General features: G+C 39.8%; 1 protein-coding gene across 2 annotated transcripts; it reads left to right on the plus strand.

The window, feature by feature from the left end:
* Positions 1–15,915: 15,915 nt before the first annotated feature.
* On the plus strand, positions 15,916–21,415 carry LOC127132912 (probable cyclic nucleotide-gated ion channel 20, chloroplastic). 2 transcript variants are annotated; one of them, XM_051061701.1, is made up of 13 exons: positions 15,916–16,202; positions 16,844–17,350; positions 17,477–17,668; positions 17,784–17,882; positions 18,113–18,250; positions 18,524–18,772; positions 19,093–19,335; positions 19,590–19,735; positions 19,879–19,956; positions 20,074–20,203; positions 20,446–20,698; positions 20,822–20,984; positions 21,128–21,415. In XM_051061701.1, exons 2-13 carry the CDS (start codon positions 16,859–16,861, stop codon positions 21,225–21,227), a joined length of 2,283 nt encoding a protein of 760 aa, XP_050917658.1. In that variant the 5' UTR covers positions 15,916–16,202; positions 16,844–16,858; the 3' UTR covers positions 21,228–21,415. The 2 variants fall into 2 exon arrangements, with proteins under 2 accessions (XP_050917658.1, XP_050917660.1); XM_051061703.1 differs by having other exon boundaries at positions 15,997–16,202; positions 16,854–17,350.
* Positions 21,416–72,089: the final 50,674 nt, after the last annotated feature.

Genomic DNA, 72,089 nt, shown 5'->3' on the forward strand with positions numbered 1-72,089 from the left:
TCCATTGGAATGAGTACCAAATGAACCCTCATGGACCTCAGTCATCAACAGGTTTGCTTCGTGTCTATCCACGCATCTGAGCAAAACTATGTCAACATTTCTCTTATACAGCACTTCACCGCTGAGGTAGAAACTGCCTGACAACCTTCTCAAAGTTTTCCTATCTTTCACAGATGCCCCAGGCGGGTAAACCTGGTTCTGGAGGAAATTCTTGATATCAAAATACCAAGGCTTGTCATCATTGACTTCTTCAACTGCAAACACGTAAGCTGGTATATCCAAGCGCATCACGGTGATATTGGGAACTTCATTCCAATATTTGACCACAATCATTGAAGCAAGCGTAGCAAGAGCATCCGCCATCCGATTATCCTCCCGAGGAATATGATGAAAGTCAACTTCTGTAAAGAACGTTGAAATCCTCCTCGCATAATCTCTGTACGGAATGAGACTGGGTTGATTCGTCTCCCACTCTCCCTTGATCTGATTGACAACGAGGGCCGAATCACCATACACATCGAGGTGCTTGATCCTCAGATCAATGCATTGTTCCAATCCCATAATACAGGCTTCGTACTCAGCCATATTATTCGTGCATTTGAAAGTTAGCCTTGTTGTAAACGGAATATGTGTGCCCTGAGGAGTAATGATTACTGCCCCAATTCCATTTCCATACTGATTTACAGCGCCATCAAACACCATCGTCCATCTGGAACCAGGTTCCGGACCTTCATCAAGTGTAGGCTCATCACAATCTTTCATTTTCAAATACAGAATCTCCTCGTCTGGGAAGTCATACTGAACAGACTGATGATCTTCAATCGGCTGATGTGCCAAGTGGTCAGCCAAGATACTACCTTTGATAGCTTTCTGAGCTCGATACTCGATATCATACTCAGACAACAACATCTGCCAACGGGCAATCCTCCCAGTTAAAGCAGGCTTCTCGAAGATATACTTGATTGGATCCATTCTGGATATCAACCAAGTTGTATGATTTATCATGTACTGGCGTAAACGCTTAGCGGCCCAAGCCAAAGCACAGCACGTCTTCTCAAGCATAGAGTATCGAGACTCACAATCAGTGAACTTCTTACTCAGGTAGTAGATATCAGATTCTTTCTTTCCAGATTCGTCTTGCTGACCGAGGACACAACCCATCGAGTCTTCAAGAACAGTCAGATACATGATCAGAGGTCTTCCTTCTACAGGCGGAGACAAGATCGGAGGTTCAGACAGATACTCTTTGATACTGTCGAAAGCTTTCTGGCAATCCTCAGTCCAATCATGAGATTGATCTTTCCGGAGGAGCTTGAATATCGGCGCACATGTGGCAGTCATGTGGGATATAAATCTAGAAATATAATTCAAGCGGCCAAGAAAACCTCGGACTTGCTTTTCAGTTTTGGGTGCAGGCATCTCTTGTATTGCTTTGACCTTTGCAGGATCAACCTCAATACCTCTCTCGCTGACAACAAAACCCAATAACTTGCCAGAACGGACTCCAAATGTACATTTGTTCGGATTCAGACGAAGCCTGAACTTCCTCAGACACTGAAAAAGCTTCAACAAATGCTCAATATGTTCAACTTCCGTTCGTTACTTAGCAATCATGTCATCGACATATACCTCTATCTCCTTGTGCATCATATCATGAAACAAGGTAGTCATAGCACGTTGATACGTGGCTCCGGCGTTCTTCAAACCGAAGGGCATCACTCGATAACAAAATGTTCCCCAAGGTGTGATGAATGTTGTCTTCTCCATATCCTCAGGTGCCATCTTGATCTGGTTATATCCGGAAAATCCGTCCATAAACGAGAAGACTTTGAATTTAGCTGTATTGTCTACCAACATATCAATGTGTGGTTGAGGGAAATCATCTTTTGGACTAGCTTTATTCAAATCTCTGTAATCAACACACATACGGACTTTTCCGTCTTTCTTGGGCACAAGCACGATATTGGCCACCCAGAGAGGATATGTGGAAGTCACCAGAAACCCCGCATCAATTTGCTTCTGAACTTCCTCTTTGATCTTCACTGCCATATCTGGATGAGTTCTTCTGAGCTTCTGCTTCACAGGCACGCACTCAGGTTTCAAAGGCAGGAAATGTTGCACAATATCTGTATCTAGACCCGGCATGTCTTCATACGACCAGGCAAAGATATCGGAATATTCTCGTAGCAAACTGATCAACCCCTTCTTGACAGACTCTTCAAGGAGTGCCCCAATCTTCACTATTCGAACACAATCTTCAGACCCCAAGTTGACTGTTTCCAGATTCTCAAGGTGCGGCTGAATGATCTTCTTCTCGTGCTCAAGGAGACGGGTAATCTCATCAGGAATCCCTTCAACATCATCTTCCTCTGCCTCGAATACAGGGAATTCAAAATTGGGAGATGGCGTTGGATCATTATGTTCAATGGGTTTTAGAATCAACCTGCATAATGATTTCGGATAATAAAAAACTTTAGAATTTAAACAAGCAAATCATTATGCAGATGAAAAGATTGCTTTTATTCTTGTTTTTAGGGTTTTTTTGTGATCACCGATTTCATGCAAAAAAGCAAAAAGTGAAAACAAAGGAAAACAAATGTTTAAACATGAATTAATTGAATGAAATATCATTGTATAAATGCTGCCAACAATGTCATCACTTCTCCTTTTGGCATGGGAGAAGGGTTTTTAAACAAAATGAGCATATTACTCTGACTTATGAATGACTGTAGGAACATCTACAGCGACCCAATTGTGGCAGATCCCGCCAGGGATGACAAAATTGTCAGTATCCTCTGCATCCTCTTCCAGAATAGCAGCAGCTTCTTCAGCTTGATCAGCGTGGATGAAACCTCCACTCTTGAACAGACCTTTCTCATTGAAGACCCCAGAAGAATAGCCAATGCCAGCCCAGGACTTATTATCTTCAAGCTCGATCATCTTCCCTAAACCAGCAACTGCACCACATTCAATGGCCAGTTTCGCATCACGGTAGGAAGCAAATGAAGGAGACTTCTTCTCAATTGGCTCAGCTATAGACAAAGCTTGGAAAGGCGTTCCAACTTCATCCTCAGCATCAATGTATGAGAAAGAAGATAAGTGGCTAACCAGGAATAAATCCATCAAAAGCACTTAGTCTGGCAAATTCCTCCTTGAGTTCACAACTATCTTGCCCAAGATGATCCATCAGTCTTGCAGAGTTGGCTCTGGTGTAATACCGGGGAGTCAGTGCGTCTTCAAAATAAATGAAGAGCAATAGGGATCAGACCACAAGACCAAAGGCTGAGAACAACACCCGCTTATGCATATGATGCATGTAATGCTTGTGCATATGTTTTGTTTTTTCAAAGGAACTCGAGGGTTTTATTTGCAAACTTTGAAATATTAAGCATTTTATCGCATATGGAAATTATTTCATTGGATAATTCTTTATCTTTCCATATCTGAAATTTTTTGCAAAGAAACCCCTTAAGTTCTTTGAAAAAAAAATCTCATTTTTTGATGATATGGGTGCAGATGAATGCATGAATGCATGAATGCAACAATCACACTCAAGGATCAAGTAAAGCACACCAGACAAAGGTCATGGGATGGTTCATATTATCCCTAATATCAATCATCCATTTTGGTGGATTATGGTTTTCACCTTATCGACACCCAAGTTCCATTGATATTAACGATATATGAACTGTTCAACCATCCTTAATATCAATCATCCATCCTGGTGGATTATGGTTTTCACCTTATCAACACCCAAGTTCCATTGATATTAACAATAGTCGAACGGATCAACCATGAATCACGGGTTTGTTGTGAGTCACAAGCATGGAGTCTCGGTTAAGAACCACCCAAAGGGAGTGTACTATGGTTTAAACCTGCCGAACATGTTCTACCAGAGGTTCCCATAGTCATCATCCCATCTTTCGAATATTATCGGAGGAACGAATACTCGTATTCCAAAAATATTCTCAAGAGAGACTCTTATGAGTGTAGTATCGCGTAACAATCGCATCAGATCTTACATCTGAACGACCTCCGCACTACGTCCTAAAAATAGGCCAAGATGGGCTTGGTAAACTAAGGTCCTTGGCTTCTAAGGCACATGCTAAAAGAATAATGCCTAACCACAAATAACTTGTGTGACATTATTAATCCAACATGACCTCCACCAAGTGAATGGACTCGCAAGTCAACTTGCTAAGGAATAACTCCACACAAGTCGACGAGACTATGCCATTCTCCTATCATAGGGTGCACTCGAGTTCGGGTATAGAACTCATCTCACAGATCACCAAGCAAGCAAGCAATTGATATATCAAGCAATTCAAGCATTACAAGCAATACAGTAATCCCAAATTGTACAAAAATATGTCATAACCAAATAGACAAATATGATACAATAAAGGGTGAAAAGTAGGCAAACCCACTAGGAAGATGATTTCCCCAGCAGAGTCGCCACTTTTCTGTAGCGGTGTATTCGTCACTTTATGATTTATTGATTAAATCAAAAGCAAAGCATACAATGAATCGAGTCGCCACCGCACTTTTATTTATCCAAAGGAATGGCTAAAAAGCGAATAAAAGCCTAAGAAGTTTTACACATAGAAAACTAATGAAAAGGTCAGAGATCTGGGTAAGGGGGTAATTATGTCGTGGGAAGGTGTTAGGCACCCACAACATCCTTAGTACTCTAAGGGAACCTCTTTTCACAACTTGTTGTATCAGTTATTTGTTTATGAAATATTTTTGTGCAAACATTGATGGAAGGGATGAGAAAAGAATATACAATTTTTATTATTTTTGTGTTTGGATGGATGAAACCCATTGCCTACGTACCTTTCATGAAAGATAAGGATCAAAACGCCGTAGTTCGGATAAAAGATTTCCAAAAATATGGGTGAATTCATTTTAAACAAAAGCACTAAGGTCTTTCGTTATCCACGGGAGAAAACTCAACCTATACAACCACAAGTCCACCATGTGAGAAAAGCTTCAACTTGCTAGTGAGGGGTTAACCCTATAATAAGCAAGGAAGTCTTACAATTCAATCACTAAGGACAAAAGGTGAGATTAACATCAACCAACTAGGATAAATCAAACCTATGGCTAATGTATGAAAACTTATCAATAAAGTGGACTTGAGCCACAAAACAATTGAATGAGTGGAATTAATCAATTAGAATTTATTCATAAAAGATGGTCAAAGTATGATTAGAATTCAATTCAAAAGAAGTATTATGAAAATGAAACTTGAAAATCAAAGGCTTAAGGCCTAGGTTTCTAGTTTTGAAAAGCAAGTGAAAATGTTTGCACAAAGTTTTCTGGTTTGGGTTAACATGCAAATGGATGTTTAAAACAAAAGGGTGAGAGGTTAAGGGATGCAAAACTTCTTAGATGTTCACCTCTTGAGATCATATGGAGATGATCCAAGTGATTCCTTTGGAAAAGGCAACAAGCAAATAACAGATGAACAAAGTAAATGGATACCGGAAGCCAATCAATGGACTTATTCCAATCTCACAAAACAAAATGGATACCGGATGCCAATCAATGGACTTATTCCAATCTCCTAAAACAAAATGGATACCGGACGCCAATCAATGGACTTATACCAATCTCCCAGAACAAAGAGAAACATGGATACCAGATGCCAATCAATGGACTTACACTAGTCTCACAAAACAAAGAAAACAAAGGCAAGAAGCAAGAGGAAACAAGTTGCCAATAAATGGTCTTACACTCGACTCCAAGGAAATGGGATGCCAATCAATGGTCTTAGTCCCAACTCCCACCAAATCATAGGAAACAACTGCCAATAAATGGACTTACAATTGACTCCTCAATGGACAAAATAAAATGTCACAAAGATATGAACAATGATCATGAAATGATATACAATTAATACTCAAAGATGAAAACAATGCACAAAGGCACACTCAAACAATTATGCACATATGTGCAAACCAGCAAACAAGAAATCAATTAGCACACACTATACACAATCAATAGGCTCAAGCAAGGTTAGGCTTTACAGCCAACTGGAATGGGGGCATTTTGAGATCTTAACCCTAACATTGAGAGTTAGGGTGAAGCAGATGAAATGGAGATGAGGGGTGTGCCTCATAGCTCTTATCCCTAGCCTGGGAGAGCTTTAAACAATAGAAAGTGTGGGAGTTCAGAATGTAGGAACTCTTCTCCACAAATGATTGACTCTATAAGATCTTGGGTTCTTATTCACAATGCATCAACACATTGTGTGAGCAAGATGAATGACACAACTGAATAGCAGGGGATGGATTACACATCCATTTTATCTTCCAATTTCCTCTTAAGAGGACTTTACCTGCTTGGCACAAAATTAAACAAACAAAAACATGGCTTCTTAAGGAGGGCTTCAGACAGGTGCCTGCCAAAGTAACATGACAGGTCTTCCAGACTACATGAAGATTAGGGATTATACCTAAGTGGTATGCCAACCACAAGCAAAAGCAAAGCAAAGTTCAAATGAACTTAAAGCAACTTAGGTACCTGTGGAAACAACTAAACAAATCAGTACAACTCAGACAAACAGACAATAGTCAATAACAAGCAGACAACCCCAATGTACAAAGTATAAGCCATAAGGCAAACTCAAGTGAGTTATCATCAACCTACAAAACACACAAATGTTAGCAATCAAAAGCAAATATCAACATTAAAGTGATGAAGCATCATTAACCATGGCATTTGGATGCTTAAACCTGAAATCAAAGCTCACATGTAAGTAACAAACCACTAGGTCAAAGCCTAGGGTCAAAGGTGAAGAAAAAATTAAAAACAGGAGCTGAAATTCAACACAATGCAACTTCAAACACATATTAACATGTCCTAAAAAGGCTCACATCAAAATCATCAAGCAAGGTCATGTATCAAGCAAGAGAAGTCAAAGACAATTTCAAAGCTCATATTTGATTATCATGAATGAAAATTCCAAAACAAAACAGAAATGATTCAAATAATTCTGGAAAAATTCATGAGCATTCAACACATCCAACATGATCATCATACAAAAAATTAGAAGCATCAAAGATCAATTGATATGGAAATTAAATTGCACAAGTTAGACAACCAAATGTGTGACACAAATTGTCACACCATGCAAACACATGCATAAAACAGAAATGGTAAATGAGAAAAATACCAAACCAAGCCTAAAACATCCATCAATGTGTCTAGAATCAGCATGTAAAAAATTTCAAGTCCATTGGATTAAAATCAAGCATTTCACAATAGAAAGAATAAGGCAAGGTCACAAATGCACATGTGTTCAATCAACCTAGAGCAAATAAAATTCCAGCCAGGCACAACTTGCAAACCCATCATCATTAAAAACTAGACAAAACAAGGATCATTTTGCAAAAAATTGGGAGTGATTTGATGCATTTTTCAATTTATTATGAATTTTACAAGTTGGATAAAAAATGAAATTCAAACATGTGAAGCATATATGGAAAATAGGAGGGAAAGCAAAAAATATGAAGCCATTTGAAAAAGTGCATGCGGCCAGAATCGAACTAGGTTGATATTCAAAATGAGCGCGCCACTGGAGTGAAACGCAGCGTTTTCTAAAACCCTAAGCCTGCGTAGATTTGGACGGTTCAAACCGACGCTATTTGCCAAAACCGACGCAATTTTTCCAGAAACCGTCACAATGCATGCATCTTCATCTTCTTCATGATGAAGATGATGAATGTTCATCCTCAAATTTCCAGAAATTCCAGAAACTTCCAGAAATCCACAAAAAGCATATCATTCAAATCCTTATTCCATGTACATCATAGATCAACTAACAATTCATTCTAAAACATCATAACAAGTGTGAATCGAGCATGAACATTTTTGGATGCAAAACTTCAAATGCACATAACTCAGTCAATAATGCTCCATTTCATACGATTTTTGGCTCAGAATTCTCAACAAACAAAGATCTACACGAATATACTCATGAATTGAAGAATTATGAAGGTCGAAAATCATACCTCTTGAAGAGCAGGTTCTTGTTTCGCACGTTCCACAGCTTGTAATGATCCAAATCCAGTCCAGAATGCTTGTGATGATGTTTGGTGAAGAAAAGGAAGCTTGAACACGTGTAGATCTAGCTTAATCTTGAATTTCCATTTTCAACTTCATGAGCTTCAACTGCACAATTCTTGCTCGAATTCACCACTTCAACACTTGATCTGCACTTAATTCATACCAGGGAACAAGAATATGACATAAAATTGCAATGCTATTTGGAAGAAATTTGAATTATGAATGGAAGAAAATTTTGGAGGGAGAGAGAATTTGGATCTTGAAATGGTGAATTGTGATTAACCTCCTTCAATTCTGTTATGATTAGAGTATATATATGCCTTACTAATCACCTTGCTAATCCATGTTTAGTTTGGTTAAGTGAAATAAGGTGTTTTGCAAATTTTTGAAAATGCATGGTGCATGTAGTAATTACACGTGAACAGTACCAATCCCTTGATCATTTTCACTTAAAATCCTCTTTTGAACTCAATGGTAATGGTAGAAAGTCCATACAATGCACCATTTTTAAATTTTGCAATTTCCCTCCAAAAAAGGCATGGATTAACAAATGATCATGTGATGAGATTTTATGAAATATGGTGAATGTTTTGAAATTAGAGGTCAAGAGAAGAATATTGCAAAAAGAACCACTCAATTTGGAGCTTTGGTTCAAAAGATATGCTCATTTGAAGTTCCATGCACACTTGGCAATGATTGGATCATATCTCCTCAACCATTCATCATAAATTCATGATCTTGGACTTTTTGTAAATGGGAGAGAGAGATCTTCAACTTTCATGTTGGACAAAATTTCATTTGAAGCTTCTTTGGTGTTGGAAAGTTGAGTTGAAGTTGGATCAAAAATTTGCCATTTTTGGAAAGTTGAAATTATAGGTCACTTTCCATTTTTGGAAACTTTTGACTTGACTTCAAATTCTTCAACCTTGATCTTTGAAATGATGAATAAGCATGATTTGAACATGAATGGGATGAAGAAACTCAATTTCCACACTCAAAACCTACAGTTGACTTTTCAGTTGACTGTATTGGCCTCAGATGACCTGAAATGTCCTGATGAACTTGGGGCCTCAACCACTTGGGAATTGGTTCCAAAATGAACCTATAGCTCAAATAAGCTCAATGAAATGATCACATGGTCCATAATTCAATGGAGACTTCATCTCTTGCACACAAGATTCACTTGAATTGCCTTGACTGTTGATTGCTTAAGCTGCAAAACAAATGTTAGATGACATATTTTTGTACATTTTGGTTAGTGATTAAAAGAAAAGCAATGACATACAAATGAAAGCAATGCTTGGTGATCAAGAACCACTCTCAAAGAATACCCCACCCATAAGGAAGGAAGCAAGGTGTCCAATGATCCTTAAGACAATGCAATGTTATGATATGATGCCATGAGGGATCTTAGGGCCAAAATTGGGGTCTTACATGTCCTTTTCTTCTTTCTCCAGCTAAAGTGGAGTCAAAGTTCAAGAATTTGAGAGCCCATAATGCTCTATGCTCCATTTCCACCGGAAGATGACAAGTCTTCCCATACACCATTTGAAATTGAGTTAGTCCAATAGGTGCTTTGTAGGTGGTACGATACACCCACAAAGCTTCATCCAGTTTTAATGACCAATCTTTTCTTGAACTCGAGACTGTTTTTTCAAGGATCCGCTTGACTTCCCGGTTAGAAACCTCCGTCTGACCATTCGCTTGTGGATGGTAGGGAGTGGTCACCTTGTGCTTTACACCATAATGTTGTAAAACTTTTTCTAAAGGTGTATTGCAAAAGTGTGATCCTCCATCACTTATCAACACCCTAGGCACACCAAAACGTGAGAATATGTTTTTCTTTAAAAATTTAATCACTGTTTTGGCATCGGCCTTAGGTGAAGCAATTGCTTCCACCCACTTCGGAACATAGTCAACGACCACTAGTATATACTTATTTGAGAAGGAAGAGGGAAATAGGCCAACGAAATCAATACCCCAACAATCAAAAACTTCTACTTCTAGCATGTTGGTTAGAGGCATTTCATCCCGTTTTCCTATTCCTCCACTCCGTTGGCATGTATCACAACTCTTCGCGTGTTCATATGCATCTTTAAATAAAGACGGCCAATAAAAGCCCGATTGGAGCACTTTAGTGGCTGTTCTCAAACCGCTATAGTGACCTCCATACGGAGAGTTATGACAATGCCAAAGGATGTCTTTTGACTCCTCAATTGTTACACACCTTCTCAAAATATTGTCTACACCCACTTTAAACAAATATGGATCATCCCACACATAATATTTTACATCCGCCAAGAATTTCCTTCTTTGATTACTAGTGAGGTCTTCCGGTGTTAAACCGGTTGCCTTGTAATTAGCAAAATCGGCAAACCAAGGCCTCACTTGAATCGCATATGATTTTTCATCCGGAAATTCTTCTCTTAGTTCCTCTTCTTTGTTTGTAATGTCCACATTAACCAAACGAGACAAATGATCCGCCACCAAGTTTTCGGGACCTTTTTTATCCCGGATTTCCAAATCAAACTCTTGCAATAAGAGAATCCAACGAATTAATCTTTGTTTGGAATCCGGCTTGGTTAACAAATATTTGATCGCCGAATGGTCGGTGTAGACTACAACTTTATACCCTATCAAGTAAGCTCTAAACTTTTCCAATGCGTACACTATAGCTAGTAATTCTTTTTCGGTTGTCGCATAATTGACTTGCGCCTCATTTAACACTTTACTAGCATAGTGGATAGAATGAAAAAATTTATCTCTTCTTTGACCCAACACCGCACCAACCGCATAATCGCTTGCATCACACATAAGTTCAAAATCAAGTGTCCAATTTGGTGCAACGATTATGGGTGCGGTGACTAACTTTTCTTTCAACTCAAGGAAAGCTTTTAGACACGACTCATCGAAAAGAAAATGCGTACCTTTATTGAGCAAATTACTCAATGGCTTTGCTATCTTTGAAAAATCTTTGATGAATCTCCGATAGAAACCGGTATGTCCGAGAAAGCTCCTTATTCCTTTTATATTTGTTGGAGGTGGTAGTTTCTCAATGACTTCCACATTTGCTTTGTCAACTTCTAACCCTTCGGAGGAGATCTCGTTGCTCTTCTGATTTGCCATGGAGGCTTGCATGAATTGTTGAAGAGTGTCCTCTAGCTTTGAATTTCCTCATTGCGATTGTTGTCCTTGAGAGTTTGGGTGTTGATAAGGACTTTGTTGCTGAAAAATAACGTCCTTAGAGATCTCGTGTCCTCTAGCTTAAAAAATAAGTTAACATATTTCAACAACATGCTTGAACAGACCTCGACTATAACATACACAACTCCTGTCAAAATATCAAGCTATCCCTTTAGAGTTTGATCCAAATTCTCACAAATCTCCATCTTGGAACAAACTCTACACACATCAAGGGAACAAATGAGCTTTCCGCATGCAGCTTCATCAATTGCATACAGTGAAAAAACTTGCAGCTTGGCAATGTCTTGGTGATCATATCGGCAACATTGTCTTCAGTCGGAACCTTCATTACTTGGACTTCTCCATGCTCGATTATCTCTCTGATGAAATGCAGCCTCACATAGATGTGCTTTGTCCTCTCATGATAGGATGAATTCTTCGACAATTGTATTGCACTTTGACTATCACATTTAACAATGATAATTCGACCTTGAAGTTTCAGCTCCTTAGCAAAACCTTCAAGTCACAATGTTTCTTTCACAGCTTCAGTGAGGGCGATATACTCCGCTTCAGTGGTTGATAAGGCAACAACCTTCTGAAGTGTCGCTTTCCAAATGAATGATGTGCCAAGCATAGTGAACACGTATCCATAAATAAATTTTCTGGAATCCATACAATCTATATAATCAGAGTCGACAAATCCTTTGATTTCGACTTTGCTATCATCATCAAAGGCTCCACCATAAATAACTACTTTGTCCAGAGACCCATTTATGTAACTTAGAATCCACTTTAATGCTTGCCAATGCACTTTCCCAAGATTGACCATATACCTGCTTACAAGGCTCACTCTGTATGCTATGTATGGCCTTGTATATACCATAACATACATCAAAGAACCTAATATACTAGTATATGTAATGTTATTCATATAAGCTCTTTCGACTTCAGTACTAGGACTTTGAGTCGAACTTAGCTTGAACTGAGGATTAGTCAGTGTTACCACAAACTTTGAATTTGACATACCAAACTTGTCGAGAATCTTCTTCAGGTATGTCTCTTAAGATAAGCATAATCGTGACTTATTTCTATTTCTTCAGATGTCAATCCCAAGAATCCTGGAGGCAGCTCCCAGATCCTTCATGTCGAACTCCTTATCGAGTCCATCCTTCACCTTCGTAACATATTTAACATTGTTGGTTTCTATGAGTATGTCATCCACATAAATAAATAAAAAATAACAAGTGAATTTCCAGGTCAAAATCTGAAGTAAACACAATGGTCGAACTAGCTCCTAGTGAAACCTATGTGTTCCATGAACTTGTCAAATATCCTATTCCATTGTTGAGGAGATTGTTTCAGGCCATATAACGACCTATTCAACTTGCGCACATAATCTTTCTTTCCCTTTCCTACATACCCTTCAGGTTGCCTCATCAGGATTATTTCATCTAGATCACCATACAGGAAGGCAGTCTTGACATCCATCTGTTCAAGTTCTAGGTCAAAATTTACCACCATAGGAAGCAACCTTCGAATGGATCTATGCTCTACAACAGGTGAGAACACATCATTAAAGTCGACACCTTCTTTCTGAGTGAATCCCATAGCAACCAACCTTGCCTTAAATATCTTCGACATCACTCTTTTGATTCCCTCATTAACCTTGAAGATCCACTTATAACTGACTAACATGGCCCCTGCAAGTTTCTTGATCAGCTCCCAAGTGTTGTTATCACGAAGAGATTTCATCCCATCATCCATGGCTTTCAACCATTTAACCTTGTTTCGACTCCTCACAACTTCCTTGTAATCTCTAGGTTCTTCATCAAGGACCTCACTTGTAGAGATTAAGGCAAATGCTATGAGATATGCATAACCAAGTTTATGAGGTGGCTTGATGACTCTTCTCAATATGTCTATTGCCAATTGGTAGTCATTATTAGTCTCTTCATCTTCAATAACAACTTATGCTTCTTTTTCGACATCATTTGGGTTATGCAATTCAATATCAACATGCTCCCCCTCAACATGAATCTCTTCCCGTTCCAGCTTTTTTTCAAAGATCTTGGTACTTCGACCAACATTATTAGTCTTCTTGAACGCCATTTCTACTTCATTGAAAACTACATCTCGACTTATGATACACCTCATGTGACCTGGCTCTAGGCACCACAACCTATAATCTTTGACTCCTTCAGGGTATCCAAGGAACATACATCTCAGAGCTCTAGGTTCGACCTTGTCTTACTTAATGTGAGCATAGGCTAAACAACCAAATACTTATAGTTTGTCGAGATTAGGTGAATATTTTGACCAGACTTCTTCAAGTGTCTTCATCCCCAAAGTTGTAGAAGGACACCTATTTATCAGGTAAGTTGTAATCATGACTGCCTCAGCCCAAAACACCTACTTTAATCCAACGCTAACTAGCATGCATATAACCCTTTCCAAAATGGTTATATTAAACCTTTCGGCTAAACCATTTTGTTGGGGACTTCTTGCAGTAGTTATGAGCCTTGCAATACCAGACGCAATATAATAGATGTCGAAAGTCTCATTACAAAATTCAAGACCATTGTCCGTCCTCAACCCCTCAACCTTCCCGCTAGTTTGGTTTTCGACCAGGGTCTTCCAACTCTTGAAATTTTCAAAAATTTCATCCTTATCTTTCTGAATGAATACCCATAACTTTCTGAAATAATCATCAACAATGGATAGTAAATACTTTGCACCTGATGTGAAGGATTCCTTGTAGGGATCCAAAGATCATCATGAATATAATCAAGGGATCCATGTGATCTTTGTTTAGCTTTGGTAAACTTCATTCTACAGGATTTACCGAATACACAAGGTTCACAGAACTCTAGTTTTTCGACCTTGAACCACACAACAGATTTTGTTTCGACAATTTGGCCAAGCCTCTTTCACTGGCATGGCCAAGTCTATTGTGCCATAGCTCAGTCTTCGACACAAGTTTTGGGATGCCACATTTGTTGAACCACTTACACCCTTAACCTTGAGGGTATACAAGCCTTGTTTCTTCACACCTCTCAAGACTTCCTTCGACCCATTCATTACCCTTAAGATACCTTACTCTCCTTTGAAAACACATCCTTTCTTGTCGAATTCACCAAGAGAAATCAAATTTCTCTTAAGATTAGGTACATACCTGACATCAGTCAATAACCTTATTGACTCATCATGGAGCTTGAATCTCACATATCCAATACCTGTAATTTTGCATGTTTTGTTGTTTCCCAGCAGCATTGATCCATCATCTTAATCACATAATTCCTCAAACACATCCTTGTTTGGAGTCATGTGCCAAGTACAACTTGAATCCGTAATCCACTCTTTGCTAGAGTCCCTTCTTAAAACCACCAGGACGTCAGATGATTCATAACCATCTTGCATAATGGCTACATTACCATTATCTCTTCCACCATGATTATTCAGTCGATCCGGGAATAATTTTCGTGTATGACCTTTCTTCTTACAATGATAACACTTAATAACAAGAGCATTACCATCACAAGAATTTTGTAGAACTTTTCCTTTCTTCTTCTAAAACCTACCATTTTTCTTCAAGAATTTCCCCTTAATAGACAAACCCTCACCAATTATGGAAGGATTTTGATCCTTTGGTTCGTTCAAGTCCTTAGAGCAAAAGGCAGATTGAACATCTTCAAAGGTCAACGAATCTCTTCCATACAAGAGAGTTTCTTTGAAGTGAGCATGTGACTTATGTAAAGAACACAATAACAACGACAACAACAACAAAACTTGATCTACATCATTAATATTGACTTCAATATTTTCAAGATCAAGAATCAACTTGTTGAACATATCGAGTTGCTCAGTCAAAACTTTGTCTTCACTCATCTTGAATGAATACAAGGCTTGCTTCAGGTAATTGACCAACAATTTGGTCATGTACAAACCTTCAAGTTTTGTCCATACACCAGCTGCAGTTTTCTCCTTTGAAACCTGTCGGATAACCTTATCACAAAGGCTTAATATAATGGTTATGTGGGCTTTTTCGACCATTGTTGTCTTCTCTTATCCGATAGGGCAACATCCTTCTTATCCACTCCTTTCAACGTTTCTAACAAACTTTGTTGAACAAGAAGGGCTTGCATCTTCATGCGCCACAAATCAAAATCATTCACACTAGTGAATTTCTCAATCTCATACTTTATTGACGACATCTTTCTTCTCTATGCTCACCACATCAGTTTGTTATGAAACAATATCGTCAATAACAAAACAAAGTTATGAGATAAAGATTGAGTTTCTTGAACAAATATAAAAAATTCTATTAGATTTATGAAAGAGAAAAGAAGAAAAAAGAAAAATTAGTTAAAACTATTTTACTTAATGAATGGACCACTCTTGAAAGAGAGAAGATTAAATTTCTAAAACAAAGAAAAAAAAAACCTAATAGAATACAGTGGACTACTCATTTGACTAGTATTATACATTATATATTTTATTGATATTTAACAAAGACATTTATAGTAAACCGTGTTTATCAAGTTTATATATTAAAAAACACAGATGTTCCTTAAAAAAAGAAGTACATTATTATAAAGAAAAGTAAAATATTACTAATATTCTATATTGTTACAAAAAAAAGAGTACATTTTTAACATGTGTGTGGCTGTCTGATAATAATAATAACAACAACAATGTCTGTGGCAACAACAAAGCGCACTTGTTCACTGTGACATTCACGCGCCAACGACTTAAGCTATTTCTTACAAAAATTGACTCTTTCAAAGTCTTCACATTCACAAACAGAGACTGACTCACTCATACTTCAATCCCTATTTTGATTCCATCTCATTCTACTCATAATCACCAATCTCCCAAAAATGCTTACTTTAAGCTGAATCACTGCAAAATAGCTTTTGGGGTTTTCACGTTCAGCTCTCATTAATCAGGTTTTGCTCTTTACACTTTCTGGGTTTGCTTTCTCTTGTTCATTTTTTATGGATAATTGTTCTTTACCTTTTTGTAACTTACAATGTTTTGTCTTGTTCTATGATTTTGATGTGTATTGCAAATTTGCAACAAAAGAAAAAAATCTAACTGATAACAATTAAAAATACTATTTTTTTTCTGATTTTATTTGCTTAATGTAATTGTTAAATGAAATTTAAATTACTAGTTAGTTTTGAAGTTTGAACAGAAGCACAAGTGCATGTAGAGGCAAAATCAATTTCAATGACATGAAAAAGTTTAAGATAAGTCAAATACATGATTCTAGATTTGATGCCGGCCATATAAGAACAAAGATATTTCTTATGATGCATTGAGTTCCATTTGGCTTTGTCATTAGCATACAGTCTTTGTTTTTCAATTTTCTCTTGTTCTTAACACTCCGATTCTCGGAGGATAACTCGGGTTCCGTCGGTCGGTAAGTTAAGTCTGGCCAATGATTGTTTGAAAGTGAAGTTTGTTAACCATTTTTATATTTTCCTTTTTGAAGTTTTGAGCTGAATTAGAATATTTCACTTTAGAATTGCTGAGATGGTTATTAGACAAAGATATTGATGTTTTTTTTGTTTGTTTTTGGTTTAAGAATCGTAAAGGAAACATGAATCGTTTTGAGAAAGACGAAGTTCCGATTCTGTCAGAAACACGTGCACAACGATCTGATGAACCTGTGGATTCTAACTTGCGAAGGAACATATCGAGGACACGAAGTGCTTCAATCTCTATTTCTATGGCTGCCTCGGATCCATATGAGAGACAACCATATCTTGTCGGACATACTGGTCCGCTTCGTTCCGCAAGGAAAACCCCGGTCAGTCAAATGAGTGGTCCACTATATCCTACTCCTGCAACGGGTAATCCTTTTCAGAATAGTATAGTAGTGGCGGGAAACAAAGTAGGAGAGAACAAGACAGAGAAGTTCGATGACACGGATGAACATCATTGGAATAATAAATATGACAGAAAAAATGAACATTTAGTGAGGTCTGGACAACTCGGAATGTGTAACGATCCTTATTGCACTACTTGCCCTACTTACTTCAAAGTTTCTCAAAAAAGAAAACCACGAGCTGCCACTATATTTGATCCTAAGGTATCTTTTTTCCTAAAATAATAGACTATTAGATTATTAGTTCTTTGTAAACTTAAACATTTGTCCATGTTTGCTGTTACTTTCACATGACAAATCAAACATTTGTCCGTGTTTTAATGTTTACAGTTCCACAATTCTCTTTATGGCGACGCCAAAGGTTTTGGAAGAAAACTTTTTTCTTTCTGCTCTTCATGCATTCCTGGAGTTATGAACCCTCACACTAAAGTTGTACAACAATGGAACAAATTTTTGGCCATCTTTTGCTTGCTTGCAATTTTTGTTGATCCGTTATTTTTCTTCTTAATCTATGTGGAAAAGGTATGGTGTTTTTCCTTTTGTTTGATTGTAGAATCTTCCAAATATCTTTTACTCTACTTTTTTCATTGCTTCAAAAAAATTAAAAACTTCATCTATTTTCATTCATTTTCTGCAGAAAAATATATGTATTCGCATCAACTGGACAATGGCAACAACACTTGTTGTACTTAGAAGCATAACTGATTTTGTGTATTTATTGAACATTCTTCTCCAGGTAATTTCTCAGTAATCACCTTTTCAGATTTAACTTGTGTTAATCCATGTATTCATAGAATAGTGCTATCTTATTTCAAAAATAATAACAACCAGAGCTTTTTCTATGGAGAGATCGACTTTGTCCTTTTAAGAATCAAGTATGATAGATCATTTAAACATGGTTGTAATTCTAGTTTAATGTGTTTTCTTGATAAGATTAAATAACCTTACTAAGTTGCTTCTTTGCAGTTTAGGTTGGCTTATGTTTCTCCTGAGTCTAGGGTGGTTGGTGCTGGAGATTTAATTGACCATCCCACGAAAATTGCTCTTAATTATTTTAAGGGTTATTTTTTCTTCGATTTATTTGTTGTATCACCTCTTCCTCAGGTATATATATATATATATATATACATTCCTTTGTCTCCACACTCTTGAACTCCATTGACACATGTGATTACATTCAATTACTTTTTGTGCAAGTTACCTCAGTTTTTTGTTGATATCTTAATAAATAGTATGTGGACTTCAAAATGTGCTTGAAAACATGTATATGATGTATATGATAGGGTAAAAAGAGATTTTAACCGGTGAAAAAGACATCGGTTTTGTGATTAACTCATCAAAATCTTTGTCATGATACATGATGTGAAATACTCGCAGGTAATGATATTGTTTGTCCTACCAACTTCCTTGGGGTCATCAGGAGCAAATTATGTTAAGAACCTTCTACGCCTAGCGATTCTTGTACAATATATTCCCCGATTATTCAGATTTTTGCCTCTGCTAATTGGCCAGTCTCCAACCGGATTCATATTTGAGTCAGCCTGGGCAAATTTCATAATAAATCTTCTCATTTTTATGCTATCCGGCCATGTTGTTGGGTCATGCTGGTATCTCTTTGGTCTACAGGTGAGTTAAATGACATTTGAAGCTTCATTTTTAGAAAATATAAATTTTCTTCCTCAATGAAAATTCATACTTTGCTTTAAATTCTCACCTTGCATGGAAAAAGGAATAAAACAACCTCGCATCTTTGAATAATGAAAGGAAAAAAATAGAACAAATATTTTTTGATTCACTCGAGTGTTTGGATAGACTTATTTGAGCTTCTATAGATATAATTACTTGTGAGACTATTTGGAAGAGTTTATAGAAACAACTTATACATGCATAAGTTGTTTTGAGCTTATATAGAGCAACAGCTTATCCTATTATCTCTATTCTTCCAGCGGGTTAACCAATGTTTGCGTGATGCCTGCCATCGTGCTAATCTACCTAGATGCATGGATTTGATTGACTGTGATTTTAAAGGGGGGATATCACCTAATTGGGTTAATGATAAGGGTGCCAATGCTTGTTTGAATTCCTCGTCTGATGCTTTTTCTTATGGAATCTATACCTATGCTGTACCACTTACAACAGAAACTAGGGTGATCAACAAATATGTGTATGCACTGTTTTGGGGATTCCAGGTATGCATTTTGTTCTTATATTTTCTCCCCTTTTTGTCCTATAACATTGATCTTTGAAGATTCAAATGGTTGTAGTGGATATCATGTTTGTTTGAACATCTATAAATCATGGTTAATGACGTTCAAATTAGTGGTTAACAATGTTTAGTAGACGAGACGACAATATGTGGCACCTTAAATTTGAACCAACACAAAAAGGCACGTAAATGGTTTAATACGACTTACCAATTATTATTATGTGATCTTTAATACAGCAAATCAGTACTTTGGCTGGTAATCAAGTCCCAAGCTATTTTGTATGGGAAGTCCTCTTTACAATGTCCATCATCGGATTGGGACTCTTGCTTTTTGCGCTTCTCATTGGAAACATTCAGAACTTTCTTCAAGCTCTTGGGCGGAGGTAGAACTTTTTTTCTTTCTTCATGTGCATGTTAATTGTTGGCAACAATGGTGTTTGCTTGTCATCTGTTTAGTTCTCGCACCTCTTATGTTTGATTTTACCTACTATGTGACTCAATATATTTTGTTCCATCTTGCTTACAGGAGGCTGGAAATGCAGCTTAGAGGCCGTGATGTTGAGCAATGGATGAGTCATCGTCGCTTACCAGAACATCTCAAAAGGTATGAAATGTTCTAATTCTTTTAACTAATCACAACAACATTGCCAAAAACGGATCTATCAAATAATGGATTAAGGATAATGCACAAATGAAGGATTCTATTATGTCTGTCATGCAGGAGAGTTCGGCAGGCTGAACGGTATAGTTGGGCTGCAACAAGAGGTGTTCCTGAAAAAATGGTTTTGGAGAATTTGCCAGAAGATCTCGTGACAGACATACGACGTCATCTCTTCAAATTTGTTAAAAAAGTATGCATTCAAACATTTGAAAGAAGTTCATGATTACTCTTTAAGTGGATTTTGTTTATCGGATTTAGATGAACTTCAAAACCTCGCCTATGATGTTTTAAATAAAATTGTCTTTTCCCTATTTGTCTACCACTACCTTGCTAGAATCCAATCTAAATTAAATGCGGAAATTTTTCTTGAAACTAAAACAATGACACATCAAAACCAATCATATTAAACAAGTCCGGATGCTCTTTTTACAGGTTCGTATTTTTTCCCTGATGGATGAGGATGAGCCTATCTTAGATGCCATTCGTGAGCGATTAGTACAAACGACATACATCAAAGGAAGTAGAATTTTGAGTCAGGGCGGTCTAGTGCAGAAAATGGTGTTTATTGTGCGTGGAAAATTGGAGAGCATTGGAGAAGATGGAATTCCGGTTCCGTTAACTGAAGGGGATGCTTGTGGCGAAGAGCTTTTAAGATGGTATCTTGAACAATCTTCTGAAAGCAAAGGTAAAACTATACTTATATAATGATAACTTGCCTCAAAAGACGTAACAGTATGAGAAACTGCATGTTGTTTTACTCTTGAGATGAATCTTCATCGTGTGATTTCTAACTCGGTTTAAATTGCAGAAGGTAAAAAAGTGAAACTTCAAGGACAAGGGTTGACTAGTGATAGAACAGTAAGATGTTTGACTAATGTTGAGGCATTTTCACTTCGCTCTAAAGACATTGAAGAAGTCACAACTCTTTTTGCAAGATTCTTGCGGAGCCCTCGCGTTCAAGGAGTCATAAGGTCATTCATTTACTCATTCATTCCACTTCATCATATCTTCACGCTTTTATGATTCAACTGCACGATCTTTCATGAATCACGAAGAATATCCATTATCAAAACCATCTCTGTGACATGTTGGTTTGATGATTGCGTTTTGTTAGGTATGAATCGCCTTATTGGAGATCACTTGCAGCAAACAGAATTCAGGTTGCATGGAGATACCGAAAGAAGCGTCTAAGTAGAGCTAATACCACACAATGAGTATCAAACATAGAACTCATGAGCTTGCTGTACTCTTTTGTTTGATTCACTGTATTGAATCCATGGAGTAGTATAGTGGTATATGCTGATAAAATGAGTTTGTTGTATATGTAAATGAATCCTTAAACTCATCATGATAAATATATGTTTAGGATGAAGGAAAATAAACCACCTATTTGATTTCAAAACTCTAAGAGCCTGTTTGCATAATACCCTATAGTTCTATGTTTAGAATAATAACTCGCAACATTAAAACTTTGATATTAAATATATTAGAAATTCAAGAAATAACAAAACTATTTAAATATCCCAATTACAGCATGATCTATTCGTCAGACATTTTGCACAACAGAAAACTTCATTCAACGGATCTTCAGTTAAGCCCATTCATACATCTGCTTATCTAAAAAAATAAAACAACGTATGATAAGATAATGATATTAGTGGTTTCCGAACTAAAGCATTGAATCTCTTAGTACCCTTTTACACGACTCAAGGCATAATAATCTCTCACCTGGATCACGACCCCCTAGGGTTCCTGCTCATGAACATAGCCTGTAGATCTAGTCTACCATACTACCACTCAGAGGGTTTGAACCATGAACTATCCTCTATAACAATGCATAGTAGAGAGAGTGAAACCATCCCCTATACTCATAGGAGACCATAAGCTATACATGTTAGTACTCAATTATTTAGGGTGACATTCATGTCATATGTTGTATCTTTTGATTGACTGCATTAGATAAAACAACATAGTTAGTACAAAATGCATTTTTGGTAAAGATGCAACATGTGGAATAAAATGTTCTAGCATGTGTGCAACATCTGTCCTCAGTCTCAAAGACATAATTAATGACTAGATCTGAGGGAAATTTTGTTTGATTCAAAGAAGATTTGTTGCTGTATCTTTAAGCAATATGTTATTTAATATGGTTTGCTAAAAAAATTTCATAAGATCAAAGGCAATTAAATGAATATTTATATTGAATGAAGAACAGATCAAATCAAATCTTTTTGTGGATATTTTTTAAAGAAAATCAAATCTAAATCAAATCTGGTGGTTCTCAAATCTAATGCCCATAGGAGAAAAGTCCAGAAGATGAATTTTTATTTAAGGAGACTCATTCCTACCTTTGAAAACACACAAGGATTGAAGATCTAGTGTGCTAGGGTTTTGTTCTTTGATTCTTTGTAAACCTCTAAAAGAAGCCTAATTAAATATTCAAGGCATAAAGGTTGATTGTTTAGTTAAGTTGTAATTCAACATTTGTAATCTTTTGAAAGCATTGATGATTAGGGTGGTGATTAAGAGAAAGTGAGAAGAGTTCTCATATTTAGGGGGGGGGGGGGGGTCCTAAATAGAAATGCATGGGTATTGTTAGGAAGTAGGCATTGACCAAGGTTTGTTCATTTAAGACTAATTGTACAAATACTACTGAGAGTGGATTTTCTTTATTGGGTGGAAGCCCCCCAGATGTAGGTGATGTTGCACTGAATTGGGTTAAAAATCCTCTTGTTTTCTTTATTGCTTTCTGCTTTTAATTCCTTAGTATTTGCCAACCTGATTTAAATTGTTGTACACGTTGTCCTAGACATGTGTCCAATATCTGTCCTCATGAGAATATAATTTAAATTAGAATCAGAGCAAACACCCTATTCTATTTGGGTGAGCTCTAAGGAAAGTATTTTATGTTCAAATGGACAATACTAAGGCATGAGGGTTAGTCAATTGAACACCAATCTTGGATGATACCAACTATGATTATTGGAAGGCCAGGATGATTGATTTTTTTAAGTCCATGGATAATAAAACATGGAAAGTTATAATAAAAGGTTGTAAACACCCTGTGACTACCTCTCAAGATAGAACATCAATCTTAAAGCTAGAAGCTGAGTGAACTAATACTGAAGATGATGAATCTCTTGGAAACTCCAAAGCTCTAAATGATATTTTTAATGGTGTGGACAAGAACATGTTTGTATTAATCAACACATATAGTGAAGACAAAGAGGCATGAGAGATTCTCAAAACCGCACATGAAGGCATACGTATGTCAAGGTTGCAGCTCCTCACAACTAATTTTGAAATTTTGAGAATGAAGGAAGATGAATCCATCTCTTAATTCAACATCAAGTTGTGTGATACTGTCAATACTTGTTTTGCTTTAGGAGAAAAGATATCTGAAGAAAAACTGGCTAGAAAGATATTAAGATCCCTACTTAAAAGTTTTGACATGAAGGTCACAACTATTGAAGAAGCCCAAGACATTAACATCATCAAAAGGGACGAACTCATTGGATCTTCACAAACCTTTGAGATGGTAATAAATGATAAAACTGGGAAGAAAAACATGAGTATTTTCTTTGTATCCAACACTGAAGAGGATGAAGATCAATGTGATACAGAAGAAAGACTATTAGATGATCCAACGTCAAACCATTTTCACAATAAAACTCAAAAATACTTAATTCCTATTTAAGAATTTTTAATAAAAATGGAAATGGAACGTGGTGGATACCACGCACTCCTGAGGCTAGGATTCGAGATGGATATCTCGCCCATCCAAGTTCTCGCCATCATCCAAAGTCATCAACACGACTTCGTAAAACCCTTTCTCAATCAAATTCAAAAACACTTAATTCTTATTAAATACTTTTGCAAATAAGATGGAAATGGAACGTGGTGGATACCACACACTTCTGAGACTAGGATTCGAGATGGATATCTCGCCCATCCAAGTTCTCCCCATTAATCAAAACACATCAAACCAATAAAATTCTTTTCTCGCCGCCGTGTGATTGACCCTTAAACCCTTTCTCAAACGAAAGGTATTTTGTTTCAAGACGATGCAAAGCAATGTTTCGTCCACTTGAACGTGTGAGTAAGCTTGCGACGTTACCCGCGAATATTGATTTGTAAATCCATTCGGACGTGATGCGAACGTCCCCTTCTCCACTTATTTTGGGTAGTCTAACAATGTTTTCGTCGAATGACACAAAGTAGCTTTCGCTAAAATCGACCAACAAAGAAAATTTTTTCTACCCAGAACTACGTAAGCCTTGAGTTCTCTATTGCACCTGGAGATACGTAGGAGTAGGATTCGTAAATCTTGTCAGGCCCATTAATAAAAAACATAGGTTTAGTCTTCTTCGTTGAAAATCCAAAAACTTTCTTCTCTTTTCTATTCTCTCTTTCCCACCTAATAACTCGAGAAGCCTAACATTTTAAACTAACACTAACGCGCACAACTAACCTAACGGTTCCAGTTGAGTACAACAGACATGGGGGGTGCTAATACCTTCCCCTTGCGTAATCGACTCCCAAACCCTGATTTGGTTGCGACGACCATAATCATTGTCATTCTTTCTTGGGTTTTATCGATATTTCCCCTTTCCTTTTAGGAATAAATAAAGTTCGGTGGCGACTCTGTTCAGTCCATCATTGCGAACGTGCGATTGTGCTTCGCTAGGTCGTGTTCTCATTTTTTTTCGTGGTACGGCAGATGGAGACTCTGCTGGGGAAATAGTTCCCTAAGTGAGTCAAGCCTAGTTAGGACGTTTGTGTGCCTTTGTTTGTTTAAATTGTGTGGCTTTTCTTTATTGCTTTTATTATCTTTATTGTTATATTGATATATCTGTTGTATATTGGTTCCATTGTGATGTTGGTATTTGGATGTTCTGATTGCAAAACCATGTGGGAAATACTCTACACCCGAGTCAAGAGTGAAAAAACATAAGATAGGATGATGGTTGAGTAGTACAGACTCCTGAGGTGAATACTTCGTAAGAGTCGGTATGAGAACCTCACTTAGAGTAGATCCTTTTGCAAATATTGTCGCCCGAGGTGAATACTTCGTAAGCTTCAATATTTTAAAGGGGTCCATGACTCTAAGAACCTTTTAAAACATTGAACCTTTGGCCAACTAGGAATGATGGTTGCGCAGTCTGGATTCCCGAAGTGAATACTTCATAAGAATTGGTATGAGAACCTCGCTCAGAATAAATTCTCTAGATGGAGTTGACGATCGGAAAGTATCTTCCGTAAGCGTCAAACGTTCTTTTGAATCCATGACTCTCAGTACCCTGTCTAGAACCAAGTCGATGGTTGCGTAGTACGAACTCCCGAGGTGAATACTTCGTAAGAGTCAGTACGAGAACCTCACCCAGAATAAATTCCCTTGATGGAGTTGATGACCGAAAAGCATTTTCCGTAAGCGTCAAACATTCTTGTGGGTCAGTGACTCTGGGGGTCCTTTATAATAAAACCCTAGATCATATCTGGTGAGAACCCCGTTTTGGAAAGCAATCAGATTTATCCATACCTCAGACCTTTGAACCTGTACCAAAAAAAAACATTGCATCCATCCATTCATTGCATACGCATAAAAAGCAAAACTCTTAGTTTGTTTCACATTGTTTCAGGAATCCAAGACTTGTTAGCAAAATGAATCCTGAGAGAAGAAGCATTTTTCAGTTCAAATACAAGAATGTGGACCTTTCCAGCCTGCAAAAGTTAAGTGCCAAAGTAACACCAATCAAACTCAACAGCTTTGTGCAAGACTATGGAAGAATTCTGGACATCTTAAATGAGAAGATGGACATGATGATTGCGGTGACTATTGCTCAGTTCTATGATCCACCTCTATGTTGTTTCACATTCTCTGATTTCCAGTTGGCTCCCACCTTGGAAGAGTTTGAGAGGATTGTAGGCCGGAATTTGAAGGATCATAATCTGTTTCCTAAGTTTGATGAAGGTATTCCTCCCAAGAGGATAACTTTAGCTTTGGGTCTAAAGGTTTTTGAAGTCGTGGACAATTAGGATGTGAAGGGAGCTTTCAATGGGTTTTCTAGGAAGTTCTTGGAATATCAAGCTAAGAAGATGGAAAAAAAGGGGAATTGGAAATCTTTCTATGCTGTGTTAGCTGTGTTGGTATATGGGATAGTTCTCTTCCCAAATATTGACCATTTTGTGGACCATCTGGCAGTGAGGATCTTTCTCTCTGGTAACCCTGTACCGTTCCTCCTAGCAGACCTTCATTATGCTCTCCATGAGCGTCATGAGAAGAAGGGAGGAACCATTCTATGTTATGCGTAACTATTGCATGCCTGGTTTAGATCTCATATGCCCGAAGAAGGCCTCTTTGTATCAAAGGAACTCAAACCTTCTCAAAAGTTAGCTTCTCTCACCTCCAATCATGTTAAGTGGTATATCAGGGATTGGGAAACCGAGAATGTTATTGTCAGCATTGGAGACTTCCCCAATGTACTTTTGATATAAACCAAGGGTTGCATCAACTACAACCCCGTGTTATCTTTGAGGCAACATGGTTTCCCTATGAATGGCCCTCCAAAAGCTGAAGCTTTAGAGCCCTTCATCTTACACATCGCTGAAGCAGACCACCCCATGGTGAAGAAGATCAAGAGGTCATGGCAAGCAATTATCAGAAAGGGTAAGGAATTGGGTAAGAGAAATGTCATTTCTCGAGAGCCTTATACTTGTTGGGTGAGAGAGAGGGTTCAGATAGTTAAACTCCCTTTTCCATTTGATCCTTCTATCTATCCGTTGGTTCCTGAGCCAGAACCCATATTACCTAAAGATGTGGAGAAGCTTAATGCATGTATTAAGGAGTTGGAGTTGGAGAATAATGATTTGAGGATTAAGCTCGGCCGAGTTTCGGTAGAGAATGGGAATTTGAAAGATGATCAGCAGAAGAAGGATGAAGAACTTGAAATTTCTAACAAAAGGGCCAGGGAGTCTGAGGCAAGGAGAGAAAATTTAGGACAAGCGTTCCACAGTACTAAGTATGTGTTCAAGACGAAGGAGGAGGAGTTGGACAAAGCTGTACTCCGGATCCAAAAACTCAACAAAACTCTGGAGTTAACTCTTGAAATGAAGAGGGAAGCACGACTGATTTCTGAGATTCGTACTCGTGAACTTGAGAACACCATTCAGAAATATAAGGATGCTTGGGAATGTGAGAAGCTGAGGACTGAAGATTCGAAAAGAGTGTGCACACATTTGAACTATCAATTGGAACAAGCCAATGCTAGGATCCAGGTGTAGCGGGGTATTCGTTACCATTGGAGATATTGACTAAATCCAAGGTAAATCATACAAGTCGAGTCGCCACCGCACTTCTATTTATCCGAAGGAATGGTTAGAAAGCGAACAAAAACCTATAAGTTTTAACAAAAACTAGCAAAAGAAACAGAGATCTGGGTAAGGGGGTTGGTTATGCAATGGGAAGGTGTTAGGCACCCAAAACATCCTAGGTACTCCTAGGGAGCCCTTTTCACACTTGTTGCAAAGGTTATTTGTTTTGTGAAAAATTTATTTGTGCAAACATGATTGAAGAGATGAAAGGAGAATATACAAGTTATTTACATTTTGTGTTTGGATGAATAAACCCATTGCCTACGTACCCTCTTATAAAAAGATTAGGATCAAAACCTCGTAGTTCGGGGTAAAAACCTAAAAACAAATGAGTGGATTGATTGGTCCAAAAGCCTTAAGGTCTTTTGTTATCAAAGGGAGAAAACTCAACCTAACCACAAATCCACCATGTGAGGATAGCTTCAACATGCTAGTGAGGGGTTAACCCTATAATAAGCATGGAAGACTCATTGTCCATCACTAAGGATATAGGTGAGTATTACATCTACCACAAAGATAACTCAAACCTAATAGCTAAAGGTTATGGAAAATTTGATTAAGAAATGGTCATTGGAACCAAAAAAGAAATTTGAGTGGGTTATATTTACCAATTAGAAGTATATACAAAAGTAGTCAAAGTTGACTTAAAGATTCAATTCAAAATGAGTGTTATGAAAAGAAAGTTTGAAAATCAAAAGCATAAGACTTAGGTTTCTAATGTTGAAAACAAAGGTTAGATGTTTGCACAAAAAGGGTTTTGGCTTGGGTTAGAGTGGAGAGAAGAAGAAGAAGGGCTAAGTCCTAAGGAAAACAAAAAGGTGAGGGATAAGAAATGAAACCACACTAGGAGTTCCTCTCTTGAGATCATATTGATGATCCAAGTAGCTCCCATCCTTTGGAATAAGCAAGCACAAAGTATAAGCAATCAAACAAGTCTCATAAGAGATCCTCGATGTATCTTGTATCTTCCACTTGGATGAACATGGTAATGATCCTCCAATTAAGCTCAAATGGAAACTCCTAGTTCAAGAGCACACACATCAAAAGTTCCAGAGACCAGGGAAACAACAAACTAATAGAGAGATTATGACTCGAGCCTAATAGTTGTCATGCAATCAACATCCCTAAGTTGAAGTCTCTAACAAGAACATAACTCACAAGCAAACAAACATCACACACTATATCCATACAAGAGGCTCAAAATAATGGGTGGGCTTTAGTCAAGAGGGGTCATGTCAACCTCGACAAACAAGCCAAACTGTAAAGGGTAATCTGTAGCTCTTAACCACTAACATTGAACGTTAGGGTGAAGCTGATCAAATCGGTAATGAGGATGAGACCTCATGCTCTTAACCCTGGCCAGGGTGAGCTCATGACAAAGAAAGCGTGGGGATCTAGAAAGTGGGATCCTTTTCCACTTGACAGACTCTGGACAAAGATCTGGGGCACATGTTCAGAAGCATCAGCACGTAGTGCGAGCATAAAGAACGACACACTGAATAACGGGGGATTGGCTACTAATCCCTTTTATCCGTCAATTGCCTCTTCTCTTGGAGGTCTTATCAAATATAACATGCCTCATCTCGGAGGTCTTTGGGCACAATTTTAAACAATCACAAACATAGCCTCTGAAGGAGGACTTGCCAGCAAAATGCCTGCCAAAAAGGTGACAGGACTTCAGACTACATGAAGTAAGAAGCTAACTACCTGAGTGGTGTGTCAACCATAATCCAATGCTCAAGCAAGAGCTAAAGCAAGCAAGCAACTAAGGTACCTGTACAAAGACTAAACAGTTAGTACTTCAGTCATAAAACCAGAAAACAAACAGTGAAACCCTCTAACAGTTACACAATTCAGTGCATAAGTGCCCTAGCACTCAAACTCTATGTGTCAAAAGTGATGATAACATATGAGAAAAATTCCAAACCAGTGACCAAAAATTCATGTCATGTATGAATGTCAAGCATACAAAAGATTGGATCAAATGGCTCAACATAGAGAATTTCACAATGCATTGAATGCAATATATCAATTTGGCACCACATGGATTCAAAAATTCACACATAAAAATCCAGACATCAACAATTCATGAAATCAGCACCATAAAAAAGTAGACATCAATACAAAGCCATGAAAAAAAATTGGGACTCATTTGGATCATTTTTACATTTTTTATGAATTTTACAAAACAAACAAAATAATTGAAATATGCATGGAAAATGGAGGGAAAGGCAACATTTGAATAAAGATCAGAAAAATCCGGAGCCACACGATCTGGTGCGCTACTCACATCCACGGTCCATATTCAAATGCATGAAACGCTGCGTTTCAGTAAAACAGTCAGCATACACAATCATCAGTCAAAGCGTGCGTGGCTCAGGTCAAAGCAATTGCATCCAATCAAACATCCACGCAAGGCACACATGGAACACACGTAAGCAAAAGCCCTAACACACGCAGACGCCGGAGCTACAGCTCCGGTCGTCTTCTCCGGCAAGCCCTACGGTGGCGCCGCCGTGAAAATTTCCAGAACTTCACGATGCATATACCATTCCACTCCTCTTCCAACGTAGGTTCCAAATATGACCTTAGATTTCCCTAATTCCTCATAGATTTTGCAGATCGAAGGGAAACATTTTCTAGATCCAAACTTTCAGTCAACACTACATCTTCAATTCTCAGCCAAACTCAATTCTAATCATATGTACATGCTATACTCAACGAGATCTACAAGTCTATGATCTAAAAACTGCAAAAGGAGAGATCGAAAATTGCATCACCTGGAAATGAAGCTTTCTGAAAACGTGTTCTCTCAAGCTCTACAACTCCAGATCTACTCCTATGCACCTCCTTTGAAGCTTTAAGCAAAAAACAACGGTTGAAACCTCTTGATCACACCTCAATTTTCAAATCCGATCCACATGATGAAACACTTGAACTGCTCGAATTCTTGATGAATTGCAACAAATGATGGATGATTCTTGCTCAGTGAAGCAAGAGGATCAAGAATATGCAAAGATCTTGGAGAATTGTGTGAAGAAAAAAGCAAATCGAAGAGAGAGAATTTTGAGAGAGTTCTTGAATTTGGATCTGAAAATGGTTGTTTTTTTTCAGTTATGATTAGGGTTTTAGTATTTATATCCCTTGCTAATGACAATGCTAATCACCTTTTCCATTTGTTAATCAAGATTAGTGAGATATGAAGCAACTTGCAAATATGCAAATGAAGCTCTCCTTGCCATAATACACGTGCACATCCTCATGTTATGATTTGAATTCACTCAAGAGCAGCCAATGGTCATGATTTGAAGATTTGTTTGCTTACATCTCAAGCCAAGAATGAATGTTGAATATTTTCTTCCATTTGCACATGTATGAAATAATGAACTCTTGGCCATGATTCCTTTGCATAATTGAGCCAAATAATATCATTTTGAGATGTCTTGATCATGAGAAGCATTTTGCAAAAAGAATGAACCAATTTGGAGTATTGTATCAAAAGTTATGCCATTTTGAATTTCCATCCACACCTTGTGATCAAATGACCATAACTCCTCAACCATTCATCATATGGACATGAATTAGGACTTTTTGGAAAGGGGAGACAAAGATCTTCAACTTTCATGTTCACCAAAAATCCATTTGAAACTTCTTTGACATTGATAAGTCAAGTTGAAAGTGGACCAAAAACTTGCCAAATTTGGAAACTTTGAATTATAGGTCATTTTCCATTTTTAGTAACTTTTGCCATGACCTTTGAATCTTCAAGATGGATGTTTAGAATGATGAATAGACCCCATTTGAACATGATTGAGGTGTCTCAACTCATTTCCCCACCTCATAGCCCTCAGTTGACTGCACAGTTGACTTTTGGTCCTTAGATGACCTTGAAATGTCTTGATTAACTTGAGCCTCTACCACTTGGTGAAATTGCTTCAAAATGAAACCCTAGCTCATGTAAGCTCCTTATAATAATCATGTGATCCTCATCCCAAGAAAATACCTCCTATCTTGCACAAAGGATCTTCTTGAAGCTCTTGACCTGGTGATTGCTTAAGCTACAACAAAAGATGTTAGTGACATATTTTTGTGCTTTTGGTTAGTAAACAAAATGAGAAAAGCAATGATATACAATTCAAGCATGCTTGGTGATCTCAAACCACTCACAGAAGATCCCCACCCAAAGGGAAAGGGAGCCAAGATGCTCAATGATCCTTGAGGCTATGCAATGCAATGTTATGATGCCATGAGGGATCTTAGGGACAAAATTGGGGTCTTACACCAGGAACTTGAGGGTGTGGATCAGGATGCTGCCTATCTGATGTTGTTGAGTGAGTGTAGATACTGGAGAAATCTCTATAGGGACATCGAGGTGACCAAGGCTGAAGACTTGCGCCTCATTCAAGACCTCTAAGGACTTTACACTGAGTGGAAGGGCAAATTTCTAAGGCTGTTCAGATTTGCAAATTCGGTCATGCAAGAGCTACCTGAGAAATTGCAAGAAGCTGATTGGTGCATGTGTCTAGAGAATACTCCGCATCAAGTTTTTAATTTCATTAATTTTTGTAAGGTGATGTTGGAGGGGATTACTACCGACCTTGCTACGGTTCGGAAAGCCCATAAGCCATAGGCATTTTGTTTGTATTTGAACTTTGTTCTAAATTAATGAAAAATCGCTTTTGGGATTCATTTTATTGTGTTTTATTGCTTTATTGCTTTAAATACTTGCGAACAAATGTTGTGGCATTTCTGAAATGAATGACTGAAACTAACCAAGAGTTTTGCAAACAAGATGCATCCATACATGCATTCATACATTTTCAAAATAGAGTCTCACTTCGTCCTTTCTTCCTCCAGTTTCACGCTGAATCTTCAATACCCATACAATACTCGCGCCCGAGCAAGACAAAGGATGGCTGAACAAGAGTAAGAGAGCGCCCGAGTTAGAGCTGAATTAGACGAGATCAAAGGAGGCATGTCCCATATGAGGGAAATGATACAAGCTTTAACTTTCAGATTCGAAGCTCCACAAGAGACCGTGATTTCAGAGATCACGGGCCCAGCAGTTGAAGTCCAGCTTCAGAGGTCGTTACCTTCAACCCTTCCTCCATATGGGCTACCTTACGACTTCATCCCTCGAGCGAAAGTAGTGCATGACATGGGGCAATCTGTCCAACAAGCTGTGCCATTGCCGGTTTACACCGATGCACACCCATTCGTCCACGTCGTTTCTCCCCCAGCCGCCTATGTTAGGCATGTTCCACATTTTGAAGATCAACATCACATGTATCAGACTGTCGACTCAATCGTTAGTGGTGATGAAGTAAGATTTGAAGATTTCAGAGAAGTGAAGGAGAACATGCAACTCCTTGAGAAGAAGTTCTGAGCATTAGAAGGAGACCACGTCTTTGGTTCTGCTGCCAAAGAAATGTGCCTTGTATCTGGGTTGGTAATTCCGACTAAGTTTAAAACTCCGGATTTTGACAAATACAAGGGGCATACTTGCCCAAAAAGCCATCTCATCATGTATTACCGTAAAATGGCTGCTCACGTGGAAGACGACAAGCTGATGATCCATTGTTTCCAAGATAGTTTAAGTGGGGCTCCTTCCAAATGGTATTTGAGTTTGGATCAAAGTAGGATCAGATGCTTCCAAGACCTATCAGACGCGTTCATCAAACATTACAAATACAACATGGACATGGCGCCTGATAGAAGACAGTTGCAAAGTATGTTCCAGCATGACAAAGAGTCCTTTAAGGAATATGCTCAGAGATAGAGGGAACTGGCTTCTCAAGTTGAACCGCATCTAGCTGAAAAGGAACTTGCCGAACTGTTCATCGACACTGTCCAACCCCAATTCTATGAGAAGATGGTTGGAAGCGCTCCCTTGGGATTCTCCGAGCTTGTTGCTATAGGAGCTCGTGTCGAACATGGCTTAAGAAATGGAAAACTTGCGGCTATGGATGGACCTTCAAGTGCTAATCCAAAGAAGTTCTCCGGAGGGTTTCCCAGAAAGAAGGAAGGTGAAACTCATGTTGTGTCTATTGGTCAAGGAAGAGCCCCTCCAAGAAGGAGACAACAACAATATTCACCACAACAGTATGTTCAACAACCCTTTCCATATCAGCAGCCTATGTATCCCGTTCAGTACGCCCCACAACCGTACATAGCCGTTGTGACGCCCATCTTCAATCAACAACCTGCTTAGGCCTATCAAGCGCCTCTAGTTTATCGACCAGCTCCAGTTCAACAACGTGCTCCTGTTCCTCCAGTTTATCAACAAGCACCAGCAGCTCCTGTCTATCAACAACCGAGAGCTCAAGCCCCGAGGCAAAATGCTCAGCATTAGAATAGGAGGCAAGGGGATAGGGCGACCTTCAATCCAATTCCAATTTCGTACACTGAGCTTTATCCCTCTCTGTTGCAAAAGGTTTTGGTGGTTCCTAGACCTATGAGACCTCCACTTGATCGTCTTTCTCCATGGTACAACCCTAATTCACATTGTCCTTTTCATGAGGGTGCCCCCGGACATGACCTAGAGGGTTGCTATGCTCTGAAGCATAGGGTTTGTGAGCTGATTGACAACAAGATCCTATCTTTTAGGGATATAGGACCGAATGTGAAGAACAATCCTCTTCCTCCCCATGGAGACCCTGCAGTAAATGCCATTGAAGATGCCTCTGTTGGTGTTATGGTCGAGAAGGTAGATGATGTTAAGACTCCTTTGGTAGCATTCCACGCCCGATTGGTAGAAGTTGGCCTAATTGATGTTCGTCATGACAGCTGTGAAGAGTGTACCACACACCCAAGGGGGTGTCAGACAGTGCAAGATAATATTCAAGACTTGATGAACAAAGGAGTGCTTCAAATCTCCAGCGTTACAAAGAATGAAGATGTGTTGGTAATTGAACCTTGTTTCAATTTACCTGAACCAGTTGAAATCCCATACTACAGTAGTAGAGTGGTTCCTGCAAATAGTCATCCGTCACCTGTTGAGATATGTATGCCTACGCCATTTCCCTATGAGAGCACCAAGGTTGTGCCTTGGAAATATGATATTACCGTTATGGACAAGGTCGTTGAAGGAAGTGAAGACGGTGAGGTGACAGAAGCTGCAAATGAGGACGTCACCAACATTGCAGGAGTGAGCAAAATGACCCGTAGTGGCCGAATCTATATGCCTGAATTCAATGTGGCTCCTCAAGGGTCGGCCAAGGAATCTACAGTTGTAGCTCCCATTAAAGAACCCGAAGTGGTCCAATCTGAAGATGTTGTTGAATTCTTGAAGTTGATCAAGAGAAGTGATTATAAAGTTGTGGATCAGCTGCATCAGACACCATCTAAGATTTATATTCTGTCTCTGCTATTAAACTCCCAAGCCCATAGGGAGGCTTTGTTGAAGGTGCTGGCCCAAGCTCATGTAACACAAAGCATAACAGTAGACCAATTTGATGGGGTAGTTGCAAACATCACAACTTTCAATACTTTAAGCTTCAGTGGAGAGGAATTACCTGAAGATGGACATAATCACAACCGTGCTCTCCATATCTCAATGAAGTGCAAAGATGATGCTTTGGCAAGAGTTTTGGTTGATACTGGATCTTATTTGAATGTTATGCCAAAGAGAACACTCGCCAAGTTATCTTATCAAGGACCAGCTATGAAGCCTAGTGCCTTGATAGTGAAAGCTTTTGATGGTTCCAGGAGAACCGTGATTGGAGAGGTTGAACTTCCCATATTGATTGGCCCTCATGTATTCCCGATTAATTTCCAAGTCATGGCTATTAATCCAGCATATAGCTGCTTATTGGGGCGTCCCTGGATTCATGCTGCAGGGGCAGTCACCTCCACTTTACATCAGAAAATGAAGTTCGTGGTGGACAATCAATTGATCATTATTTCTGGGGAGGAGGACTTTGTGTTTAGTCATCTTTCATCCTTCAAATATATCGAGGCTGATGAGGACGCTTTAGAAACTTCTTTCCAAGCTCTTGAAATAGCCAACGCCACTTTTGTGGAGATGAAGGACCCTGTTAGGAAAGTTTGTTCATCTTTTGCTTCTTTGAAAAGCGCAAAGTCTAGTATTGAAGGAGGGAACCCTGAAGGTTGGGGTCGGCTTATTGAGGTTCGTGAGAAGCATGATCACTTTGGTCTGGGATATGTGCCTTCCGTTGCGAAAGGAGCCTGAGTCCCTGCAAAAGACAACACCCGAAGCGTCCAGGAAGTTTTCCTCAGCACATGATTCATCCATGGAGATCGGGTCAATGCAATTGGAGATAGCACTGAAGATGGAGATGAGCCATGTTTGGTTTACTGGTGTGAGATAGCTTTGAACAATTGGAAGGCGGTTGAGGTCCCCGAAATTTTTCCTTTGTCAAAGTAATAATTGTTATTTTTTCCTTTCAAATCCTTAGCTCTGCCCAAGGCTAATGGATCATGTTGTAGGGCCCCTTTTCATTTTCAAATAATCATTATCAGTGAATAAAAGGCATCCGCATTCTTTTCGGGCATGCACATCACCTGATTCAACCTCCTTCTTGGGCTGACCATCGCCAGAGGGCTTCTTTACTACGGATGACGGAGCCTTTCCCTGAACTTTCTCCTTTATCATCCAGCTTTCAATCCTTTCCAACCTCTCAGCAATTGCTTTTTGCCCCAAGGCGAGCCCTTGCACGACTTTGAACAACTCCCCCATCATCTCTTTCAATTCGAGAATGTCGGCGTTAGACGGATCCATCAGTCTGAGTTTGTTGAGTTTGGCAGGACGTCTGAGCGGAAGAGCTATGCGCACCGGTTAGATACTGACACCTACAAAACAGCAAACAGGTTAATATGACTCACACATGCAATGTCTATCCGTATGAGGAATATTCTGTCCTTTGATTCTAGCTTCATTGAGACGGATAATATTTCAATAACAACATTCTGACATCCGTATGTCTCTCGACCAGAATCTCAATCAAAAAAAAAATGGACCCTGAGTACGGATAGACATGGGTTAAATGCAGATGAATGTGAAATGGGAATGATGCAAATGCATGCAGGCAGGTCACTGTGCCATCTTCCAAGTCATCTGAGGATCAACTGTATTGGACCGGTCTCTGAACTGATCACAATCATCTGAGGGCCCGATTAACCATAAATCCAACTTGGGAAGTTCCGAAATAAACGGAACCGGGGAATATATCACTATCATCGAGGAAATCCACTGAACGGATGACAACCAGATCCTCTGAACAAGTACCTTTGAATTCAACCCGGGGATCCGAAATAAACGGAACCCGCTGATAAATATCACAGACAGAATTCCGGCGTGTCAGAAATGATTGTCCATAAGTCCATCTGAACCAAAGTCATCATCAGTACCTGCAAATGATTCAAACCCTCCCCACTCACGGGTGTCATCTAGGTCAGGGTAAGGTCAAGAGAAATGCAGGATAAACAACCCTTTCAAGAATATCATCCTGTACACACCCGATGTATGCACCGATAATACCCCATCAGAGTCTGAACTGCTCGTGATATCATGTTCCGCTAAGTGGTGCAATACCACCCGCTTCCCATGAATCACTCTATTCTTAGGTGTCCTAGAGTTCACTCATAGCCTGGGTATTGGGCCTTTTACCTCTTGTGATTCCCACCCCACAGAGAAACAGAGACACAGCCAGCACAATGATAACTGATGCATGCAAACACATAATGCACATATATACAATCACATCATAATCATAAATGCAATAAATAAAACAACAAAAGCAACCAAACCCTATCCTAAAGAGCGCTAGGACTGACTCGCTTAGGGAAGATGGACCAGCAAGAGGTCAACTTCTCTATTGTGTCCCCAGCAGAGTCGCCAGCTGTCGCATTACGCGAAAAACCGGCGGGAAAACGAAACAATAGAGCCGCCACCGTGCGTTATTTATCCCAAAGGAGGGAACGGAAACGCTCGAAGTAAACCTGGAAAGAACATGGTCTCGCGACCAGAGAGAGATGGGATCGGGAGTCGGTTATGCGAAGGGAAGGTATTAGCACCCCTACGCATCCGTCGTACTCGACGGGATCCACGCTCAAAAGAAAGGATAAGGTTGCTAAAGACTGCTCACAAACTGCACAAGACTGGAATAAAAACACAGACGAAAGACGGAAGAAACGGAACTCGGCAGGATATCGCATCCTGGGCCTACGTAGCCTGTCAAGCACAGACATCAGAGTCGACGTAGTTCGGGACAGGGGAAACGTGCTCGCTAGGATGTCGCATCCTATGCATACGTATCTTCTCTGACCGGAGAAGAATCAGAGCACTCGTAGCTCGGCTAACGCACGCCAAACAAAACACAAACAGGAAACCGACTGCCAATCGTTGGACTTACGTCAGACTCCACACAAACAGGCAAACATGGAAACCGAACGCAAATCGCTGGACTTACATCAGACTCCGAACCAACAAACACGCACACAAGAAACCGACTGCCAATCGCTGGACTTACGTCAGACTCCAACAAGCAAACAAGACACAGGAAACCAACTGCCAATCGCTGGACTTACGTCAGACTCCAAACACACACAAAGGGGTTAAAAAAAAAGAAAAAGGGCGCCCGGAGAGATCAGCTCATCTCCTGCCTACGTACCTCATCTGGTATGAGGATCAGGGCGACGTAGTTCCCCTACGCAAGGAAAGAACTTCTAGCCTAACCAGATACAAAGGGAGGCACAAACTACTAGGGAGACTACGACTCGAGCCTAGAAGTTGTCATGCATACGATCCCTATGTTAAGGTTTCTATCTAACTTGCACAGGGAGCAAGCTATCCTAAACAGCACAGGCAAATACATACAAGCACACAAAGCAAGCACACACTATATGCACACAATTGGGCTCATACAAGGTTAGGCTGTGAAACACAAGCCAACTGGAAAAGGGTGTGGTTAGCTCTTAACCCTAACATTGAGAGTTAGGGTGAAGCAGAGGAAATAGGAAGTGAGGGTAAGACCTCACAGCTCTTATCCCTGGCCTGGGAGAGCTTCAGACAAATGAAAGTGTGGGAGTTCAGAATGTAGGAACTCTCCTCCACATATGACTGACACAACAAAGATCTTGGGCTATTATCCACAATGCATCAACACAATGGTGTGAGCAGGGTGAATGACACAACTGAATAGCAGGAGATGAACTACACATCTCTTTTATCTGCCAATTGCCTCTTAAGAGGTCTTTACCTGCTTGGCACAAAAGTAAACATTCACAAGCATTGCCTCTTAAGGAGGGCTTCAGACAGGTGCCTGCCCACATAACAGGACAGGTCTTCCAGACTACATGAAGTCAGAGAAATTATACCTCAATGGTTAAGCAACCAAGCAAAGCAAAAGCAAGTTCAAAAGAACTCAAAGCAACTTAGGTACCTGTGAAAAATCTAAACTAATCAGTTCAACTGTACAGACAAACAATCAACAAGCAATAACAAACAGACAGACAATGTTCACAATGTGCAAGCCACAAGGCAAACTCAAATGAGTTAGCATCAACCTACAAAACAACACAAGGTTAGCCAATCATCAACCAATTAGTCAAACTCAAATGAATGAGCCACTCCATTCATGACAATGTGCCTTTGAACCTGAAATCCACAATCCAAACAGTGAGTCCAAACCACTAGGTCAAAGCCTAGGGTCAAAAGAGGGTCAAACATTCAAAACAGAACATGAAATTTAACATGAATCATCTTCATTCAATCAAGGACAAACCTCAAAAGGTCCCATATCAAAATCATTAACCAAAAGCATTTCATGATCAATTGAAGTTCAAGGCAATTTCAAAGCTCAAATGTGATCAACCAGAATGAAAAATCTCAATTAAATCAGAAATGATTCAAATAATTCCAACAAAATTCATGATCAATCTCAACATTCATAACATGCATCACACAAAAAATCAGGGCAATTAGAGATCATTTGGCATGGCAAACACATCATTCAAGTTGAACATCACAAGGTGTGACACAAATTGTCACACCAACTTAGCACATTCATAAAACAGAAATGACAATTGATAAAAATACCAAATAAACACCAAAATGTCACTCAACATGTCTAGAAATAGCATGCAAAATTTCACATTCATTGGATCAAAGACCAGCATTTCACAACATGATAACCAAGGCAAGGTCAAACATACATACATGTGCAAACTCCCTAGGGCAAATCAATTTTTATCCAGGCACAACTTTCCAATTGATGATCATAAAAAAATAGACAACATAAGGATCATGATGCAAAAAATTGGAGGTCATTTGGATTAATTTTCAATTTATAGTGAATTTTGGAAGTTTGAGAAAAATTGAAAATGAAAATGTGAAGCATGGCATGAAATGTGAAGGAATGGAATAAAAATGCAAGGCAAATGGAAAATGTCCCCAGCCAGGTTCGAACCATGTGCACATTTGAAACTACATGCGCGCCAATCCTCAAAACGACAACGTTTCAGCATTGAACCCTAAAACGCGCGCTGCATGGCTTTCAAAAATCCGCAGGTAATCACATGCGTTTCGTGGCAAAATCCGTAGGAAAATCTCCAGCAAAACTGGAAAATGAAGAACACGATGAAGATCATGAAGATCTTCATCCAACTTTTCCAGATTTTTTCCAAAAGTTCCAGAAAGGAAAAATGAGCACAACATTCGAATCATTAGGCATCATACATCAAGAATCCACAAATCATTCATGCAAAAACATCAAAATATGCTTGGATCGAAGGAATTACAAATCTACATCAAAACTTTAAATGCACGGATCTTTGTGAATATAGCATCAAATCACTTCAAATTTGTTCCAGAATTACCACCAATCAATGAACTACACAATAGGCATAACGAATTGGAGAATTAAAGAGGTCGAAAAACCAACCTCTTGATGAACAGAATTGAAATCACTTGCTTCCAAGCCTTGCCACGCTTCAAATCTCCTCCAATATGCTTCTTGAGATGAATGATGATGAAATGGAAGCTCAATAATTCACGAAATCAGCTGAATCTCCAACTACCATGGATGCTTCAATCTTTGCACATAGCTCAAACAACCACGATTTCCTCTGCTTCCACGTCCAAATGTGCTCAATTATGCTTCATGATGATGAATTGATCAATAGAAAACGCTTAGGTTTGAAGAATTTTGCAAAAAGTTTTAGAGAAAAATTTGGAGAATTTGCTTGAATCTAGATCTGAAATGTGCTAATTGTGAAAACAGTTAGGGTTTAAGCCTTTATACTCAATGCTAATCATGTTTAACAACAACTTAAGCCAAATGTAAGGGTGATTAGTGAGTTGGAAGGTGTAAGTGCAAAAATGAATTTTCTACTTCATGCACCCTCATGCACGTGAACAGTGCATGTTCTTGGCCCAAAACCACTAAAAGTGAGTTCATGCACATATTAGAATTGGTTTGGTATGCATATGTTCAACCAAAATGAGTTTATGAAATTTTTCCCAAAAATCTTCATGAATGCACCAATGATCATGCAATGAGATTTCATGCCAAGTGATAGTATGCTTGGAAAATACATGTTACAAGGATCAAAGTGCAAAAAGAACCACCCAAATTGGAGTTTTGGTTTGAAAGTTATGCCCATTTGAAGTTTGAACCACACTTTGCCATGATTGGACCATATCTCCTCAACCACACATGAGAAATCCATGATCTTGGACTTTTTGGAAATGGGAGAGAAAGATCTTCAACTTTCATGTTGGACAAAATTTCATTTGAAGCTTTCTTCATGATGTAATCTTGAGTTGAAGTTGGTCCAAAATCTTTCCATTTTTGGAAGGTTCAAATTACAGGTCACTTGCTATTTTTGGAAAGTCTTGATCTGACTTCAAATCTTCAAGGTAGATGTTTGACATGTTGAATAACCTTCTTTGGGACATGAATGAAGTGTCTCAAACCATTTCTCCATCTCCTAGCCCTCACTTGACTTGCAGTTGACTTTTATAGGCCTCAGATGACTTGATCATGCACTGTGGGCTTTGAGCCTTCAACACTTGGCCAAATTGCTTCAAAATGATCCTTGATTCATGTAAGCTCTCTAGAACAACCATAAGGCCTTTATCTCATGGAAATGCTCTTGCTCTCTTGCACAGTTGAATCTCCTGACCAGTCTTGACTGATGAGATGTGATGAACTATGCAATGACAATGCAATGTTAATGACCTAAAGAATGAAATGAATATACAAATGGGAGGTGCAAATTTGAGGTGCTACACCATCGAACCGCCGAAATCCTTTCCTCATTCCGCCATTTCCGTCGGAAACCCAACCGTGTGAATTTGGATCTCTCGATTGGTTGCATCGCCCTCCGTTTTTGTTCTTCCGGTAAGTAAGGCAACACGTACTCTCCTTCGATTCTCTCTCAACCGACGCAAACAACTCACCACCTCCGCACTCTGCAAATCCTTCTGCACCGTTGGTAGCTTCTGTCTCCTTTCATACTTTATCTCCAATGTTTGATTTTATTTGATGTATATCTGAATTTTAAGTTTTTATGTTGATATTATATTTTTAATGTGCTTTAGTGTGGTTAAACTGCATTTGAAATCTGAATTTGTTTTGTTAGGAATAAAAGTTGTGAGAATGAGAAACTTCACTCTTTGAAATTTTTAGACTTGAAAATGCCACCTGACTTGAAAATGTTAGTAGGTGGTGTAGACTTGGATATTATAATTTATTTATAGACATCAGTTTGAAGGAAGAGTTATTAGTTTGAAGGAAGAGTTTGCGAAGAAACTCTGTTGTAATCTTAGCGCATTGTTACTTGTTCATGTTATGTCTCTCTTTATAGTTTTTTTAAAATAATAAACATGACCATGGGTGGGTGTGTATTATTTATGTAATGTTTTTCCAATCTTGAGATGCACATTATATAAGCATATATTAGTTTCATTGAATTTATAGTTTGAGATTTCTGTATCCTTGTGTTTTTGGCATCTATCTTTTTTTCTCTCTCTCATATAACGATAAAATTAAATAGTTTTAGAATTTTATTATTAAAATAACTAGGTTTATTTTTTAGTTTATGGTAAGATAGTTTAATATTATAAAGAATTAGTATTAGAAAATTTTAGTTCCAGTTTAAGAAAAAGACTTCAATAAGCATCGATTAGTGGTAATTATGGATTTAGGTTAGTTTTATTTTTATTTTTTAGTCTTTAGAATTATTTTGATGGTTAGATTTTAATTTTGTTTTATAATAACGTGTTTGCTTTAATTTTTAGATTTTAACATGTAGTGTTAGAATTAATCTTTGTTAGTCTTTAGAATTAGTGTTAGAATTTGTAAAAAATAAAAAAATTGAATTAGAATTTAATTTGAGAATTTTAGGGCATTACCCCATTTTTTTTAGATTTTTTAGAATATTAGGATTTTTTTTAGAATTTAGGAGGGTGTTGGAATTAGGATTAATTTTTCCTTCTTTTTTTTAACTAAGAATAAAATTGATTTTAGAATTAGATGTTTTTAGAATAATAATAATTATATTAACATTTCACCATAATTTCCTCCAATTCAACATTTCACAATCATTTTCAAAATGCCAATTCGATTTTATAATCAATTCTATTTCATCATCAATTTAAAACCATTAAGCGATTTAAAAGATCACACAATTCTCGATTCAATGTCGAGCCCATTTTTCAAATCCCTTTGTAAGTCGATTGCTTTTAAGCATCACCATCAACCTCACATAGCTTACTCTTGGGCTTTCTTACAATGAAACCGTTCTCTCGCACCTACACTCATGCATTGTTTATTTGTTGATTGGGCCCGATTTAATTATTACACTATCTTGAATCCCCATTTGACCAAATGTACCCCCATTCCCATGACATGTAATAATTTTATCGCTTTTTATTTCTTTATTTGCTTGACTGTTTAGCTAGTTACTAACACAAGAATAAAATCAATTTCTTTTCAAAAAGATAAAAAAAATAATGACTCGATCCAATGTCGAGTATTTTCTCAATAAACAAATCAATCAATTCCCTTTCTTTCAAACCATGTCATTCAAATCTTTCTCAATCGCTCATCAAATACTTGATCCAACGTCAAGCCATTTTCACAATAAAACTCAAAAATACTTAATTCCTATTTAAGAATTTTTAATAAAAATGGAAATGGAACGTGGTGGATACAACACACTCCTGAGGCTAGGATTCGAGATGGATATCTCGCCCATCCAAGTTCTCGCCATCATCCAAAGTCATCAACACGGTTTCGTAAAACCCTTTCTCAATCAAATTCAAAAACACTTAATTCTTATTAAATACTTTTGCAAATAAGATGGAAATGGAACGTGGTGGATACCACACACTTCTGAGACTAGGATTCGAGATGGATATCTCGCCCATCCAAGTTCTCCCCATTAATCAAAACACATCAAACCAATCATATTCTTTTCTCGCCGCCGTGTGATTGACCCTTAAACCCTTTCTCAAACGAAAGGTATTTTGTTTCAAGATGATGCAAAGCAATGTTTCGTCCACTTAAACGTGTGAGTAAGCTTGTGAAGTTGCCCACGAATGTTGATTTGTAAATCCATTCGGACGTGACACAAAGTAGCTTTCGCTAAAATCGGCCAACAAAGAAACATTTTTCTTCCCAGAACTACGTAAGCCTTGAGTTCTCTATTTCACCTAGAGATACGTAGGAGCAGGATTCGTAAATCTTGTCAGGTCCATAAATAAAAAACTTAGGTTTAGTCTCCTTTGTTGAAAATCCAAAAACTTTCTTCTCTTTTCTATTCTTTCTTTCCCACCTAATAACTCGAGAAGCCTAATATTTTAAACTAACACTAACGCGCACAACTAACCTAACGGTTCCAGTTGAGTACAACGGACGTGAGGGGTGCTAATACCTTCCCCTTGTGTAATCGACTCCCGAACCCTGATTTGGTTGCGACGACCATAATTATTGTCGTTCTTTCTTGGGTTTTATAAATATTTCCCCTTTCCTTTTAGGAATAAATAAAGTCCGGTGGCGACTCTGTTCAGTCCATCATTGCGAACGTGCAATTGCGCTTCGCTAGGTCGTGTTCTCATTTTTTTCGAGGTACGACACTAATTAAATATGTTATTTTAATGATACTTATATTTTCATATTTTTCATGTATATTACCATGACAACAAACACCTCTAACAACATTTTGCGATCAATACTTGATAAGGAAAAATTGTTTGGGACAAATTTTCTAGATTGACATCGAAATCTGAGGATTGTCCTCAAGCATGATAAAAAGTTGTATGTCTTGGAGGAACCTGTTCCTAAAGAGGAACCTCCTAGTTATGCACCTAAGGCAGAAAGAGATGCTTATAAGAAGCACGTCGATGATGCCAATGAAGTTGCTTGCCTCATGCTAGCTACCATGAACTCAGAGTTGCAAAAGAAACATGAGAACATGATAGCGTTCGATATGATCGGACACTTGGAGATGGTCTATCAAGAGCAGGCAAGGCATGAAAGGTTTGAAGTTTCAAAAGCCCTTTTCAAGGCAAGTTAGCTGAGGGATCCCCTGTAGGTCCCCATGTGCTCAAGATGATTGGGTATATGGAGAACCTTGAGAGGTTGGGTATTCCCCTCGGAAAGGAACTTGTGACTGATTTGATTTTGCAATCGTTGTGAGAGAGCTTCAGTCAATTTGTACTTAATTTTAACATGAATGATATGGATAAAACTCTTCCTGAACTACTAGGCATGTTAAGAACTGCCGAGCAGAATCTGAAGTCAAAAGGGAAGTCCATTCTGATGATCGGAAATGGAAAGAAGCAGAACAAAAGGCCCATCAAGCAGTCTGGTAAAGGGAAATGCAAGGAAGTTTCCAAACCCAAACCCACTGCTCCTGCTTTGAAGCCTAGTGGAGGCATAACAAAGGATGACATCTGCTTTCATTACGGTAAGACCGGGAAGAGAAACTGCCCAAAGTATCTGGAAGATAAGAAGAATGGAGTAGAGACTTCAACTTCAGGTATTTTTGTTATTGATATTAATCTATCTACTTCTGCATCATGGGTATTAGATACTGGATGTGGTTCTCACATTTGTACCAATGTGCAGGGGCTAAAAAGGAGTAGAGATTTGGCAAAAGGTGAAGTTGACCTACGAGTTGGAAATGGAGCAAAGGTTGCTGCTTTAGCCGTAGGAACTTATGTATTGACTTTACCTAGTGGTTTAATAATTCAGTTAGAGAACTGCTATTATGTACCAGCAATTAGCAGGAATATTATTTTCGTTTCTTGTTTGGATAAGTTTGATTTTTCATTTATAATAAAGAACAATTGTTTCTCCATTTATTTGAATGCTATATTCTATGCTATTGCACAAATGAATTATGGACTATATGTCCTTGATCTTGAAATGCCTATTTATAACATTAATACTAAAAGGATGAAACCTAATGAGTTAAATCCAACTTACCTTTGGCATTGTCGATTAGGTCACATAAATGAGAAACGCATTTCCAAACTCCATAAAAATTGACTCTTGGACTCTTTTGATTATGAATCATATGAGACCTGCATATCTTGTTTAATTGTAAAGATGTCAATCTCCATTCACAAGAAAAGGTGAAAGAGCTAATGATCTTTTGGCCCTCATACATACTGATGTATGTGGACCACCGAACATATTAGCCAGAGGAGGTTTTCAGTACTTCATCATATTTACTGGTGATTTTAGTAGATATGGTTATGTGTATTTAATGAAACATAAATCAGAGTCCTCTAAAAAGTTCAAGGAATTAAAGAATGAAGTACAAAACCAACTAGATAAGAATATTAAAACTCTTCGATCGGATCGAGGTGGTGAATATTTAAGCCTAGAGTTTGATGACCATCTGAAAGAGTGTGGGATTCTATCCCAACTTACTCCTCCTGGAACACCCCAATGGAACAGTTTATCTGAGAGAAGAAATCGAACCTTGTTAGACATGGTCGATCCATGATGAGTCACGCCGATATTCCAAACTCCTTTTGGGGACATGCACTATTGACAACAGCTTACACACTTAACTGTGTTCCATCCAAAAAGGCTGAGAAGACACCATATGAGATATGGAGTGGTAAGAAACCACATATGTCTTATATGAAGATTTGGGGTTGTGAAGTTTATGTGAAATGACAAATTTCAACTAAGCTTGAGCCCAAATATGATAAATGCTTATTTGTTGGGTATCCTAAAAAAACAAGAGGGTATTACTTCTACAATCCTTCTGAGGGAAAAGCCTTTGTCGCTTGAACTGGAGTCTTCCTAGAAATGGATTTTATTTCCAAAGGAATCAGTGGGAGGAAAGTAGAGCTTGAATAAATTCAAGAATCACAAAGCATTGATACACCTATGGAGGAATTAGAGCAGGAAACACAAGTAGTTGTAGAAGAGCAACCTGCTCAAGTAGAACAAGACCAGCGTAGGTCAAGCAAGATACGTCACCTACCTGAGAGATATGGATATCTCATAACTGATCAAGGTAATGTATTAATCATGGATCAAGATAAGCATGTGATCTACCAAGAGGCTATAACTTGTCCTGAGTCTGAGAAGTGGCTAGAAGCCATGAAATATGAAATGGATTCCATGTACATAAACCAGGTTTGGACCTTGGTAGAGCCTCCTATAGGAGTTAACCCTATAGGATGCAAGTGGGTCTTCAAAAAGAAGTCTGGAATGGATGGTAAGGTACATACCTATAAGGTAAGACTGGTTGCAAAAGGATATAAACAAATTCATGGGGATGACTATGATGAAACCTTTTCACCGGTTGCAGTGCTTAAATCTGTTCAGATTTTACTTGTTATTGTTGCATATCATGATTATGAAATATGGTAGATGGATGTCAAAACTGCTTTCCTTAATGGGAATCTTCTTGAGGATGTGTACATGACACAACCTGAAGGATTTGACATACCAGAAGAAGCCCAAAAGATATGCAAGTTGCAGAGATCAATCTATGGATTGAAGCAAGCTTCCAGAAGCTGAAATCTTCATTTTGATGAAACAGTAAAACAATATGGATTCATCAAGAACGAAGATGAGCCTTGTGTCTACAAGAAGGTTAGTGGGAGCATGATCGTCTTCCTGGTATTATATGTAGATGACATATTACTCATTGGAAACGATGTCCTTACCCTACAACAAGTAAATACTTGGTTGGGGAAATGCTTTTTTATGAAGGACCTAGGTGAAGCAACCTATATATTAGGAATCAGGATCTATAGAGATAAATCATAAAAACTACTTGGCCTAAGTCAGAGTACATACATAGACAAAGTGTTGAGACGCTTTAATATGCATGATTCCAAGAAAGGATTCATACCTATGCAACATGGCATGTGTCTATCAAAAACACAATCCCCTTCAACTAAGGAAGAAAAGGATCACATGAATAAGATTCCATATGCATCTGCAATAGGATTTATCATGTATGCCATGTTATGTACTCAACAAGATGTCTCGTATGCTTTAAGTGCAACGAGTAGGTACCAATCTGATCCCGGTGATGCTCATTTGATAGCTATCAAGAATATCCTTAAGTATTTGAGAAAGACTAAGGACTCATTCTTGATATATGGAGGTCAGGAAGAGCTTGTTGTAATTGGATACACCGATGCTAGCTTCCAGAAAGATAAGGATGACTTTAGATCGCAATCTGGTTATGTATTCTGCTTAAATGATGGCGCTGTGGGCTGGAAAGTTCAAAGCAAGATACATTTGTTGATTCTACAACCGAGGCCGAGTATATTGTTGCCTCAAGTGCAGCAAAGGAAGTTATTTGGATCAAAAAGTTCATTAGTGAACTTGGCATAGTTCCTAGCATTGTGGATCCCATTGATCTCTATTATGATAACAATGGTGCTATCGCACAAGCTAAGGAGCCTAGATCTCACCAACAATCCAAACATATACTTATGCATTATCACCTCATTCGAGAGATAATAGATAAAGGAGATGTGAAAATATGCAGAGTACCTACACTTGATAATATTGTTGACCCACCGACAAAGCCATTTGCGTAGTAGAAGCATGATGACCATACTAGATCTATGGGCATTAGGGGTGTGCCTGATTGGCTCTAGTGCTAGTAGGATATTGTTGGTGTAAGCCCTGGAGGCCAATACTTTTGGTACTTGTATCAAATTATTTATTAATAATAAAAGGCTTTTTCTTTATTATGTTTTCTTAATAGAGTCTCTAGAATAGCCAGTCCGTTTAATGTATCAAGTGTGACTTAATCATGAGATCTCATTAAACATAGGGATATTGTTCTTAAAGTATCCGTAGTAGAGCTTTATTGTGAAGTGGGATAATATTAAAGCATTAAGACTATTATGTATATAGACATATGATCACATCTCATGGATCATAGACAAAGAGTTATCAAGTCTTAAACATAAGTATGAATATTATGAGTAATATTTATATTGGATTGACCTGCAATGAGAATACTACATAGAATGTTATGCAAAGTGTCATAAGTTATTCTCATGATGATAGTGGTGTATACCACCCTTCAACCTGAAACCACTATGGATCCTAGATGTCGAGTCGAGTGCTTTATTGTTGATCAAACGTTATCCGTAACTGGATGACCATAAAGACAGTTGATGGGTGTAACACCTCAAAATTTGCCCTCCTCTTCTTGGGACTAGTTTGACACATTGCATTGCATATTTTAGGGCATTAGGCATTGCATTTTTACATATCATCTGAAAATAAAAAGGTCATCCTCCAAGGTCTTTTTGGAAGATGAGAAGTTACATGATTCAAGCCTGAGGGTTTCTCTAAATGGATGATCAACCATCTGAGGGTTTGCACTTCAGTTAGGGTTTCCTGATCTTTCAAAGGTTGAGCATTATCTTGTTTGCAAGGATATATCACCATCATCATGGTTCTATCATCATCAAGAGTTGCAGAGTTTATCCTCAGGTTCCTCTAAGATTAGGGTTTTGACCTCTGGTCAACCCTAATCAATGACATTCTTTCAACCAGGGCTTCTCAAAGAAATAAGGTATTTGCTGATGAAGAGGATCACATGGTTATCTTAAGGAGCTTATATGAGCTAGGGTTTCATTTCTGAGCCATTTCCCCAAGTGGTGGAGGTTCAAGCTGATCAGGGCATGTTAAGGTCATCTGAGGACCACAAAGTCAACTGTGCAGTCAACTGAGGGCTATGAGGCGGGGAAATGAGTTGAGACACCTCAATCATGTTCAAAAGAGGTCCATTTGTCATTTCAAACATCTATCTTGAAGATTTTGAAGTCAAATCAAAAGTTTCCAAAAATGGAAAGTGACTTGTAATTGAAAGTTTCCAAAAATGGCAAGTTTTTGGTCCACATTCAACTTGACCTATCAACATCAAAGAAGCTTCAAATGGATTTTTGGTGAACATGAAAGTTGAAGATCTTTCTCTCTTTTCAAAAAGTCCTATTTCATGTCCATCTGATGAATGGTTGAGAAGTTATGGCCAAATGATCACACAGTGTACATGGAGGTTCAACATGGCATAACTTTGGCTTCAAAACTCCAAATTGGTCCACTCTTTTTGCAAAATGCTTGTCTTGACCAATACTTTCCAAATCAACCATTGCATTGCATGAAAGAAGCTCACATGATCAAGTGTCCATACATGTGCAAAATGGAGGGAAACTTCATAATTCAAATTTGGTTGATGCTACAAATAAAATACCACTTCCATTGTGTTTATTAGATGGTTTTAAGTGAGATCATAGCCATTGCATGTACTATTCACGTGTGGATTAGCCATGCAAGCTCATTTTTCATTTTTTGCAATTCACTTCATAACTCACTAATCCTAATTAACCATTGCCTAATTGTGATTACAGCATCATTAGTGGATGGTATATAAGCCTAATCATAACAGAATTTGCTCATAACAATACAATTCAGATCTAAAATTTTCATTTCCCTCTCAATTTTCTCTCTCATCGAATCTCAAAATTCTTCACACAAACACCAAGTTTCTTTGTAGATTCATGATCCTGGTGTAGTTTGGAGCAAGAATCAACCATTACTTTGGCCAATTCAGTCCAGAATCGTGCAGATCCAAAGCTTGAACATGAAGATGGAGTTCTGAAATTGAGCTTGATTTGAGGATTTTCAATTGCTATTTCGTGCATAAAGCTTCAAGTTGAGGTTAGAGGAGAAGATCTGGACATTTTGGAGGCTTGAACACGTGAATTTGAACACTGCAAGTTCCAAGTAAGTGAAATTCGATCTTCACCATTTGTTGTTTCATGTACATAATTAGATAGATCGTTTGATGCTGATGATTCTGATAGCTTTAGATCTGGATTTGGTTAAGTAATGAGCCTTTTATGTTGATTTGAATTTTTGATGTTCATGTTGTTTCTCTTCGATCCGTGCGTATTAGTGAGAGTTAGAACAAATGAATAGGATATTCGTATTCCTCATTGAAAGACGGTTCGAACCATGTATAGTTTGTTAATTTCTGGAAAATTTGTTCATGTTGCTCCGCCTGTACCATCGGAGAAGACGGTGGAAACCACCGCGCTCCACCGTCTGGTTTTGGCCTAGGGTTTCTGTTTTAAACGCTGCGTTTTGGCGCCCTTGACCCTAGCTTGCGCGAGTTCGATTCTCAGTGCATGTTGTTTTTTGATTTCCAGTTGATTTTCCAATTGAGCGCGCCTTGGAATTGCTTGGCATGTGTTCGATCCTTGGCAATGTTTGTTTAGTTGATTTATTTTGTAAAGGCGCCTTTGAGCCTTAGAGCACTGGTTCGATCCTTCGCTCATGCATTTTCTGAAATTACATTTGTGAATTCTCATTTGCTTTGCCTTACCTGAGTTCGAATCTGGCTTGTGTGCATTTTCTATTTCATTCAAATTTCATTTTCCACATGATTTTCATTTTATTTCATTTTGTTCATTCAACTTCAAAAAATCATAAAAAATAGTAAAAATGTCCAATTTGATCCAAATTTTTTTCCACATGCTTGTGTTGATGTCTATTATTTTTTGATGTTAATTTCCTGATTTTTGTGTTGCTGGATTTTTAATTGTGATTGTTTGTTTGAACATGATGCCAATTTGCTATGTTGTGCTAATTGATTAGTGGAATGCTCATGGTTAATCCAATTGCCTTGAAATTTGACATGCTTAATCCTAACATGTGACTTGTTTTTTTTTTTGCTTTTGTTTGGCATTTTTATCACTTGATACCACTGTTTTGGACACATGGACATGTAGTGTGACATTTGGTGTAACATTTTGTGCCTTGTACTTGTGCATTTTCATTCATACACCAATTGAGCTCTTCTGGATTTAATCTTTGGTATGATGCTTGTCCATAACATGTTAAACTCACATAAAAAATTTCATGATCATTGGATACATTTCTGTTTTAATGTGGATTTTCTATTCTTGATGTCCAATTTTGATCACATTGTTTGCCTTTGCTTTATCTTGTTCATTTGGTGGCTTTGCCTTATGATTTGGTTTTGGTCCTTTTGAGGACTCTTTATTGTTTGATTGAATGTGCTTCATGTGAAATATTGACTTCTGTTTTGGTCATTTGACTTGCTTTTGAGCTTGGTCTTTGCACTTGTGATTTGTATGCATACTAATTGTGCTTTGTGTTTCAGGTTTGAGCATTTGGCACTAATGGTTGGTTTGCTCATTATTTGAGATGCAAGTTGCTTTGATTACTAACTATTGTTGTGTTGTAGGTCCATTTATGTGATGAACTCACTTGAGTGCTTGCATTTGTGACTTGCATTGTGTAGATATTGGATAGTTTCCCTGTGTGTTGTCTGTTGGTTTTCTAAATACAATACTAACTGTTTGGCTTTTTGTACAGGTACATTAGTCACTTTTAGCTCTTGCTTTGCTTTTGCTCTGGAGTGTGGTTGATACACCACTGAGGTAGTTTAGCCTTCTCACTCCATGTAGTCTGGAAGCCCTGTCGCTTTTTTGGCAGGCATTTGGCTGAAGTCCTCCTTAAGAGGCAATGTCTGTGTTTGTTTATATTTGTGCCAAAGACCTATAAATGAGGCATGTTACTTGTTAAGTCCTCCTAAGTGAAGAGGCAATTGACAGATAGAAGGGATTAGCAATCAATCCCCTGTTAGTCAGTGAGTCGTTCATTATGCTCGCACCACGTGCTGATGCTCTTGAACAAGTACCCAAGATCATTTGTATAGAGTCAGTCAAGTGGAATAGGGTCCCTCTTTCTGGACCCCCACGCTTTCTTGGATTGGAGCTCACCTAGGCCAGGGTTAAGAGCATGAGGTCTAATCCTCATTACTACCTTTCATCAGCTTCACCCTAACTCTCAATGTTAGTGGTTAAGAGCTTCAGCATACCCCTACAGTTTTGGCTTGTTTGTCGAGGTTGATATGACCCCTCTTGACTAAAGCCCAACCATTTGTCTGAGCCTCTTGTTTGTATATAGAGTGTGATGATTGCTTTTGATGTGTTTATCTGCTTTCCACTTCTTATCTCCTTTCTGTAGGAGTCGTACGTTTAACTTTCGAGGAAGTTGAGCGTATGTAGAGATAAACTTGAGTTGACTCGCTTCCTGTGTGAGTCCAACTCTTGTTAGAGACCTCAACCTAGGGTTATTGTTTGCATGACAACTATTAGGCTCGAGACAGTCTCCCTTTTAGTTTGTTGTTTCCCTGGTCTCTGGTTAGGAGAGTTTTTCCCCTATTCAGGGGAACTAAGTCGCCCTGATTCTCATACCAGATGAGATACGTAGGCAGGAGATCGTGCGAGATCTCTCCGGGCGCCCTTTTCTCTTTTTTGTTGTGTTGTGTGCGTTCAACCTGTTGGTTTCTTTTGACGTCTCAGCGTCTCTTCTTGTTTGTTTGACAACTATTAGGTCCGAGTTCCAGACTCCCTATTAGTTTGTTGTCACCCTTTTTCTTTTTCAACCTTTTGTTTTTTTAGTGTGTTCAGCCTATTTGCTTCTTTTGACGTCTCAGCGTCTCTTTGTGTTTGTGTGACAACTATTAGGCTCGAGTTCCAGACTCCCTATTAGTTTGTCAGTCTGGCAACCTTTTTCCTTGTTGTGTGTGTTTGGAGTCGGATGTAAGACCATCTATTGGCATTCAGTTTCCTTGTTTGCTTTTGTTTGGAGTCAGATGTAAGCCCATCTATTGGCATTCTGTTTCCTGTTTGTTTTGAGGAGTTAGATATAAGTCCATCTATTGGCATTCTGTTTCCTTGTTGAGTTTTTCTTTTGACGTCTCAGCGTCTCTGTTTTGTGTTTTGTTTCGGCGTGCGTTAGCCGAACTACGACAACTCTGATTCTCATTCCAGATGAGATACGTAGGCATAGGATGCGATATCCTAGCGAGCATGTTTCCCTTTTCCCCGAACTACGTTGACTCTGATGTTTGTTTCTGACAAACTACGTAGGCCCAGGATGCGACATCCTGCCGAGTCCCCTTCTTCCGTCTTCTTTCACCTGTTTTATTATTCCAGTGTGTGTATATTTCTTTGAGCAGTTTTATCAGCAACCTTTCTCTATTCTTTTGAGCGTGGATCCCGTCGAGTACGGCGGACGTGAGGGGTGCTAATACCTTCCCCTTGCGTAACCGACTCCCGTACCTTGCAATCTCTGGTCGTAAGACCATTCCTTTCCCGTTCTTAGGTTAGTCCTGCGCTTCCTTTCCGTCATAGGATGAATAGCGTCGGTGGCGGCTCTGTATTTTTTTCCGCCGGTTGTTTTTCGCGTTGCGACAGCTGATGACTCTGTTGGGGACTGAAGTTGACCTCTTGCTGGTCCATCTTCCCAAAGTGAGTCAATCCTAGCGCTCTCTAGGATAGTTTTGGTTGCTTTTACTGCTTTATTTATTGCATTTATGATTATTACACTGTGACTGTATATCTTTGCATATATGTTTGCATGCATCATATTATCACTGTGCTGGATTCTGGACAGGTGTGGTCCCTTTGATTTGGGGTGGGTGTTCTGAGTGGGGCTAAAACCCAGGCCCGAGTATACCCCTAGGATTAGCGTGGTCTCACGTTCCTCACATGTTGGTTGAGCATGTTGTTGTGACGTGACATACCACAAGCCGGACGAGGTTCTTTTGAGAGAGCTTTTCCATTGTGGAGTTTCCACTATGGTTGGGTTACCTCTTCTGAGCTGTTGACTTCGGTGACCGTTCTTTCCCGTATCTTTGGTTTAGATGATCTTATGAGAGCTGCAACGGCACACCCGAAAGGGCAAACCCGTTGAATATCTTGTCCGATTGTCGAGACCATTATCCGCCTTAGGATGACCTTATAGAAATCACCTGTGAGGGGAGGGTTGATTCCTACAGCACAGATTCTGTTGGTGACTCTTTGATGGTGACTAATGGTTCAGTTCTTGATCTGGGTCCTATTTATGAGTCGGATTTATGGATATTTATTTCTGAGACGCCGGAATATTGTCCGTGGTATTTATCAGCGGGTTCCGTTTATTTCGGATCCCCGGGTTGAATTGGAGGTTACTTGTTCAGAGGATCTGGTTGTTATCTGTTCAGAGGATTTCCTGTGATGATGGTGATATATCCTCAGGTTCCGTTTATTTCGGAACCCCCGAGTTGGATTTATGGTTACTCAGTCCCTCAGATGGTTGTGATCAGTTCAGAGACCGGAATCCAGTACAGTTGATGTGCAGATGACTTGGAGGATGACACAGTGCATTGCATTCATGCATCAGCATCATTCCCATTTTGCATTTATCCGTATCTAACTCATGTTTATCCATATGCAGGGTACATTCTTGATTGAGATTCTGGTTGAGAGACACCTTTGTTCCAGATATGAGAGCCGGTTTGAAAGACGATGTTGTCTACAGTTTCTTTGACCCAGAGATTGGCGTGCTGAAAGATATGATAGCATTGATTACGCCTGACCATGTGGGGATGTTCCGTGAGGCTTATGGTGGTATTCTGAAGATGGTTTTCAGGCTTACAGATAGGGATAGGAGTGTCGTCCATACTCTTCTTCAGTTTTATGATCCTGGTTTGAGATGCTTCGTCTTCCCGGATTACTTGTTGGGGCCTTTGATGGAGGACTATACCGGTATCCCGGGTATTCAGATCAGAAACCAGATTCCTTTCTATGCTACTAAGGAAGAACCTGATGTTGGTGAGATCTCCCTTGCTCTTTATTTGAGCCCCGAGGTGACTGAAGAAGGTCTGAAGGAGAAAGGAAAGTTGCCCGGTTTTCATCTGAGTTTCTTGGAGGCTAAAGCCAAGGAGCGTGCTGTTTTGGGTGATTGGAAGGCTGTCTGTGCTTTGCTTGCTGTGAGCATTTATGGAATCATCATGTTCCCTAATCAGAAGAACTTTGTAGACGTTAATGCCATCCGGGTGTTTGTGCAGAGGAATCCTATTCCTACTTTGGTTGGGGATGTTTATTACTCGGTCCATAATTGGAACGAGAAGCGGCGTGGGGGATTGATTAGATGTTGTGATCAACTGTTATACAAGTGGTTCATGGGATACTTGCCTTCCAGAGGTGCCTTTGTTCTTCTTGACCATACTGTAAATTGGGCAACCAAGTTGATGGGTTTGCGAGCCAAGGACATAGCTTGGACTCACAATAGTGGGGCTGGACGAGATTTCATTTGTAGTTGTGGGAGTTTTCCCAATGTGCCTCTTATAGGAGTTCAAGGTTGTATTAATTATAACCTGACGCTTCTTAAGAGACAAATAAGGATTCGCTATGGAGGTTCCTCCTCTCGAGTGTGAGATTCAGGAGTCTTGCTACTTCCCGGTTGAGGGTAATCAATCATCGTTGAGGCAAGTGTCTGATGCATGGCGCCGCATTCAAAGGAAAGGCAAGATTTCTTGGGGCAGAGCTAATAATAGGTCTTTTCCTCCATTTGATGATTGGCTCAGAAGGAGAGTTGAACTCACTCGTCTACCATTTCCTGTGGGTGATCTTTGGTATCCGTTGATTGAGGGACCATGTTCTTCTGTCAGTATGGAAGAATTTCTAGAGATGAAGAAGGAGAGAGATCAACTGCAAACAGAGAAGACTGAGTTGGAAATGAGTGTTGCTAGGATTCAAATGGCTAATCAGAAAATCAAGAGGGAAACAGAGGACCAGGCTAAGAGACATGCTCTGAAGGTGAAGCGTTTTGAGATAGACACCGCCTATTACCGCAAGATCAGCCAAGCGTTAGAGTCATCTACAAAGGAGCACGACATTACCAAGGAGAAGTTGGCTAGAGCTTTGAAGGTCATTGAAGATGAAAAGAGGAGACAAATCCTTGTGAAGACTCAGAGAGAAGCTAGAGCCAAGGCCCTTACCGCCGAGTGGGAAGCAAAGCTGAAAGTTAAGGAAGAAGAGAACGCGAAGATTATTGTTGAGAGAGATCATTATCTTGCTGAGAGGGACCATTATTTCCGACAGATGAAGATTCATCAGAAAGAGGTGGGAAGACTGCAGTAGGAGAACACTGAGCTCAGGTTCGCCGTGAAGTTTACCAAGATGGTTGATGATGCAGAGCCTTCTGTGGGACCTTCTTCAGTTTAGACTTTTGTTGCAGTTCTTATCATATGATGGATTACCGTCAGGCATGTTGACGGAATTCACTTGCTTGTACTTTCTTTCTGATTCTGGAGAATTGTAATCTGATTTGTATCAGACTTGATGTATGACTCTTGCACGTGTTGCGCACTTTTGATATACATTGGTTATTATCATTCAGTGATTGGTCTTCAAGCTTTATTTGCTTTTCCGCGTACACTCACATAGCACACACATGGTCGGGTGATATCTTTGCAAAATCAAAACTCTCTGTTCTGTTCGGCAAAGCCAGATGATTGATGTCAAAATGCTGCTGTCGGATTATTACCTGTCTCGATGAAACCAGGATCGAAAGACAGAGTGTTCCTCATATGGATAGACATTGCATTCATGCATGAATCATAATAACTTGTCTTCTATTTTGCAGGTGTCGGTTTCTAACGTGTTTGGTTGTTTCAGGAATCATTGCTCGCGCACGTAGAATCATTCCTTTGCACGTAGCTCGTCCGCACAGATACCCTACCAGGCGCAACAAATCCAAACTGATGGATCTACCCAACGCTGACATTCTCGAGTTGAAAGAGAAGATGGGAGAGCTGATCAACGTCATGCAAGGGTTTGCCTTGGGGCAGAAGGCACTTGTTGAGAAAGTGGAAAAGCTCGAGCGGGCTTCGGCTGCCAATAGTGGCAATAATCAGGAGGGTGTTTCCAACAATGGTCTCCGTAGTTCTAGGGATGGTGGTGATCCCAGAAGGAAGGCGACTACTGCTGGTGTAGTGATCAATAACGGTGGTGGTTTTGGTTTCGCTACGGGCGGTGGACCAGGTCCTATGGGCAATAATCTGAAGGATAATTAGTTTCCTCCTTTCTTTGGGGCCATGGAGGATAAAGAGGAAGACCAGTTCTCTGTGCTGAATGAGCAATTTGGTCAGTACGGTGTTCAACCACCAAACAAGGAAATTCAGGTGCTGGCAGAGAAGATCAGGGCTCTGGAAAGCCATGCTACTCCTGGGGCTATTAATATGACAAACATGGGGCTGGTTGAGGGGATTGTGATCCCACAGAAGTTTAAAGTGCCCATGTTTGATAAATATAATGGGAGTTCTTGCCCGGAAACTCATCTCCAGGCCTTTGTCCAAAAGATATCTGCATATACAATGGACCAGAAGCTTTGGATGTACTTCTTCCAGGATAGCTTATCTGGTGGGTCTCTTGAGTGGTATACTAAGTTGAGATCATCGGATATCAAGAGCTGGCAGGATTTGGGAGATGCTTTCTTTAAACAGTACCAATTCAATGCTGACATGGCTCCTAGCCGTACCCAGTTGCAGGGTATGTCTCAGAAGCCGAATGAAGGGTTTAAAGAATATGCACAGAGGTGGAGGGAGTTGGCTGCCAGAGTTCAACCTCCGCTGGTGGATCGGGAGATGTCTGATCTGTTCATGGGTACCCTTCAGGGGACGTTTGCTGAAAGAATGGTGGGATGTCCGATCACCAACTTTGCAGATATAGTGGTGGCTGGCGAGAGGATAGAAAGCTGGCTGAAAATGGGGAAGATACAGGGAAATGCTTCGTCGTCTGGGTCGAAGAAGCCATTCGGGAACGATCAGCGTAAGAAGGAGGGTGACACGAGTGCTGTGTATGCCCAGAGGGGACATGGTAGGGATCGTTACTTCCAGCATACTGCTGCGGTAACCATTCCTGTTGATAATCAACCTGCACAACAACAACAACAACAACAACAACAACGACAGCCATTTCAACAGAGAACACAACGGGCCGGGTATCAGGTGAGAGGACGAATGACTGATCGTCAATTTGATAGGCCACCTGTGACATATGCCTTTTTGCTGAAGAAGTTGAAAGATTTGGGGTTGGTTCAACTGAGAACATTGGCTCCGGTGAGACCAGATTTGAGGCCTGCCAGTTATGATGAGAATGCCAAGTGTGAATTTCATTCTGGTGCCCCTGGACACAATGTTGAGAATTGTAAAGCTTTCAAGCATGTGGTTCAGGATTTGGTAGACTCCAAGGCCATCAATTTAGCATCATCACCTAATGTTAATGCTAATCATATGGCGGCGCATGGTCAGATGGGGGTGAATGCAATTTTGGAGGGTGAGAGGAGAATCGGGGTGATGAATGTAGATCAGTTGAGGACTCCTATGTCTGAGATCAAGGGACAGTTGTTGAAGATTGGAATTTTACCGGGTTGTGATAATTGTTGTGCCGTTTGCACGGTCGCTCCAAATGGATGTGTATTGTTGAGGGAGGCTGTCCAGAGAATGATGGATGAGGGAAGTCTCAGGTTTGAGAAAGTTGGTTTGGAGAGGGAGGATGTCTCCACCATAACCATTTATTTTGATCCTATCAACTTGTCAGCGCCGGCAGATGCAGCTCCAGTTACCATCACGGTACCGGGGATGCTGTGCCATGGGATTATGGTGGGGAGGTATATTGCAATGGAGAGAAGCAGGAGGATCGGACTGCAGGTGAAACCACCGTTTCAAAGGTGGATAATGCCGGACCCAGTGGTTTCACTCGCAGTGGAAGGTTGTTTGCACCTGACGCATTGAGGAGTGGGGATGGAGAAAAAGAAAAGAGAGATAAGGCCGAGGCTTTAGCCAGGGCAAGAGGGAAGCAGGTGGTGAGTGAGGGTACTCCTGTAGCGACACCGGCGCCTATTGGGTCGGAAAAAGAACGTGATGATGAAGCCGAGGAGTTTCTGAGGATCATCCAGAAGTCTGAATATAAGCTTGTTGACCATCTGCAGCAGACTCCGTCTAAGATTTCAATCCTATCTTTGTTGTTAAGCTCCGAAGGGCATAGAGAGGCTTTGTTGAAAATATTGAAGAGAGCCTATGTCCCGCAAGAGATAACGATCAATCAATTAGAGACAGTGGTGTCTAATGTTAATGCCAGCCATGGGCTGGGTTTCACTGATTTGGATTTTATTGTAGATGGGCGTAATCACAACAAGGCCTTACACATTTCAATGGAGTGTAAAGGAGCTGTGCTCTCGCACGTTCTGGTTGATCCCGGTTCGTCACTCAATGTGTTGCCGAAGAAGGCCCTGGCAAAGCTGGATTGTGAGGGGTTGATTTTGAAGCCGACTGACCTGGTGGTTAGAGCATTTGATGGCTCTGAGAGGGCTGTGTTTGGGGAAGTGGAGCTCCCTGTGACGATCGGGCCCGAGGTGTTTAAGTCTGTGTTTTATGTCATGGATATTCAGCCGGCATACAGTTGCCTGTTGGGTCGACCGTGGATACACGTTGCTGGGGCAGTGACTTCGACTTTGCACCAGAAATTGAAGTATATCTGGGACGAGCAGGTCGTAACAGTTTGCGGGGAGGAAGATATCTTTGTCAGCCAACTGTCATCGTTCAAGTACGTGGAAATGGACGGTGAAATATGGGAAACACCGAGTCAGGCATTCGAAACCGTCAAGGTGGAGAATGCTGTTTTTGCTAAGGAAGAGAAGAAGCCGTCCATTTCTTCTTACAAACAGGCTGCTGAGGTGGTGAAGAGTGGAGAAGCCCCAGGTTGGGGAAGGATGATAAACATCGCGACAAAGGAGGACAGGTTTGGGGTTGGTTATCAGCCGGGCCATGGCTCGTTTGGGCAGAATAGAGGCCGTAGTCAGCCGTTCACGTTTACCAGTGCTGGAATGTTGGATCCAGATCGCATCTGTGCGATGGGTGAAGAGATCGTCAGTGACTGCTGTCGCATCCGCGAAAAACAACCGGCGGGCTGAAACAAAAACAACACAGAGCCGCCACTGCGCGTTATTTATCCCAAGATAGGGAAAGGAAACGCTCAGAGAAACCTGGAAAGGAAATGGTCTTGCGACCAAAGAGAAAGGGTAAGGGAGTCGGTTACGCAAGGGGAAGGTATTAGCACCCCTCACGTCCGTCGTACTCGACGGGATCCACGTTCTAAGAAAAGAAAAGGTTGCTAAAACATCACACACACACACAGGGGAACGCAGGTGGGATTAAGAGAAAGGAGCTCGATAGGACATCGCATCCTATGCCTACATATCTCGTCTGGAACGAGAATCAGAGCCACTGTAGTTCGGCTTACGCACGCCAAACAACACAAAACGCACAAACAGATGGCAAACATGGAGCCCGACAACCACTCGATGGAATTACGTCAGCATCCGAACCAAAACACACCCAAAAGGGCAAACGTGGAGCCCGACCGCCAATCACTGGACTTACGTCGGCATCCGAACCAAAATACACAACAGATAACAAGCCAACACACGCAAAAAAAGAAAAAAAAGTGCCCGGAGTGGTCTCGCACGACCACCTGCCTACATACCTCGTCTGGAACAAGGATCAGGGCGATGTAGTTCCCCTCAAGGGAAAGAAAATCTAGCCAGAAACCGAGGGAAGACACACTACCAGGGAGCTGGACTCGAGCCTAGTGTTGTCATGCATCGTTACCCTACGTACAGGTTTCTACCTACTTGCACAACTGCAAGCTAATCCTATCCAGGAAAGAAGCAAGCATACAAGCATCAAACAATCAATACATCTCAAACAACCATGTCAAACAAATATTCACCAAGCACACACTATAACCAATCAAGCGGGCTCACACAAAGGGTTTAACTGCCGAAGCAATTCATCTGTACATGGGTATTATTCGCTCTTAACCTTGCCATTACGAGGCTAAGGTGAAGCAGATGAAAGGTGAAGTGAGGATGAGACCTCACAGCTCTTATCCCTGACCAGGGAGAGCTTCAGACAAAGGAGCGTGGGTCCAGAATGGAGGGACCCTTCTACGCTCAAAGACTCTGACTCGATTGTGCAACAGCACAAGATCTTGGGTTTGTGTCCCAATGCATCAACACACAGCCGTGTGAGCAGAGGGACGACTCACAGAATAGTGGGGGATAGATTGCATATCCCTTGGCTTCCACCAATTGCCTCATAGAGGTCTTTACCTGCTTGGCACAAATGTAAACAACCACAAACATCGCCTCTTAAGGAGGACTTCAGACAGTTGCCTGGCCAAGTAACAGGCCAGGTCTTCCAGACTACATGAAGAATAGAAGTCCTACCTCAAGTGGTTTAAAAACCAAGCAGCAGCAAGCAAGTTCTTAAAGAACTGTAAGCGACTAAATGTACCTGAAATCAATCAAGTATCATCAGTACTCAGCCAGACAACAATAAACAGCAAATGTTAATCAGTCAGACTATACAATCAAGCAACACAAAGGCAAGCTATAAGCTCAAGCTCAAGCTTCACAACCTACAAAACAAAGTTATGTTAGTTCTCCACATCAAGCAAATTCAATTTTATTGACTTGAAGCATTCTCCTTAAGCACCATGCATTTCATCCTGAAAAGTCAATCCAAATGTGAGAAACTGGACCACTAGGCCAAGCCTAGGATCCAAAAGTGAGAAAAAAATCTAAACAGCAAGTAATTCTCAACCAAAACCAAATTAATGCAAATAGAAAGCAAATGCAATTGATCCCATACTCATATCATTTACCAATCTCATTTCATGCACAATATGGTACAAACTAGGTCAAATGCAACATCCAATGTCCAAACAGAATGAATTCCATCAAAAGCATACCAAAACAATTCCAAAAATCCTCAAATAATTCACACATAAACAGGACATATTCAAGGTATAGCATGTCAATTTTCAGCTCAATTGGACAAAAGGAACTAAGGCAATGAAAATCAAGAAATCCAGACACAATTATTCAAGCCAATTCAAGGCATCAACACATGTATTCACTTCAAAAATTCATAACAGAGTGAGAACAATTAAGAAATGAATGGGACCAAAACAGTAATGTCCTACAATGTGTCTAAAATCAGCACACCAAATTTCACATTTATCCAAAACCATATGAGCATTTCACAAAGATAACACAAACATGTGTCACATGAGCTTGCACAATTAACCAACAGAGATGAACAATATCAATCAAATTGAAAATGCCATGGAAAAATCCAGAAAAATTCACAAGATATCTCAACATATCAATAATCATTCATGCAAAATTTCACTCCATTTCAACAATCATAGGCCAGGCAAAAATATTCATGAAGTTAACCTAGCTAGGTGTGACACAAATTGTCACACCTAAGTTCAAAAAATCATATCTCACTCCACAGGTATCCAAAAACCACAAACTTTATATGTAAATCACCATCAACATGTCTATAATAAGCTCAAAAAATTCCAGACATTTCTTTTAATGTATGAGTATTTCACAATGAAAATGGTAAAACATGCAAAAAATACACACAAGTCAAACATCCCTAGTCAAAGTCAACATTTCATCATGCACAACTTGTAAAATCATGCTCATAAAAAACTAGAGGAAAAATGGGAGCTATCAAAAAAACCTCATAATTTTCTGATTTTCCATTATTTTTTTATGATTTTTCTAAGTTTTGGTAATTTTTTAAATAATTATTGAATGTTTTATTTTAATTAATTGGATTTAGTGGCAATGTTGTAAATACGCGCGTTACAGACCAAAACGCTGCGCTTTAGTAATTCGGTGGAGGCGTGTGATTGGCCAGGATTTGGCGCTAAACACCTTTCAAAATTGGCAAGGAAGTTCAGTGGATCAAACCAAACAAATTTCCAGAAATTACACGTTCTTCTTCATCTTTTTCCAGAAATCTCAAGAACATGAAGAACATCAAAGTTTCACCAAAATCATCATGCGAATAGTCATTGGAAAGGTCTGAGCACGTAGAGTCCAAATATCTACATGAATTTGCCTAATTCTTCCTACATTTCCTAGATCGAGCAAATTAGGTTTTGATCTCAAATCTTAAATTCACAATAACTCATCCTACGTTTCATCATAATCAAAACTAAGCACATCATTGCATTCTACATCAAACAAACTACAAAACGCATACAACAATTAACAAAATCATGAGATTCGATTTGTCACCTTAATTGGAAGGCAGTGATGAAATTCGATGTTTCAAGGCATGTAGATCCAAAACAGATGGAGGAAAAGCTTCAAGATGTTGACTGGAGGTGTTAGGTTCGATTGGAATTGCTTCTAGTGGAAGAAAACTTCAAATGCCATTGATGCACCAAAGCTGGACAGTCGAGATTGGTGATGATTTTGATGTTGCCTTTCCAAAACAGTTGAGGAAGAAGATGAATGGAGGAGGTAGCAAGAAGAATCACACGATTTGGTGAAGAAATGAAGAAGTTCCAATGGATCTTGCTCTTGAAGCTTCTTGAAGAATTTGGAGAATTTGGAGCCAAAAGTTTGTTGAATTCTTGTGAAATGTGATTGTGTTCAGAAGTTAGTTACAATTAGGCTTAAGTACTTCCAATTAATCAAGCTCTTAATCACCAAATTAGCAAAATGCAATGGTAATTAGCAAAATGTCATTTTCAAAGGCAAGGGCAAAATGGTATTTTCCTATGGGCTTTATGACAGCTCATTGACAGCTCACACACTCTCAAAATGACATGTGTGAGCTGTTGCAACTTGTCCCATGGCCATTGGATGTATATTTTTGATTTTCACTATGTCATGGCATGAAATGTATTTTTCAAGTGCAAGTTCAAAAGTGAATTGTCCAACCATTGCACCTTGACATGTTATGATGATTCCAACAATTTTCAAATTGCATTTGTGAGGTGTTGCAAAAATCCCCATTCCAAAATTCCCATTATTTCTCAAGTTGGACCATTTTGCCCCTGGATTTTTAACTGTACACTTGAAATTTGACTTTTTGCATTGACCATTTTTGATGAATTCCAATTATGCACCATGAAAGTACATGTCAAATGGAGTTTGCACATAAAAAGAACACTCAATTTGGACACTCCATGTGGAACTTATGCCCCTCTGATTATGGGTCATTTTTGAAATTGACTGGACCATAACTTGCCAACCATACATGAGAATTTCAAGTTCTTGGACTTTTTGGAAAGGTGAGAACAAGATCTACAACTTTCATGTTGAACAAATTTTCATTTGAAGCTTCCTTGGACATGTAATTTTGAGGTCAAAAACTTTCCATTTTGGGAAACTTCCATTACAAGTCACTTTCTATTTTTGGCAGTTTTTTGTCTGACTTGATTTTCTTCATTCTTAAGCTTTGAAATGTCAAATAACACTTGTTCCAACATGAATGAAGTGTATCCAGCTCATTTTCACCTCTAAATCCATTAAATCATGCACAGTTGACCACAGTTGACTTTTCCCACTGATAGATGAATTTGGCAATGCACTGATCAAACTGAGCTCCAATCTTCTAATGAAATGGCTCAAGGACGAACCCCTAGCCTCAATAAGCTCCATATAATCACATGATGATCCCCATATCCATCATAGACCCCATCTCCTAGTCATGCCCTGATTGGCCCAATGCAACTGATTAGGGTTGACCAGTGGTCAAAACCCTAATCTCAAGGAATCTGCTTCAACACTTGATGATGACAAACCATGATGATGATAATGAATCATTGTAATCAAGATGAAGACCAATATCCTTTGAGAATCACAAAAACCCTAAATTGGACCTCCACATCCTCAGATGATTGATGACCAGTCCAATGAAACCCTAGCTTGCACATGACCTCCCATCTTCTGATTAAGACTTGTGAGGATGACTTGCACAATGTAACCACATGATATGCAATATGCAATGCCTAATGACCTAAAAATGATATGTAATATGTTATGCTAGTCCCAAGAGAAGAGGGCAAATTTTGAGGTGTTACAACTGCGAGCTCGACTCGTGGATAAAACCGTGCATACTAGGGATGGAGGTCCAAAACTGGAAGGCCGAAAAGATCATCATTGTCACTCTACGTGAAGAGTAATATTTCTGTTTTTCAATTCTGTTTGCATGAAAACCATACATTTTGCCCGAAACGTAATGGTTCATTCTAAGGGCCACCTCATGTGTTTCATTTTGCAATATTTGCATCATCAATAAAAGGATGTTTTTTTCACTAAAAGCGGTGTTCCCTGTTTTTCACTTATTTTTGCAGTTTAAAACAAAAATAAAAATGGCAATGTTTATTTTCCTTCTTTTTAGTCGGTCTCATCCCGACTCTAAAGAAATGCATGAATCAACATTCATGCAGATGCGATCATTCTCCGGATCTCATTGATAACAATCCTGTTACACCCTCATATGACTTCGACAATCCAATCAATCATGCTGAAGAAGAAGGCGAAGAAGATTGTGAACTGCCAGAGGAATTAGCCAGGTTGTTGAAACAAGAGGAGAAGGTGATTCAGCCGCACGAGGAGCAAGTCGAGATTGTGAATCTGGGTACCGAGGAAGTCAGAAAGGAAGTAAAAGTCGGGGCCGCTTTGGAGGTGAATGTCAAGAACAGAATGGTAGCACTGTTGAAAGAGTATGTGGATATCTTCGCCTGGTCTTATCAGGATATGCTAGGGTTGGATACCGATATCGTTGTGCACAGGTTGCCATTGAGAGCAGATTGTCCTCCAGTGAAGCAGAAGTTGCGCAGAACTCGACCCGAGATGGCCATGAAAATTAAAGAGGAAGTACAGAAGCAGTTGGATGCTGGTTTCCTAGATGTCGCTAATTATCCACCTTGGGTCGCGAACATTGTGCCAGTCCCGAAGAAGGATGGAAAGGTGAGAATGTGTGTGGACTACCGGGATTTGAACAGAGCTAGCCCGAAGGATGATTTCCCATTACCTCACATCGATGTGTTGGTAGATAATACAGCTCAATTCTCGGTGTTTTCCTTCATGGATGGCTTTTCTGGCTATAATCAAATTAAAATGTCGCCAGATGATATGGAGAAAACAACGTTCATCACACCATGGGGCACTTTTTGCTATAAGGTGATGCCATTCGGTCTCAAAAATGCCGGTGCCACGTATCAGAGGGCTATGGTGACTTTGTTTTATGATATGATTCATCATGAAATCGAATGCTATGTTGATGACATGATAGCAAAGTCCCAAACAGAAGAGGGGCATCTGGTAGATCTGGCCAAGCTGTTTGACCGGTTGAGACAGTTCAGACTGAGGTTGAATCAGAATAAGTGCACTTTCGGGGTGCGGTCCGGTAAGTTGCTGGGGTTTATTGTAAGCGAAAGAGGAATCGAGGTTGATCCTGCTAAAGTAAAAGCAATACAAGAAATGCCTGAACCGAGAACAGAAAAGGAGGTTCGTGGTTTCTTAGGTAGATTGAACTACATTTCACGGTTCATATCTCATCTAACAGCCACGTGTGAACCCATATTCAAGTTGTTGAGAAAAGATCAAACGGTCAGGTGGAATAATGATTGCCAAGCGACATTTGAAAAAATAAAAGAATATTTGCAGGAGCCTCCGATTCTGATGCCTCCTGTGGAGGGACGACCGTTAATTCTGTACTTGACAGTCCTCGAGGGGTCTATGGGGTGTGTACTGGGGCAGCATGACGATTCTGGTCGAAAAGAGCATGCAATTTACTACCTTAGCAAAAAGTTTACCGACTGTGAAACAAGATATTCACTGCTCGAGAAAACTTGTTGTGCTTTGGTATGGGCTGCTCGCCGACTGAGACAGTATATGCTGGTTCATACCACTTTGTTGATTTCCAAGATGGATCTGATCAAGTATATTTTTTAGAAGCCAGCATTGACCGGACGGGTTGCGAGATGGCAAATGATTTTGACTGAATATGATATACAGTATACTTCTCAGAAAGCAATCAAGGGGAGTGTATTGTCTGATTACCTCGCCCAGCAACCCATTGAGGATTATCAACCGATGAAGTTTGAGTTCCCTGATGAGGACATCATATTTCTCAAATCGAAAGATTGTGAGGAACCGATCCTGGAGGAGGGGCCTGACCCTGAATCCGAATGGATTCTGATGTTTGATGGGGCCGTTAACGTGAATGGTAGTGGAGTTGGTGCTGTTTTGGTTACGCCGAAGGGATCCCACATTCCTTTTGCTGCCCGACTAACATTTGAGTGCACCAACAATGTGGCTGAATACGAAGCTTGTATCTTGGGTATTGAAGAGGCGATTGATTTGCGGATCAAAAACCTTGTTATCTATGGAGATTCAGCTTTGGTCGTGAACCAGGTTAACGGGAAATGGTATACGCATCAATCTCACTTAATTCCATACCGGGACTATACGAGGAGATTGTTGACGTTCTTCACCAAGGTGAAATTGCACCATGTGCCGAGAGAAGAAAATCCTTTGGCAGATGCTTTGGCTACTCTGGCCGCTTTGATTAGAGTGCAATGGTGGAATCAGTTCCCCAGTGTTGAGGTGGGACGATTGGATAGACCGGCTTATGTGTTTGCTGTCGACACGGCGCCTGATGATGAAAAGCCGTGGTATTATGACATCAAACGATATCTGGAAACCCAGGAGTATCCCGAGGAAGCGTCTAAGAAAGACCGAAAGACTCTGAGGAGGTTGGCCATGGTATTCTATTTGAACAAGGATGGGGTTTTGTACAAGCGGAATTTCGATTGGGTTTTGCTCAGATGTGTCGACGACAAAGAAGCAAGCCAATTGATGAAAGAGGTGCACGAGGGGTCGTTTGGTACCCATGCCAGTGGGAATGCAATGGTGAAAAAGCTGCTGAGGGCTGGATATTATTGGATGACGATGGAGGCTCAGTGTTTCAATTTCGTGCGGAAGTGTCATAAATGCCAGATTCATGCTGACAAGGTGCACGTGCCTCCAAATTCGTTGAGTTTGATGTCATCTCCATGGCCGTTTGCCATGTGGGGAATTGATATGATCGGAAAGATCGAGCCTACGGCTTCGAATGGGCACCGGTTCATATTAGTGGCTATCGATTACTTCACCAAGTGGGTGGAAGCGACGTCCTATGCAAATGTGACGAAACAGGTCATTGCCAGATTCCTGAAAAGAGACATCATTTGCAGATATGGGGTTCCCGAAAGAATCATTACTGATAATGGTTCTAATCTTAACAACAAGATGATGGCAGAACTGTGTCGGGAGTTCAAAATCGAGCATCACAATTCTTCTCCTTATCGTCCAAAGATGAATGGGGCGGTCGAGGCGGCTAATAAGAATATAAAGAAGATTGTGCAGAAGATGGTCGTGACCTATAAGGATTGGCATGAGATGTTGCCATTTGCATTGCATGGGTATCGAACCTCGGTGCGTACATCTACTGGGGCAACGCCTTTCTCGCTTGTGTATGGGATGGAAGCTGTGCTACCGGTGGAGGTCCAGATTCCATCACTGAGAGTCCTGATGGATGTGAAATTGGAAGAAGCTGAATGGGTAAGGACTCGGTATGAAGAGTTAAGCCTGATTGAGGAAAAGAGGCTGGCGGCCATTTGTCATGGGCAGTTGTACCAGCAGCGAATGAAGCGTGCTTTTGACCGAAAGGTGCGACCTCGGGTATACCATGTGGGAGATATGGTGTTGAAAAGGATCCTTCCTCCTCAGAACGATCGTCGGGGCAAGTGGACACCCAATTATGAGGGTCCATTCGTGGTCAAGAAGGTTTTCTCTGGCGGAGCCTTGTTGTTGACGACCATGGATGGCGAGGATTTTCCATCCCCTGTGAATGCGGACGCAGTTAAAAAATACTTCGTATAAGAGACCCGCTGGACGAAAAGAATAAAATAGTCCAGGCAAAAATGGGCATCCCGGCGAACCAGAAAAAATGAAAAAAGGTTCGGGCAAAAATTAGGGATAAAAAGGAAAAAACTGTACACCCGGGGAGTCGAAAACCCCACAAGGGCGGCTTGGGCAAAAAAGGGTATCCCGGTGGACTGAAAACCCGAAAGGGCGGTCCAGGAAAAAGAGGGATTGAAACGAACAACTGCGTCTAGCATGATCATTTGCACTTTGGTTAAGAGACATGGATAATCCCCGACAGAGATCGGTCGGAAGCGTCTTGTTCAGAAGGCAGAAAGTGCGGAGAGTCTTGAGGACATATGGGGTGTAACCGAGTTGGAACTCGATGAGATCACGGGTTCACATTGCCATTAGGATAGATTTTCCTTTTGTGCGTAATTACCTCTTTTCAGGAATTGCTTCCTGTGTATTGCTCAGTTATGAGCCACCTTTTTCAATCAATAAAAGGCATATTCAGTCAAATAATTTTGTTTTTGTTTTCATTACCGCTTTGATTGCAAAAACATCCGTTTATTTTGATAAGAATCTTTGCATTTTGAGACATACAGGTCCCTTCCAATGCATGTTTATAAGATTGAAAACCTGAAATCTTATTCGGAAGGTTGGGTGACCTAGGTGTTGAAATTTTGGCATGCCTAGGGCACGTTTTTATCTAACGATCTCCTTTGCAGGTGCTGTTGGTTATTTTCACTCACTTGCAGGTTGTGATGTGAAGCTTTTTGACAAAAGATTCCTTCGAGTCCGATCAAGGACAAGGGGTTGAGGAATGGTGTAAAGACAGTGAAAGGATTGCGATGATCCTGGAGGGTTAATCAAGAAGACTCTTCAAAGTCTGAAGTGGAAAGTTGACACTGTGGTTAGATGGTGAATGCCAGTGTTCGACGAGTCGACCGGTGTTCCGTGCCAGATCTTCCGTATCTCCCCAGCGGGTTCGAGGTTGGTGTTTCCTCAGTAGCCAGGCTTGAAGTTTGCTGTTTCCCCTAGCAGGGTTGAGAGTGTTATTTCCCCCAGCAAGTCTGAAGGTTGCTGTTTTCCCGGCAGAGGTGTGCGTTGGAAGTTTCCCCAGCAGCAGTGCTATTCCCCAGCAGGGTGGAGATTGGAGCGATATCGAGTGCCTCGAGCTCCCCAGTAGAGTTCCCTGAGGGGGATACTTTTTCATGCATTCATCATTTAGATAAGCATAGCATATTGCATAGCTAATTGCGTAGCATTTCCATGGTTATGGAGCATTACGCTGTAAAACTCATGCATCAGCATTGCAAGCATAAGCTAGTCTCGAGCCGTGGTTACCGTTTGAGAATTGGTTTGGCTGGTTGGTGAAGATGTTACTCCGAGGAGTTTAGCATCGTGATTTTGACTCAACAAGTTTTCCCCAGTAGCGCGATATTGGAGGAAGAGATTCCGTCGTATGGAGATGGAGTTTCAGATGGAGAGTGGGGTTCATTATTTGGCAGTAAGAGTGACATAAAAGTTTTGGGGTTCAAGAAAAGCAAAAAAATAATAGTAATAAAAGAATAATCCCCAGCGGAGCGCAAATTGTTCGATTGTTCTTTATATTCAACCACTTTTTCACCCGGATCATCTAAAAGCTGAGGTTGTTCATATTGACAGGTTCACAGTGGATTGAATGAAAGACCAGCATGTTTATGACTTATTATCCCCAGCATAGGTCGTTGGCCCGCGTGCCGCCTCAATTATCATTTTCCCTATTTTTTGCCGATGCTGACAGGCATGAAGAAGTTTCCGATGTTCAGATCGAAGAAGTTTCCGAAGTTCAGGTTGAAGCACTTGTGGCAGTCAGGCCAAGTTTCCGATGTTCAGATCGAAGAAGTTTCTGACGTTCAGGTTGAAGCACTTGTGGCAGTCAGGCCAAGTTTCCGATGTTCAGATCGAAGAAGTTTCCGACGTTCAGGTTGAAGCACTTGTGGCAGTCAGGCCAAGTTTCCAATGTTCAGATCGAAGAAGTTTCTGACGTTCGGGTTGAAGCACTTGTGGCAGTCAGGCCAAGTTTCCGATGTTCATATCGAAGAAGTTTCCGACATTCAGGTCGGCGTGAAGTGGCATTCAGGCCAGCTTTCCGGTATTCAGACCGAAGTGGTATTCAGACCAGATTTCCGGTGTTCAGACCGATATTAATACTCTCATATTCCGATGCTCAGCAATCAGACTGATGAGCGGCGTTCAGGCCATGGTTATTCCGGTGTTACCATTTATTTTGGTATCCAGGCTAACGTTCTTTTCGGTATTCATACCGACTCTCACCGTACCAGACGGATTCTCTTTCGAGCTCACCTCTTTGCCGATTCTAACAGGCATTGTTACTTAATTCCCAGCGGAGCACAAATTGTTCGTCTGTTCTTTGTATTCAACCACTCTTCACTCTGATCATCTGAAAGCCGAGGTTGTTCATATCGACAGGTTCACGGTGGATTGAATAGGGGCAGCTGTAACACCTCAAAATTTGCCCTCCTCTTCTTGGGACTAGTTTGACACATTGCATTGCATATTTTAGGGCATTAGGCATTGCAT

This window comes from Lathyrus oleraceus, chromosome 1 (assembly GCF_024323335.1).
Source record: "Lathyrus oleraceus cultivar Zhongwan6 chromosome 1, CAAS_Psat_ZW6_1.0, whole genome shotgun sequence".
NCBI classification, from domain to species: domain Eukaryota; kingdom Viridiplantae; phylum Streptophyta; class Magnoliopsida; order Fabales; family Fabaceae; genus Lathyrus; species Lathyrus oleraceus.

Coding starts and splice junctions, on each gene's coding strand:
- LOC127132912 (XM_051061701.1), top strand. CDS start 16,859: ATGAATCGTTTTGAGAAAGACGAAGTTCCGATTCTGTCAGAAACACGT. Junction 17,883..18,112: donor TATTGAACATTCTTCTCCAG/GTAATTTCTCAG, acceptor GCTTCTTTGCAG/TTTAGGTTGGCTTATGTTTC. Junction 20,985..21,127: donor CGCGTTCAAGGAGTCATAAG/GTCATTCATTTA, acceptor GCGTTTTGTTAG/GTATGAATCGCCTTATTGGA.